We start from the raw sequence: 72,089 nt of genomic DNA on the forward strand, positions 1-72,089 counted from the left end.
TGTTTCCCAAAACCTTTTTCTATAATCTACAGGACTATTTTGGAATTAAATTCATGCGCTTCAAATTTAACATTCAAAAGCAGCTAAATATTTCCAAAACTAAACAAAGCGCCAAACGTCGTTTCTGCGACAATTTTGCTGAGTCAGTTGTCCTTTTTCTTGTGATTTTGACGCATTCTCTCGCGCCTGCGTCTCGTTATAGCGAGGTGTTGGCGAGGACCGTTCGTAATACCAAATGCGTTTGCGAGTTTCTCGCTCGTACATCCCTCGCTAAAACGAGCTCGGTAACTTATGCCGCCCCAGATGTTGGTGTAAGACTGGGGTCGGCAACCTACTGTAATTCATCGGGCCCGTCGCCTCTTTGACAAACTATACACGAGTTCATTTCAAATACTTTTTGACTATTTTAACTACGTAAGTGCGAAAAATGTTCGCGCTTCGCGCGAATGATCTTACTACGTCCGGTTTTTGTTAACGTTTTGATGCTGTATTTTGAACTATAGATCAGCGCTTCTTTACCGTTGCGCCGTGGAAAGCTGCCAACTGCGTCGCGGACAAACCCAAAACGTATTCAAAAATATTTGACATATATTTTTTAACATATTTTATTTTCGGCAATGTAATAAAAACTTGCAAGAAATTTAAAAGAAATACCGTTTATAAAAAACGCTTTCGGTTGCGGAAAAGTTAAAGTATTTCAACTTTGACGCTTTCGGTTAGAAGCGAGTAAATGTGCCGTTAACGCTGGCAACGCGTTATGTGTGAACTGGACGACGTTACGCTAGACGTTAACGCGGCTAGTGTGAACCAGCCTTGCGGTTTCGCAGCTGGCGCCTTGGCAGGATTGTCGATAACGCACGTGTTCGCTTTTGCTGGACGTTAATTGGCTGTTTCGGATGATTTTTTTTCTTGTTTATGACGTCATTACCATCGCTATTTTATGACGTCAAAAAAACAACGGGGAATTCCCTAAGTTGAAAATTCGGAACCCCCATTTTTGAATTTCTGGATACGCCCCTGCTTACGATATACGTACGGTTCAATAATTACCTCCGTAACGTACGCCACCTGACTCCAGAATTGAACAGTGAGACTGCTGGTTTTGGCAAAAATGCAAATCGAAATTTTAAACAATTTACGAAACATGAGTATAGCAATATGTTGACAGTTTAAAGAATACACACAGCAGGCAGGCGAGGCGACGATACAATTCACCAGACTGTTTAAAGTCCAAACTGCTACACCCGAAAGAAACTATTGTGAGTCCCAAAAGGAACTGGTTCCAAATCGTGCAGAAGGGCGAAAAATAGTACAAACCATGTTATCGTCATTGCCTGTTGCTTTATTTGCTCTTACCAGCGGAAAAAACTTCATTCAATTTATTCTAGCAATAAAATGCGCTTTGCATGCGCTTTTTTTTAAATTAAAACAAATAAGGGTCCTGACTTCAATACGAAAAGGTCTTGTAAGATTGCAGAAGCTATGCTACAAAACGTAAATGAACTTAATTAAATGTTTGGAGCTAATATAAAATAATTTAAAACGTCATAATGACGTAATTTTAGGTATAATTTTTTCGTCGGGAATCCCGGGATTTTTCATTTTTCAGTCCCGTTTCCGGGGAGTGAAAAAATCCGGGAAAAAGAGGAACCCTACTTCTAAGTCCAATCCCGATGACTTATGAAGTCAAAACGAAATGCCAATTAACATGTAACACTCGGGTGCAATAAGCATTGCTTCGACGCAGAATGCGTATAACAAATAAATCTGCAACAACGCAGTATTTGCAAATAACACAGAGTCACAGACGTCATCACGTAAGTGCGAAAGCATTGACCGCAGCGGACATCATATAATCCTACAACCCCCAGTGCAAATTTAAAAAGAAAATGACCTTTCGAAAAATTGTGATCAGCTCCCTTTCGAAAAAATGTGCCCAACTAGCTTTACTGTGACCTGTGGAATTTAAATTTTGACAATTAAATTTTGCTACTGTACCTGTTAATTCTAAAAAAGTGGTAGGATTCTAGATCAGCGCCGCAGATTTTTGTAAAGAAAAAAAAAAGTAAGTCATGTATCAAAAATAACATTTAAAACTCACTACTGACTTTTGTAAGATTTTTTATCCCATACAGTAAAAAAGGGAATTCATCTAGAAGCAACCACACAAGTTTTGACCTAACTGGTGGGATCCAGGATAATTAGAACCACTTTTATTGCCTTGCTTTTTGGTATAAAGTTTACTTTCGTAAATTGTCTTAGTTTGGCGAATACTCCTGCGTTTTACCCCGAAATGGCGGTCAATTTAAGACGGCTGTTTTATTTGTATTGTTTTCCCCAATTGCCTGTTACTGTCAATAAAGTCATTATAGGGCCCACAGGTCGCCCCTTTAATCCAGTGTTTCTTAACCTTTTTTACTTGGTGTGGCACCTAGAGGCATTTGAAAACGAGGCTGAGCACCTTGCGATCGAAGCGAGCGCGAAAATTTTGAGGTGTACCTGTATTTCTCATAAATTGCTTGCAATTTTTTGTTATATAGGCTTTATAGTTGCATATCCTAGCCTTGAGACCAAAATAAGAGCAACAGCAACTTCGGAATGAAAGTCAGTTAGGAATATGGCGAAGATAGGACTAATACTAATAGCCCCCCCTATAGCTATCACTAACTCCCCTAATATTTTCAACCCTAACCCAATTGCTAACACCACCAACTACCCGCCCACAAGCCCAAACAGGGGCCAAAACAGCGGCGACCAAGAGTCGACAGCAAACGGCCAATGCCAGGCAGGTCCCCACAATCATCCCACACACTTTCCCTACAGTCTTGGACGTTATGTTGTCCATTTAAGTCTTTTTCCGATTAATTTTGGACTTATTTCGACATGTTTAGATCTTATCTAGACTATTTAATATCTTATTCTGTCGTGGTTATTACTGCGAATTTGGCGTTATTATGTCAAAATTTGCAAGTTAACTTAAATTTGTGATTTCTATTATGACTGTAAAACTTTCTTGTAACGTTTGCAACACACTTTTTAACACGTTCTTTGACGAGTCAGTAGGCATGTACTTTATAAGTTGGTGTGACTAAGAAATTTTATATTGTCTCAGCGTGCCGCCAAGTGTGTCTCTTAAAGTGCTTATCAAACAATATTTTTTGACAACTTTAACTATGTGAATTTTTTCGATAAACTTAGTTTTAACTTGCAAAAGAAAACTTGTAAAACACAAGTATGGTGCAGGGTTACTCAAGGTCAATTTTAGGCCAATATTCAGCAAGGTTATGCGCAGCGTATTTCTCAAGTAATAGTAACTCATTAATAAACGAAATCCAGCAATCATCTCACTGAATTTAGGAATGTTTTGTTCAGTACAAAATAGAGCCGAATATAAAATACGTTGGTAAAATCGAGCTTTGTAATGACTAACTATGTCAATTTAAATTAAATTTTTCAGAAAATTACTGTTTTTGTTAAATTTTTAGTAATATTTAGAAGCTAAGTGCGTTTATTCAATGATTAATAGCTATATTTGTTAATAGTTAAAACAATTAAAAACAATTAAACACAATGCTTGTTATAATTAGGGGGCCAGATGAGTCGATAGCCTTACAAAGGGGGCCAAGAAGCATAAAAGGTTGAGAACCACTGGCACAGACACACCTTTCCAATGATGCTACACTTTATGCCACTTATATGGTGCATAAGGGTTGAAATCAAAGATAACCGATATTAATATTTGTAACCAATGGTGATAAACTTTACATGCTCGTAGCATGTTCAATTTGATTTACTACAACTGGAAGAAATTTCTACAATAATGAAAAATAATGAATTGTCCGCATCTTGCTTTAAATAGCACTTGTTCACTTATAATGTATCAGTCTGTGTGAACGACACATCCGATTTAAGTTTGTGTCTCTAATTTATTTACATTAAAATCAGACAAAAATTGTGCAATTACCATTTCTTTTTAGATGCATAAAGGTTTTGAGGTCGGTGAATTTACATAGAAATGGGAAAAATAAAAAAATCACCCCGATCTTCTTCAAAGAAATGTTGCAAAAACAAAAAGTTGAAATCGAAAGGAAGTAACAACTTAATTATTGACGTTATTCAACACAATCACAATGTTCATGTTGGCAAAAAGAGACACACTCCTACATTTACAAAAATGATGAACAACTTTCCTAGTGATATGGTTTTGTGCAGTCTTTGTAATTTACCTGGTAATGCATTTCCGGGACTGGGGGATTTATTTGGTCCTTGTAAACCATCATATATGGATCTACTTCAAAGATACGAGTGTGCATCTAAAACCTTTGAAATATCCTCTCCTGAAATTACCAACTTTCAACAATCCTCTGAGGAATCTGAGGTACACAACAACTTTGGCAAGTTATATGTATAAATATTAGGGTTACCATATTTAACTAGACGGGGGTGCGGTTGTTGTATATTTTGTCAGGGGGTATATTTTCAGGGCTTAGTGTTTATTTTCAAATTTTATTTTAATTTTTTTTATTGATTTTTATTTTTCATTTTTAATTTTTTTTTTTTATTTTAGTCTTTTTTGTATTATATATTTTGTTTTTTATTTTCCTTAACTTGTTTCTGCAAGCAAAAACAGATATGGCAGGGTTGTTCCTAAGCAAAAATTTACACTCGCCAGTCGGGCGAGCAGCTATCCATCACCACTCGCCCAGACGAAATAACACTCACCAAATATGTTGGCACGCCGTCTGCAAATTTCCGTCCTATCGTTATTCTGTCTTGTGGTTTTTATACAAAAACATTAGTTTTTATAACAGTCTGGTCGTTTATTTCCATGCACAGATGAACAAATTAATGACCCATACAGCAGTTGATGCCTAAAAAAATATTTTTTAAGCGAACACTGACAATTTAGTAGCCACGGCCTGCCTGTTTTCCATTTTTCTAAAAATCCTTGCGCTCTCTTTTTTTCGTATTCTGGTTTTGCTGTGCTTTAAGGACGTTTTAGCGCAGGTTGTTTAACGCCACAAACGAAACGCCACATTTCGCCTAGCACTATAGTTACTGGTTTAATAATGTCAAAATATTTGTAAACAGCAAATAATGCCAAAATATTTGTAAATTTACAACTAAACCATTCATTCGAAAAACATGCACCAGAGGTTATGTGCTGCGCGACGCCGTATAGTGGGTTGTTTCAATTTTCCAAGGGGGTCCACAATGGTTTCCACTTCTACCTTAACATAATTGCAATCTAAAATATTCACAAACAGTTGTTTATTAAGCTTTGTCCTGGTTGACCGCTCTGAACTGTAAGAGATCGTAAAAACATACTTACGTAGACTAATTGCTAATTCTCAGCTGTAGTTACACAAGTAGGCGATATTTTCAGTCCCTCAAAACATCAAAAAAAAACACTGCTCACAAATATTATTATAAGACATTTGCATTCAAACTTATTGTTAGCAAAACCTGCAGCAATTGCTCTTAATTTGCTAATGAAAACAATTAAATAAATACAAAAAATGTAGAATTATTATCCTGGGTACATCTCAAGTCCAATAAACTACGACTGGGTTAAACATTTAAAAAATTAACCATGTTTAAGTTAAGCGATAAACCTTATAACTATTTGCCACTGCAGCAATGACGTCTTCGGGACAAAGAACCTTTATTACGATCATACAGCGGGACAAAGAGTCTTTATTATGAGCTTCGAACGTTACTTCGATTAACTTTATTTGTGTAGTGTTGAATATATTTGCGCCTTAGCGTTTAAGGAAATAATTGGCGCTAAGTAATATTTCGCTTATCAGTGGTGCTTAACACAAGTTGTCCTACACCAACTAATTAAATTTCTCGCCGGAGCCACTCGCATTGGCGAGCGAGCGAGTGCTTAAGGCCAACCCTGTATGGGCCGAAATTTTCCCCACTTAACTTATGCCTTTGATGCGAAAGGGTTTCAAATATGGCGTAGATTTTGGGAATGATCGAAACATATATTTGATAAATAGAATTTACGTAGATAATGCGTATGGCCATTTTATTACATTCCCAAGTGGGCACTAGTGTAAAAAAGGTTGGGAAACACTGGGTTAAAGCAACATGCGAAACAGGTTCTAGCAAAGAGGTCTACACCGCCACAAGATTTCGCATTTAAATTTGCGGCAGTAAAATGTGTTGTTTTGTAAGAGCAGTAAGTTATTTCACTATGAGAAGCCTTTCTAAAAGGCAAGTCGCACGCATCCAGTGGCACTAAATCATTGTTGGACGAGCAGGACAATAATGTGCATGAACAAAGCAAGCGAATATGGAAGAACGATGTATTGGTTTCTCCACCGCTAGATAGGAGTTAATAGATACAGAGAAATTTTGAAAGTTCTGCGATGCATACTCTTTCTATAAAGCTTCGGGTAAAAATCGGTCTGAAACATTCCAAACCAAAAAAGACTAGACAGGGTGCGGTTGTTGCATATTTTGTCGGGGGTATAAATTCACGGCTTAGTGCAGTATGGCAGAAAGCTGGCGACTTGGCGACCATGTCGGCCAAAGAATCAGGCAGAAAGCCGAAGAAATTGGTCCCCAAAACAAATTGTAACAAAATTTTAATTTTTTTTTTTTTTTCGGAAAAGATCGATTTTTCAAACAAACAAGCACAAAGCACGTTGTTTAGCAGGGAAAAGCCAGTGTTTGGCATATAGATTGTTTATTAGTTTAAAAAGTACTAAATTCTGATAGAACTGTTGTGTATTTGCAGTTTTACTTGATTTGGCAAATACTTCTTTATTGAGTTGATTTGGCAAATACTTCTATATTGAAAAAAGAAATCATGATAGTCGCCATTTCTGTTAAATAGACAGGTATGACATTCGCATGGGCACAAAGAGGATGTACAAAGCCCTGCTGTTCCATTTAAGGCTTAGCCTTAAACTATATTTTTGGCTGTTTTAATTATGTAAACGCAAAAACATTTTGCGCGAACTCCGGCCGCGTTTAGCTATGGTTGGGTTTCTGAAGCATATCTATTCAGCCAAGAGATATTATGCATACTATGGCATGTTGCACTTCACTGTGCGATTCTAATTTCAGCAAACAAGTTCTATTAACTTGGATTATAACACACCGTTATTTTTTTATTAAAAATTTCTTCCAGTTAAAAAAACTTTTTCTCCCCATTTTAAGAATTTTTTTACTCTTTTTAATCTGATTTTAAGCTGCATGTGTGCACATGACTTCGCCCCAAAACAGCTTATCTATGTAACAGAGTAAGAAAAACAGACATGTGCACCCCAAGTTCCCCAGGCTGAACTTCAGCATACCCCATATGTATTTCTTTATGTCACAAAAATTTTGCTAATTCATTTACTTCTTAATAATCTTGTTTATCGCCTAAACATGGCAAGGTTGATACATTCCTTTGACAAACACTTCATTTAAGTTTTGGGGCACGACCAAAAAACTGAAGAATTTACGCCAAAAATTCTTGTCACCAGAAGGTTGGCAAGATTCTGCCAGCGTGGCTTAGTGTTTATAATTTATGCATTAATATGTTTCTTGCATTGATGCTCTTGAAATCATTCAGATAAGAATGTACCACATCGCTGTTGTTCCATATTTTTCTTGCAGGTTCTTGTTTTATTTTCTACAGTACAGAAATTATTCAAAAAATATTTACATGGTAACACACAGCAATATTTTTAAATCTGAGTAATCTGAGATCCAATAAGCAACAACAATTTTATTATAAGTTTAATAATAAACCAGTTACATACAAAAAACAAACTTGCACTGTTATTCATAAATAATATTATTTGTCATAAATTTTGCTTAAGTTGATGCAATGGTGATATTCATCTAAAAATAACTATATACTGATGTATAGGGCGTCAAAATTTTGTCAAAATTTACACAAAAGGTTAAACATTTTCAAAATTAATGCTAGTAAAAATCGAATAAAAATGCACATAAATCATCTACAAAATTAAAAAAAAAAAAAAAAAAATTTAGTTTTGATATTCAATAACATTTTTAGTGCTTATATTCTTGATTAGAGCCAACCTTAGAACCACCCAGGCCTTTCTTAGAACCACCCAGGCCTTTCTCATTTGGACAAATGTATTGGACAGTATTTGCTGTCTTTTTTCGCTTGTGATTTGTTTTATCCTATTTAAAAAATATCAACTAACCATTTTCATGAGTTTTGCATAAACCCGACAAAATACCTGATTTGTGTTCGACCGTTAGTCACGAAAATCATCAAATACGTTTGATAGACACTACCAAGACACTACTGCAGTACTTCAAACAACAATAGGTTATTTAAATCAATGTATTTATAACAGGTCAAAATTTGTCAAAATAATTTATTTTTAGGTCATGATTTGTCAAAATTTCCTATTTTCTAGGTCAAAAAATAATCGCCCTACTGATGTAGCTTTCAAGTGAAGTTACTTACAGGCTTCACTTGGAGATTTTTTGCCGCTGGCGTAGAACTGTACCTAGGTTCAAACAATTATTATATATTTGGGTTAGGGTGCGGGTACTGTTTGGGTGAGGGTGGGTCAAGTATTATTATTTAATAATATTGCTTAACCTGCCCAAACACAAACGCTAACCCGCACCCTAACCCATAATGTTTGGTGTGGTAGGATTGTAGAGCAGCATCAATTTTTTTGTAAACTGTAAGTTCCAAAAACCTAGGTGAGTCACTGCAATCAATCAACAGTCCACCTTAAGCTTTATCTATCATCAGTATGAACTAAACCATAAAAAGTCACCAAGAATCTGCGGCCAGGCACCTTTTAAAATGACACAAAAAAAACAGAAAAAGGACAGTCTAGTCACCTTGCGCCATAACTCATCTTTACATAAACTTGTGGTCGGTAACTATAATATTTAGAGTTTTAACAGACATTTTTCAAACAAAATGAACGCTTGATCTTTATTATGATAAAGTTTGGTTGGCATTACAGTGGGAAAATTTTATACTGGCTTAGTCCTGTCCTTAAAATGTAGATTGTTGCGCCAATTATACAGTTTTAAGTTTATTTCTCTTCTAAGTGATTAGAGCAGTGTTTCTCAACCTTTTTCATCCCAGGGCGCACTCGTAAACCTTTCAAAACGCGGCGGCGCACCTGACGAGCGAGTCGACTGCTAACTTTGTTTGGATATTTTGTTTTATGCTGGCAGTTGTTATTACATCAGGCTCCTAATTTTATTATCTATAAAGAAGCCTGCGGAGTCTGTTAAAAATAACCCGACTTCAACGCTCGAGTTCGACTCCGGCCAAATGTGCTATTTCGTCAAATTCTGAGTCCGGCTGCCACTCTACAGCCTTTATTTCACCCATGTACGCAACTAAATTAAAGTGGATTTTCAACTATGCCCTCATATAAATATCCACCATATATGCTATTCCGCCTTTTCAATTTGCAGTTGGCCGCATTATCAGTTTTAAAATTGTTATTGCGCACGTCGGACTCGGGACTCAGGCAGTCACACTTTTGAAAAACAAAGCGACTACGGTACGTCGAGTCTCAAATATGACTCCCGACTCCACAGCCCTGCTTTAAAATACGATGTGCTTAATAAGACAGGCCTAATTAGTGACTAGAGTTTATTTACAAACATAGTCCTTTATTAAAAAAGATAAATCTGAATGGTCATCTTCGATTAAAGTATCATTTCCAAATAGCCTAATTTAACTTTCCCTCTCTAGCTTTTTTAAGAAAAGCTTTAATTTTATCTGTGGATGAGTGTTTTTATTTTGATTCTGCATTTACAATTTTAAACTATTCAAATTTTGGAATATGTCATTTAAATTTTTAACTTTGAATCCCAAATTTGACCAACGCCATAATAAAACCCAATACATTTTCGGCATAAAATCCAAGTGGCCTAAATAACTTCCTCATCCACAGGAAATTGATATAAAACGATTAGGCGCCGCCACCACCTTATAAGGACCATGTTTTTTAAACGGCGGCGTTTGTAGACGCTGTTTTGACACTGAACTGTTGGTCCGATAGGGGTTTGGGTATGTTATCTATTGGTCCTTTTTCGATCTTATTCCGAACTGTGTTTTATTCCGATGTTGATGTTTTTCGGTCTTATTGCTGGAATCCACTTTTAGTCGCAAATTCTAAAATAATACAGAATTTTTGTAACATTTTATCCCTTTTTCTCGCGGCGCACCTGGCAACCTTCCGCGGCGCACCGGTTGAGAAACGCTGGATTAGAGTATGATTGGCAACTGTCAAATCCAACCATTTTAGTAAATGATTGTAAATAGTCGGAAAACACTGTTACTAGCACCTTCCTCCATAAGCCATAATGCAAAATTTGCGCATTTTGGCCCTTTCCAAGATGGCGTAAGCGCTTTCTAATTGGCTTCAATTTTCAACCACTAGTTGCCTTCGCCAGAGCTTTCCGCCAAATTTCGTCGACATGTTTCTTTAAGGTCTTCTTTCAGACAGTTAAGTCGTTTGTCCACTGGTGGGTCAAAAGGCATTAGACACAAACTATATTGTAGTGAGTGCGATTTGACCCACCGGTGGTCACATAATTTTGCAACTTATAGAGTAAAGCGTAACTATTTGCTTGTGTGATAGATTGTAGGTAATATATTGTGAGTAATTTCTGTTTTAAGTATTGCAAAATGAATCCTGCATCGCTTTATGCGGTTGCATATTTTGTCAGGGGGTATTTTTCGGGGCCTTATTTTTGGGTTATTATAAATAGGGTTATTTACCAGCCTATTTTTTTCAATATTATATATTACACATTGGTTTATTTGTTTTACTGTTTTCAATATTTTCAAACCCCCTCCAAAAAAATGCTTCCCCAACCCTTGGGCCCAAACTACAAAAACATACAACCTTCGTCCTTCTTGATCATTTTTATCTAAATTCTAATACGTACAACTAACAGTTTTCTAATAAATCAACTTTTTGTAATAATTTGCCATAAAACCACCCGATTGTTGGGTTGTTCACCCCTAAAAAACAAACAAGGGATTCGTAATAATATTTTTATGGTTTGCTAGCGATTTGGTTTACATGAATAGCATATTTTCCTCATTTCAAAAGGAAGATATATTACTAGATATAGGTAGGCGTAGAGAGCTTCAAATAACTTAACGTCACACTATTTTATAGCAAAAAAATAGGACCGAATATGTTAAGTTTTAAAGTTTAACTTTATGGGTACCAGATTATAAACCTGCAAAACTACTTAAGGCGCAATTACCATCGCATCGCTGTGAGCGTGAAAAAACACAGTAATTTTTTTCGCCAACCCACCGGTGGGTCACATTGCAGTAGCTAAATTTTACGCATGACCCACCGGTGGGTCGTATCGCCATGAACGTGTTAATAAAATATTTTTTGCACCAATTTCGCCAATTGCCACCATTTTGCCATACTGACAATGCGCTTTACACTAACGCAACTTTTTTCAAAACGACACAACAAAATCAATTCTCAATTATCTTGTTTTTTAAATGTTTTTTGCGCCAATTTCTTTGGTCTTCTGGCTGATTCTTCGTCTGACGTAGTCACCAGCATTCTGCCATACTGTTTTCGACGATGTTTTAAAAACCCTATGTGTTGTAAACCCCACAAGCTACTCCACATACTCTGGAAATTTATTTTCTCAATTCATTACAACAATTATTATCTTTCATTCCTATGGCAAATCAGATTAACCCTAAAAATATTTTTATTACATTGATTTATTAGTGCAAGCACTATGTTGGCCGAAAGAATGATCCAGAAAACCGAAAAAAGTGGTGCGAATAAAAAAATAATTTTTGAAAGATTTATTTCAGTAATTCCACACACAAAAAACTTGTTGTTTCTGCACATATTTAATCACATATATTTTTGAAATCCAGAATATGTAGTAACATTACGCACTACAATTGACAGGAATTAATTGCCATGCTGAAAAAGCTACGGAAGCGCAAAGCACATTATTTAGTGAGGAAAAGCCAGTGTTACTCAGTTTCGATCATAGTTACTGTGATTTGGCAAGTACTCCCATATTGAGTTAAAAACACAATAGTCACTATTCTTAAGTAAGCATTTGTGACTGTAAGATGGCGAGCTGCGCTATTTGTGATTTCTTAACCAAGATTAGGTTTATTGTTTTTACATGTATAGGTATTCACAAATCCGCTTTTGTAAAAATCTAAATGTTCAAGTTGCAAGAAAACTAGAAATGTGAAGAAGGCGGCGAGAACAACCGCTAGTGGCTGGTTGAGGGCGTTTCCCTTGTACTCGCAGGAGCAATGCACTTTTGTGCTTGAGGACCGAATCGCCTGTGGTAGCAGCGCAGTCGTTGAGCGTTGTGGTTTCTTGCAGCTTATTGCAATTGATTGACTTGAGCCAAAATAGGTGACATGTTTATCAGGTAAACCATGTTGTCGGCTTTCTGCGCCCAAGCTGGCAATTGCAGATCAAATTTGGCCAAAACCACTCGCAAATTGCCTGGTAATCGTAGTTCGCCAAGCAATTTTTTTGAATCCACTCCGCCCGCAATTTCTCGCAACATTTCTGAATGCTTGCGATCAGCCAGATATTCATGTCAAGAGTTTATTTAAGCGTTGATGCTTGGTCATCAAACCCTAGTGATGAGCATGTATTTTCAACTTTTTTAATAATGTTGCGCACAATGGCGATGACTTCGGGTGACACTGCTGCAACCACATGATGGTACTTTGTTTTTAACAGTGTCACGCCTTTCACACTGAATTGTGCTTCCATTTGTAAAAAACCATAGTTTGGCGTCTTGTGGTCAGAATGGCGGAATTTTAACAGCCATCATATATGAAAATAAGTGCAGGGCGTTGGTGTGTTCAACATAAGCTAGCTTACAAACTAGCAATGTGTTAGCAAACATTCAACTTACTTTGTTAGTTGTTGGGGAGAAGTACACATGTCCGCTTGTATTTACGAATGACTCTCGGCACCAGCACTAAAATATGTGTGTCGCATGTAGCATGTCGTGTAAGGTACACAATAAAAGGATACGCTACAAACTTAGCATTGTCAATTATCGAACACACACTTGCTAATCAGCCAACCTAAACAAATAACGAAAGGGAAAATATGTCCTGCAGTTACGGTCGACCAAACAAGACATGAAAAATGGCGTTATGTGTTTGGTTTTGACTTGTGACCCAATTACATAAAAAACTTTACCGCTTCTGGCAGTTTTTTAAACCCTGATAAAAACGGGAAAAAAACAATAATATCACTTACTAAAAGGGGGGTGAGTTTCGAATCCCCAACAAATTATTAGGAATAAGTGCAAAATAATGTTTGTCAAAGTCAACACTTACAAGATGTATTTTGCATTTAGTGAATAACTGTTTCAGAAAAGCTTGTTTTTATATTTAGATACACTTTCACCATTCTTCCTGCTACATATTGCCACCAAAAAAACAAAAAAGATTTTCTGGTGAGTCATATATAGAGACACCTCATTAATCCTTACTACTTTGTTTTGGCACCAAATGGTAGATGACTGGAATATAAGAATTTTTGTAAAGTAAGAAAAATCAGCTCTTTTTTGGAAATGGAGTATGGTGTTTACTTACACAGGTTTTAAATTAATATATGCTGTTATAGATTTTAGAGAGTAAAACTGAAACTTATTAAAATGTATGATGTCATATAATAGTGATTGTTATGACGTCATAAAAGTAATCAGACACAGCCAATTTTTCAGCAAAAGGGAACCTTTGAGATGCAAAGCGAACACTTGCGTTGAAACCGCTTAGTGTGCAATCGTTAACTTCACACGAAAAACTAAACCTAAACCGTGAAATATGTGTGATTGATTTTAGAAACAAAGAACGTTTTTCCTGGTGTTAAATTATGGTTTTAGGATATGCTTATAGAGAATAATTTTGCAGTAACTATCATTACGTAAAATGGTGACTTTGAACAGTTACAGTTAAACCACTTTTTAAGAAAATCTGCCTCAATGGCAAAAATTTCGTTGTTAAACCAACATCGCATGTTTTCGCAGACAGTGGACAGCAAAAACATTAGCTGCGCTTAACTTGTTTTTAGCGAATAAAAATGACGTAGGCTTGACTTAGCGATGTCAAATGTTGACTACACCCTTGCTAATCAGCAAACCTGAACGAATAACGAAAGGCGCAGAGAAAAAAAATCCTGCGTTTACGGTTCATCAAACAAGAGACGAAAAACGTTGTTTTGCGTTTGATTTTGGTTTCGCATTAGCTTAAGACACGTGACCCGATTACATTAAAAACATTGCCGCTTTGGTTTGTTTCTTAAACCCTGACAAAAACGAACATAAAATGATAATATCACTTACAAAAAGTAAGTGACCAACATAAGAACAAAAAAGTGCGCAAATTATTTGTTTAGACCAGGGGCTCCCAACCTGTGGTACGCGTACCACTAGTGGTACGCGGAGGTTTTTCTGGTGGTACCCAGGTAGCTTCCGTTTTTTTGACAAAACCCTGGATTTACAACTTTATATTTTGTTGATCTGGTTTTGTTTGCATAAAAAAATTTGCCCGAAGAAAAAAAAAAAAAAAAAAAAAACTAAAAATGTATATTGCTTGATATATTAGCGTTTATTAAGTTGTGTGGCGCGTTGACCCAAAACTTAAGATTAAAATACGTGAAAATTTCGTACGAAAAACTTACCTATATGTTTTTTCTTCTTTTTTAAAACTTTAAGTTACCGATGTGTTACAAAGTTTAACAAACTTAGCCTAATATTTATATATATTTTAAATATTAGGCTAAGTTTGTTAAACTTTCTTCGGAGAGAGTGCCACTGAGCAGAGGACGCTATTTGTCTGTGAAGTTGCCAAAATATCGCGGGGAACATACGAGCAACACAAAAGAGATTCGCGCGAAGCGCGAAAAGAATTTCCGTTTTAGGATTTCGAACAGGCTAAAAATCGAATTTGGCGGGGTCTTGACAAGATCTGCCAACTTGCCCTGGTTTTCGATTAGCCTATGTATTTTATTGAAAATAAGCCGCGGGCCGGATTAAACTGCTTGGCGGGCCGTATGTTGCCCAGGTCTGCTCTTGATAGATATCATCTACTGTTTTACAGCTTAAGCTACAAATAGCGTTGGATAATGCTAGTTGTAAGCTAAAAATAGATAAAACTAGACGGAGGTGCGGTTGTTGTATATTTTGTCAGGGGGTATATTTTCAGGGCTTAGTGTTTATTTTCAATTTTTACTTTATTTTAATTTTTTTTTTTTTTAATTTGTTTTTTTAATATTTTGTATTGTGTACTTTATATTATATATTTTGTTTTTCAATTTCCTTAACTTGTTTCTGCAAGCAAAAACAGATATGGGCCGAAAACTTTCCCACTTAAAATATGCCTTTGATGCGAAAGGGGTTCAAATATGGCGTAGAGTTTGGGGAATGATCGAAACATATATTTGATAAATAGAATTTACGTAGATAATGCGTATGGCCACTTTATTATTCTCAAAAAAACCTGTTGGTCTCCTGCACAAATAAGCAGCAGTGGGCATACTGTAATAATCTCCCACAAGTCGCTCGAACTAAAGAGTAACTAGACGGGGGTGCGGTTGTTGTATATTTTGTCAGGGGGTATATTTTCAGGGCTTAGTGTTTATTTTAAATTTTTATATTATTTTAATTTTTTTGGTTTTTTTCAATTGATAACATTTTTTTTTAAGTTTTTTTTTCAATTTTTATTTTTAATATTCTTTTTTTTTTATATTTCTTTTTATTTCTATTTTTTTTTTCATATTTTGTGTTGTGTATTTTATATTATATATTTTATATTTTGTTTTTCATTTTCCTTAACTTGTTATTTACATTTTGACCAGCTTACGTGTTAGAAAAGCAAATATTATCATTCTCTTAAAGACTAATGGTTTAACGCCTATGGTTTGCTATACTTTTGCAAACTTTTACTCGGTAATTTTTTACCATGGCTTGGTCCGAGCAATCACTGTTGAAACAGAGTTTAAATCTGTAGTTTTGAGCAATATGCAAACACGTTTATGTGCCTAATAAGTCACGTTTTATGTTGAAAGTTTTGCCAATTTAAATCCAATAAACGCAAGATTTATTGCCATGTTATGAAGTAGCTTTGTAACGTCGTCGTTAAGAATGCGTTAAACTTAAGCTTTTTGTTGTTGCGGCCCTTGTATAATTATATTTGTTTAGGCCTGGTGTTGATATGTTTGAATGGTGCAACAATTACAACAGGTGCTAACAGAGATGTGTCCACTGTCTCAAGGATTCGCATTTAAATTTGCGGTGGTAAAATATTTTGTGTTGTAAGAGCAATAGGTTTTTTTACTAGAGAGGCCTCTTTATAAAAGGCAAGTCGCATGCGCCTAGTTTTACTAGGCAAGCCACTTCGAACAAAAACATTGCACGCGCAGGACAATGAGGCACAGCAGGGATGCCAGCAGCCGCCTCGTCGCGAGCTGAATAAAGCAAGTGAATGAAAGCATTTTGTATTGAAGTTTTTCTGCCGCTAGATAGTAGTAGATAGCTGGTATGAACTAAAACGATGACATAACACTTTTGTTTTTGTCCCCCAATTGGAGGTGCCTAGGGGTGCAGCCTCATAAACCTCTACATAGCACCTTCATACTACTCTACGCCATGTCTGTTCTACGATGTTCACTTTTTCTATAATGCTCTGGACAAAAATCGGTCTGAAACATGCCATAGCTTGCCAATTTAAACCATATAAACGCAGTGTTCTTAAGATGTATTACGCCATACTGTGACATAATTTTTTCGGTAAGAGCAATAAGTTATTTTACTAAGAGAAGCCTCTTTCTAAAAAGCAAGTTGCACAGATGGCTTATTTCCCCAGGGAAAGGCGACATACAGCATGATGTCTGGCACTTAATCTTTTCGAGAGCTGAAGAAAGTAAGCCAATATGAACAAATTCGGTATTAAAGTTTTTCTACCACTAGATAGGAGTCGATAGCTACAGAGAGCTCAATCGGTAGCGACACAATATTTTAGGTTTTTTCTGTCAATCAAAGGACCCTAGGCGTACAGACCCATAAACCTTTTATGCGCCCATACATACCTCTATACGTCATGTCTGAAAATTTGAAAGTTCTATGATGTACACTTTTTCTATAAAGCTCTGGACAAAAATCACTCTTAAACGTGCCAAAGAAAACCATAAGTGCCACAGGCCACATGTTTTTGCTCTGCGCCCCTGATTTGGCCGGCGAGCTGCAAGTTGTACATCCCTGATCTAAATCTTGTTATCAAATTCAGTAGATTGCCTATTTTTAGCCTGGAAAATCTGGTTATTTTATCTTTAAACTTATATTTATAAATTCTCCAATGTTTTTAAGAAATATCAGCTCAATACTTTCTTGGTGGAATGATGAGATATTAAAATTGTTCACAGGTTATAAACTTAAGGTATATCTTACCTTTTATATTATCTTTTACAAACAAAAAAAAATCATGCCACGATAGTGCAAAGTCTGCAAACACTGATATGTAGTTGGTTAAATTTAGTTTTAGCAGTAACTGTTTATAATATTGCTTTTTTTTAGTTTCCACTGATGCCACTAATGTCAAGGAATTCAAAATTTCCATACAGCATATTGCTCCAGCAATGCAAATGGAGCAAACAATGGATAACATTCTGTTGCAGTCTGACAAGAAACAATATTCAACATCTAGTAACCGCAAGTTTAGAATCCAAGGTTTTACTGGACTGTTAAAGTTTACCTCAAAAAATGAATCTTCTCAATCAAAGCAAGTCCCTAATATCAACGCAGTTATTGTAGTAGAACCAACAATAATCTTGGATCATGAAACAAGTGATTTCCCCAAAAGAGAACATATCCAACAGGGGTCGTGCATAAAACACGATTTGGGTAGAAAACCCCTTACAATATCAAGATCGAGTAGTTCAGTTCAGTTATGCCACAAGTTTGAGATGACACCAATATGGGTTCATTCTGCTTGTGCTGTTGGATCACCAGATGTTTTTGCGGTAAAAGACCGATTATTTGGTATATGGAGTACTGTCCAAAAGGCACAAACTAAAATGTGTTCTTTTTGTCATCAAAAAGGAGCCACTATATCACGTTTAGGTAATCAACATAGCCTATATCATTATCCTTGTTCCCTAGCGTCTGGGCTTTCATTTGACTTTAAAACTTTTATGATTAATCGGTGATTTTTAGAAAAAATAAGTTTTCCACCACAAGACGATGACTTAGACAAGCAAAAGTAGGCAAGCGAATATTATTTATGACTTGTCAACTGAGCCAGTTTATAGCAAGATTTATGGACTCCGGTTTGCTTTATCAGTGATAAATATATGAATAGCTTCCTTGATTTAAATTATGTTTTACCGTATTGTGTACTACCAGTGGTGAATGTAAGCCAGAACGATCCCGAGTGTTGTCCCAGTGTTGTAAACAAGTCATTTCAAAATGACTCCAGTCCAAGTCTTTTCGAATAAATAACAAGTCAAGTCCCAGTCCAAGTCATCAGTTGTGCAAGTCAAGTCATAATTAGAGCAAGTCAACTTCAAGTCATGTCCTTGTCATATTAGAATTTTTAAACTCGCATGATTATTAACAATAACTGAACTAAAAAATAAGGAAAACGGAACATATAGCTAGCAATTTGTTTTTCTTGCAAAAATTGGACGAATAGCTCAATTTTATAAAAAACATACTTAAAGAAATGCTTTATTTCAACCCAAGTCATTTGTTAAAAAAACTTAAGTCAAGTCAAGTCATTTGTCCGAAAGACTTAAGTCAAGTCATTTTGCCCAAATGACTTAAGTCAAGTCAAGTCTTTTAAAAACAGTGACTTAAGTCATTACAACACTGTGTTGTCCCGGTAAAATAATTGCCGCCAAGAACGGCGTTTAAATACGGGTTAAAATGTTCAAATTATCTAACCAATTTTTTTCTATAACCATACCCTTCCCCGGTCAACTCTTTGAATGTATTTTTATTTGTATGTTTGTGCATGACATCGAACGATAACCTCAGATTTACAAAAGATTACTTGTTTTAGTCATCCCGTTATGACGTAACTTTTTTCATTCTGGTAAGAAAATTATCGTATTTTCACCCCTGTGTGCTACAAATGCCTTGAATGGACTAGGTCGTTCGTGATAAAATCGCCAGACCATAACAACTTTACACAACGTCTCACAAATAACTTCTGTGTAACTGTTTTTTGTAATACATTAATTGTTGAAAAACATTGAACGTTGACAAAACGAAAAAACTTTTAACCTGTCGTACTAAATGTAAAACATTACTCGAAAGAAACTTTTACTTGTTATACTATATTAGACTCCTATATTTGACCTGTAGGATGGTAAGCTGAATATTCTACAATTAGCTATGATGACTTAAAATACATCGCGTAAATTGTAAGAGGAGATCGCCGGGTACTATTTGTCCAACGGAAAATGACAAAAAAATCCAAATAAATTTTAGCAGTAAAAGGAGCAAGAACCTCCGCCAATCTAACAATTGTGTTCATAACTTTGTGTTAGTGAACTACTCGTTTTTATGACACTACAATTACTATACTGTTTTTAATGGATGGCCTAAGTTCCAGTGAATGGCACAAGTTCAACAATTTCACTGTCCGATTTAACCTAAATCAGACAAAATCTAAATCGGAGTTAAATCCCAGCAAACAATTTACCGTTGCGAAAACGTTTTTTATGGGACTATTTAAACTACCAATAACGTTTTGCCGGACCGTTTTTTGTCGTAAAGTGTGGACTCACAGCAACGTTTTTAAAACGACATATATTACGTCAATTTTGACTTTCCTATAAGGTTGCACGGAAATGTCGTATGGACGTAATTGTGTAGACTTTAATTACAGTTTGTAAAACGATGAATATTACGTCAATTGTAACTTTCCAAAAACGTAAAACACAATCATTTATTACTGACTTTCCTATAACGTTGTACGAAAATGTTATACGGACGTAAATGTGTAGACTACCAGAACGTACTCACAACGTTGTACTTTCTTTAAAATTTTATTAAAAATCAAAGTTTAGAAAAGAAACAGTAGAACCCGAGGTATTATTCGTGTTTGGATGGCATATTAGGTGACATCCGACGCAAACTAAAAAATATATTAGTCTCGCCCTACGAATCTTCATCAATAGCATATTCAATCGGATTCATCCAACGTAGGGGGTACTGCTATGCAGCATGAGGACAAGTCGCTGCTGGATACTGGCATCTCGATGTTCCTAAAAAGAACATTGTGTTATAATGGAAATAAAAAAACGAATTTCAGAAATATATATCTGTTAGATTTTACATTTCTATATGATTACGATATATTTGCTTAAGTCAGGGATGCATAACCTTTAACTGAGACGACCATATTGATAGTTTTTATTTTTCTCACGGCCGCCAGTAGAATATTTTTTTTTACGTTATGGCGTCATAAACCAAATTATACGTGTAGTTCTCTAACGAACTCGTGCGAAACCATACAACTGAAAAAGTCTAATCGCGTAAAGCGCAAAAAATGTGTTAATTGGGTTTAAATTGGCAAAACTTTCAATTCAAATGAAATGGACTTGGCACATAAAAATAATCCCATATTGTTAAAAAATACCAGCATTTCTGTCTTAATTTAACAGAAGATTGAATTATATTTGTTTAGTAGCGCGGCGCACAATATTAGCCTACATGCTGTAACAAATAGTGCAAATGGACTAAAACACAATAAAGACAAACGGAAATTCGCGCAAGGCAAGAAAATAGTTATACCACCTTCAAAATTCCTATTTTGGTATTAAGTGAACAGGAGTTCGTATCAACGTACGCCGCCAGCACTTTTATTTTCCTAAACATGTAATAGTCAACAGGCCGCAGGTTGTGCACCCCTGGCTTAAGTAATAAATTGTTTAAATAATTAACGCAATAGTAAAAGCTTGCTAATATTTGATTACATTGGAATTGCGTACAACATTTGGCTCAAAAACATTGACTACTGTGTATAGTTTAACTTAAGGAATATATTTTGGTGGAATGTTCTCTTTTTTCAACCGCAAATGGTTACTGGTTTCGCAGAAAGATAAAAAATGACTTTTAAAACACTTTAAACTAAAATTTGTTCATACAAGTAATGATGGTTTTATATAGACCTAAACTAAACTGCAAATTGAACGTAATGTCGATTACAATTAACCAAAACTTTCTTTTTATTACAATCCATATTTTAAAACATTTTACTTTTTATAAATTTAATAAATCAAATCTTGATAGTTTGAAAAAAAAAACGTTCCATTATAGGGTCAATGGGGGGTAAATCATAAACAAAATTATAAATACAAAAATGCAGTTTTAAGCCATTTCATCTGATAAATACAGAAAAAATATCCAGGTGTTGTCAAACGAATATATTTTGTCCTATAAAGAAAGTACCACACAACTAACACATTTTTTTATGTTTAAGCCTTTTAGGTTGCTTGGTTATAAACCTAAGCTGTTAAGCAGTCCTGTAAATTTGCCTAAATTTTAGTTAAAATCTATAATAGATGATTAGCTGCCGACTTAATTCCTTGATTAGCTGCCGACTTAATTAGGAACATGTAACTTAGGGCTACCATATTTTCAGCACCCAAAAAGAGGACATTTTTTTGCTGGCAAGTAAAAGAGGTACAGCCGTTAGATTTATAGCTATAATGGTGCTTCAATGTATGAAATGCCATGGTGGCTTCAGCGGCTGCAACTTCGTCTCCTGACTTTGCAAAAATAATAGGTCATTTTATATGAACATGAGGCTTAATTTTTACCTCTAATAGCCTGCTTGTGCTTCGTGATTGTTAAATGGTCATCGAGGATAACACTATTCCATAGAATAGTAGGTCTATCTATTTAATGATACGATTTGCCGATATATCCATTGTCAAAATCCCAGATATGCAAACTTTCCACAGATATAATAAAGCTTGTTTCAAACGTTAGATATAGTTGCAACATTTTCATAAATATCACAAAATTCATCATATTCAATAAACACTGCACCATTTTTACCTATAGAAACCTGTAATGCAACTTAGCCTATTAACCTAAACACATATTTGATAATAAAGTTAAGTTTTAGGCGAATGAGATAAACTGCTGAAAGCGGGTGAGAGGTCGTTGCGAGCCAGCAGGGGGGCCATTCATTCCAATAGCGCTGTTTCCCCTTGATTCCAACCGTTAGGATTCTCTAAACGTAATTACCCTAAAATTAAAGTAAGCTACATATCTAAATGTTACTTCGGAACAAAGTGATTTAAATCTCTCTGTTGAGGCGCTTTAAATAACGCATTTTTTTCAAAACCTAGACGTTTGAAGCATATTGGTTAAATTATGAACCTCATTAATGTCTCTTGTCTCGACCAATCGACTTCACTATTACTTCAAGGTAGAAACTTATTCAAATAGAATTGTTCATCTTCTGCTTCATATTAAGCCTTAGCTCAGAAAACAAACCCTCGACCTTTTGCTTCTGGGTTACCGGACGTACTGGGCGAGCCGGCAGCAGCAACCGTTCTGTTTATTGGCTATACAAGTGAGAATTTGCATGAACAACAAAAGGACGACACGGAAAAGCGGAAATGATTCAGAACCTGGAGCCTTTCTGGCAGCCGGGAACTGTACAAACCCAAAGGTTGAGATTCTTCGTGACAAAGACAATAGAACGCTAAAAGTTGTGCATGTACAATAAATATTCCATTACATGTGATTATACATTAATGATGCTACACGTTTAATCATAGGCCTATACGTTAAATAGGATCATAAGCAAAACGTTTTTAAGAGTTTATCATGCGTTAAAATAAAACTAATCTATTTAAATGTTTCCTACGAAGGTTTAAATAACGTTTGTTTTTTTGGCAAAACTCCAACGTTTAATCATATCCGAAGTAAAATGTTATAAAAAAGTGACTTTATTTTATACATTTATAAATTACATGTAGCCTAAACGTTTAGCCAACTGTATTTTATTCAAAACTCAAAAGGTTTAAATAACTCCGTTGAAAGAGTACGGATTTTAAACGTCATTTAAAATTAAAATAATATTAGATTTAAAAAAAAATACTCAGCAAGGTTTACATAACGTACTTTTTTACGAAACTTTAACGTTTAACGATATACGTAAAATAAGTTCATAAAAAGTAAAACGTTGTTATAAGCGTAACTTTATTTTATAAATTTGTAAGTTACATATAGACGTTTAAGTAACGGTATTTTATTCACAACACAGTTGTTTAAATAAGTCTGTTAAAAGGGTACGGATTTTAAACGTTATTTACGATTAAAACAAAGCTATATTCATTTGAAGTTACTTATTAAGGTTTACATAACGTTTTTTTATAACATTAATGTCTAATCACATACGTTAAATGGGGTATTTATTAAAACCTATAGTGTGTTTTACGTTTTTTTAACGTTATATAAAATAAAAATAAAAACTACTGTTTATGTGTTGCTTTATAGCGTTGACTTAACTTAATTAAATTCTCATCGTTAACGCATGATTAAATACCTTTAAAATGTACGACTTTTAAACGTTATGCAAAAAAATCTTAAAAAATTTGCATTTTAATGTTGCCTGTGAAAGTAACACTAACTTCATAAAAAACGCATCGTTAACGTTCTAAAAATGTTTCAGGACACGATTTTTAACGCTTGTATTAACGTTACATAAACGTTTGTAGTTTTCGGTTATTTAAAAACTTTATGTTTACGTTATAATAACGTTTAAACATCAGTTTTAGCTTGGTAAACAGAACAACGTTCGGGAAAAAACAAGATATAACATTTACTCTCTTGTGTTTTGACGTATTACCACTTGAAAGAATTAGGCCTACATTAACAGTTTAACCCCAGTGGTTTACACTTTACAGGGCGTATCAAAATTCAAATTTAGTTTCTGCTTTCAGTTGAAAGGAACTGGTTTGTGTTTAGGCGTGCGCTCCTTGTTTAATTAAATATTAGCTTTATAACGCAAAAATGTCAGCAATCTGATTGTTTAGGCTGTTAAAAACACATAGGCTGCTGATATTCGATCTAGAGCAGCCTTTCTTAACCTGGGGGAAATTTCCTCACTTTAGGGGGTAAACTAACTATCAATCAAAATATCCACATCAGCTGACGAGACAGAAAAATATTGCCAGCTGTAGGTATTGGTAGCACAGTTTCCGAGAACTGCTTTTTTGAAGCTAGCCTATAGTACCCTATTGATTTTTTATCGCCTTGTATCGATAACGTTATGCTTCGCTAATTGATCATTTTTTTAGTTTCGTGACAATATCTTTATCTTTCAGTTACTTCATTAATACGTCATTTACTGTTTGAATAAATCAGGTTCTTCGGCAGTCACGGCATAGAATAAGGCAGTGGTTTCCAACCTCTGGGTCGCGACCTCAAGTGAGGTCGCCTAAACTTTTTGTGGGGTCGCCATAACTCACCATATTCGTAATGTTTTAGTACGATTTATGTATTTAGTTTTCTTTACAATGAGGTTCCACTAATAAACGTGACTGAGTGCATCTTCTACATAAAAATTGCTGTTTTTAGTTCTTAAAGAGCTGCTATATCAGTTAACGTACATTTGACAAAATTTGTGTTTTTGATTTAGCGCAGGAGATGTTTAAAATCGTCCCTCATTTGTTACATCATAACAAATGCTGTTGATTTCTAGTAAAACATCCGCGTTTTCTGAGGTTGCATTCCACAGGCCAAATTAGAAATCATATCCACTTAGAAACACAAACAGGCGAAGAGGCTTATCGCTAAAAACATTTTTTACTTGTCATTATGATAACATTCCCTGGCGAAGTAGGTGCCCGTTCTGCTGCATTCTAGCACTTGTTTTAACATTGCCTATAATTGTCTCCAAAATGGGGTCGCAATGTAAATTATGATTACATCTTATTTAAATTGGGGTCGCTTATTTCAAAGATTGGAGACCACTGGAGAACGTGTCTGCGAGCAGTTTTGAAAGTTCAGATACACTTTTTGAAATTCCAGTGCTGGTTATACCTGTGATTGCCTAATTTTGTCACTGGGTACGGCCTAACTGGCCAAGTTAGTTTATTGTTGATCTTTTTAGTCCAATGATTAAGGCTTTAAACAACTCATTGACTGATTATTGTAGTCTGTAAAAGTAACAAAAAATGTAATCTTAAAAATGGCGTGTCCCAAAAGAAGAGAAAGTACAAGAAAAATTATTTTAATTTTAGATTTACATATTTTATTGAGAATGGTCTTTAAGTTCCTCAGTGTGCCTCGTGCGTGGAAACATTTTTAAACAGTACCATGAAACCGGCTCCTTTAAAAAGGCTCCTAGCAAATTCTCATCCAATTATGATGAGCAAAAACTGGCGTTTTTTAGTCAAAACTGTCCAGTCTGAAATGAAAAAAATAGACCAAACTGGAATGTTTTGACAGCAGCTCGTTAAACGCAAGGGAAACCGTCGCATTGATTATACCTGATGTAATTTGTTACTTTCCTTTTTCTAATAGATAAGAACTATTTTATATAATGGGGGGTAAATCTGATATTTATCTTTGTTAAAGGGGTAAAACATACAACAAAAGGTTAAGAACCCCTGATCTAGAGGCCCTCGCATTTTTTATAAATGGTTATGATGTTAGGTGAACTCCTTAACACGTTTACTGGCTACACGTTAGGTGTTTATGTTTCAATAGGTGGTTTTGTTTGCAAATTTCTTGAAAAATGGCTATGTTTTATAGTGTATGATTAGAACTTTTAGTTTGAATATAACTATACGAGGTCACTTTGAATCAGGGAGTCGAACCGAACCGGAACTTTATGAACCGGTTTTGGTCTAAATTTTCCCGAATCTGAACCGTTTTATGTAAAATTCTGAGGAGCTGAACCCAATCTTTTGAATAAACCTTAACCGAACCCGAACTTGTCAACAAGCTCACTCCAGCATGACGCCACAACTTCGATTTTACAGAGTCAAGTTTAGCCATGTTCGAATTTTTTTTTTTTTTTTTTTTTTTTTTTTTTTTGAAAAAACAATGAATGCTGATTAAATAAAACGTTATTTTTTTGTTGTCCAGATATTTCAATAACGAGCTGCTTGTTTACGTCACGAACTCTACATATATTGACCAACATTTTCATCTCAAATTGCATCCGAACCGGAACATTAAAACCGGTTTAAAAAAAATTAATCGAACCAGAGCTGAACCGGAACTTTAAAATACTCGAAACCGAAATCGGAACTGAACCGGATTCCGAAAAAAATCCTTTAACCCGAACCGAACCTGAACCGGAAAAGTCAAACGGTTCGACTCCCTGCTTTGAATACCGGTACCAGTAACAAAAATATTTAAAAAATTATTCGAACCTCACTGCAGGCTAGTTGTTTTACTAGCCTGCTCTGCTTGCATCATTGATCGACAGATTCGGTGAGTCTGCAATAGCTTTCAGTATACTAATCAGGGACGTTGCAGCCAGGGGAGGCAGGTGAGGCACTGCATCACTTACCAACATCTGGCAAAGCAGAAGATATATCAAGCAAAAGCTTTATCAGTTAATCTCTACGGCAAATTTTGCGTTTCTATACCTAAAGCGTGCTTTATTTTTTTCTCCTACTTCTACTGCGTAATTAATATCAAGCGTTCACGCGGTAAAAATCATTGAATGTGCGAAGTGAAGCAGTGCCAAGCCGTGCCTTTCTTCAGATCACAAAAGTGTCATACACTGCATTATGATTGCCTTTTTCTTTCGCTAATTCTCAGACAATTGGACAAAACAAATAACACGCAACTTTCAAAGAGATTGGTAAAAAAGGAGTGGATGTGTGGCTGTCAAAGGCGTAACCAGGGGGCCATGGCCACCGAAAATTTTATAAATATTATACTCTTAATACCACAACAGTCGATCACAGACATGTCACACCTTTAATGGTCATACCCTGTTACGTTATAAACGATGTAGTCATTATTACGTTTGCTATATTAATGTAGTTTTACTGCTTTTTAGTCATTTTTATTGCGCTAAAACTCAGTCAGTTGCTGCTCGAAACGGTTTGCTAGCATATTTATTTGTGTTCGATGCGCAGTTCATATGGAAAAAGCTAAACAAAAAAAATTCAAACTTTTTTTTATTTTTATTAGTACGATTGAAGCGAGACGCTTTCTGTGTTGCTTCGAGTTCGTGTTCCGCGAAAAAGGGCAGACGATTACACAATGCAATGCAGAGAAAAAAGAACGAAAGGAAAAAGGCAATATGTCCGGTTCGGTGCAATATTACTGTGTGCGTCGGTAAACATAGAGCGCCGCTACATAACCCCCCTCCAGAAACGGACAAATAACTCAATAACACTGCGTAAAATAGGCGAATACAAAATCACGACAACGGAAAGCGAAAATAACTGCAAGCGCGCGTTCGTATGAACTGTTCGTCCGAGGGTGGCGGTAACGACTCCGGTGGCTGACGAACGGACATTGGCTGCTGGGCATCTGAAGGCGGTGGCGGATCAGGTAGAGGTGATGGTTTTGTTGGCCGCCCTCTGCGTGGAGGTTGAGCCACCAGCACTGGCTCTGAAAGATCCAGATATGCTGGCTTTAACCGGTCGATGCTCACCAGTTTGTGCCGGCCACCCATGTCGAGGGTAAACCCTTTGGCGCCTTTTTTGATAACCTTTGTATACCATCGTATGGAAGGGGTTAACGGGGGACGATGACCGTCTCTGCGAATAAAAACGTAGGCGCTGGAGTTCAACGATTCCGGGATGTTACTCGGACAAAACCGTGGCAAGACATCGGTGTTGGAGTCAGTTGACGAACTGTGGATCTTACCAATGGTAAAACATCAGCAGGCGATGGTGTTGTTTGCCTGGTTCTTACCAAATCACCCGGAACGGCGATAGGCGAGCCATACACCAGCTCTGCTGAAGATGCTTGGAGATCTTCCTTTGGGGTAGTCCGGATACCAAGCAAAACCCATGGAAGCTCGTCTATCCAATTAGGACCTGTTAGTCGTGACATGAGAGCGCTTTTCATGTGGCAATGAAAGCGTTCCACCAATCCATTGGCTTGCGGATGAAATGAACACGTACGGTGTAGCCGGATGCCCAGTAGTTCGTTGAAAATAGTCCACAAGTCCGACGTGAACTGCGAACCTCGATCTGACGAGATGTCGGAGGGAACTCCGAATCGAGCAACCCAGTGGAAGGCGAAAACTCGTGCACACGTGATGGTTGTCGCATCCGGCATGGGAACGGCTTCCGGCCATCTAGTAAAACGATCGACCATCGTTAACAGATACTTGTTCCCTTGTGAAGGTGGTAAGGGACCGACGATGTCGATATTGACACGAGCAAACCGAGCTTTGCAAAGCGGGTAATTAACCAAAGGCGCGCGGACGTGTTGGTGAACCTTGGCCTTTTGACAGTCCACGCATTGTTTAGCCCATAAACCAACTTGACGATGCAGGCCGTGCCATACAAACTTTGATGCGATTAGTTTGCGCGTAGCCCGAACCGAAGGATGCGAAAGTCCGTGAACAATGTCGAAAACTTTTCGTTGCCATGACTTCGGTACAATAGGGCGCGGAGATTCGGTGGATAGTATAAGTTCGCAAAATATTGCGTTAATTGCAGAGTTTTCCTTAACATTCTTTAATGAGGCATTAAGACACTTCACAGAAAACTTACAACAACCCTATAACCGAGTTTAAACTACGCAACATTTGGACTGAGTTAGCAAAATATCGCGTTTGTTGCAGCGGTTTACACACTAAGCAAATTTACGTTTCAACTGTGATTTTTTTTCGTTGGATGCAGAATGGTATTTACCGTGATGACTTATTTGTTTGAATTTCGCGGAATTTGAACAATTGCTGCTACGACTTTTTTACGTTTGTTAGTAATTTTTATTGCTTTCTGTAATGGTTTTAAGCAATGTGAACTCAGGAAGGGAAGCCTGAAGTGCGTTTATTATAGAGGAGGCATTGTCTGACACAGCCTTCTTCACTTTTGCTGTAAGTCTAAACTTTTCTACAACATTGTCATATGCCTCAGCAATGTTTTCATCTGTATGTCTCCCTAAAAATGAGTCCACTGCCAGGACAAAGATTCGTAGTTTTCATTCTGCATCAATACAATGGATAGTAATTCCGAATAAACTTGTCATGTTGCGGTTTTCCTAAAGATCAATTGTCAAGTAAACATTTGTCAAACGAGCAACATCATGTCTCATAGCTTCTTCCATTTCTTGAATATCTACAATACGTAATGGTAAATGATCACAAGCTGTTGTTTTGAGTAGAGCTTTTTGAGTGGCATCATATGAAGCCACTCGCTGGGAAGAATATGTTTGAAAAAATTACTTAATTGGTCGTTGGCTATGATAAGCCATAGCCTTCATTGAGTTTAATTGGTGTTTTCTTTTGACCTTTTCAAAATCTCGCTTTGATTCCTGGCTACGCGTAAAATGTCAACATTTTTTGACGAATATTAGGCCTCGAAAATGTCATTTCGCTGAAAGTTTCTTAATCAAGTGAGTGAAATACCAATGTTATTTTATTTAGTGTGTTCTATAGTAGCTACATGGCGATTTGTATAAACTTTCTCAGTTCGGATAGTTTTCAAAATAGCACTTGATTTCTTGTCTATACGCGTTAAATATTGAAATGTTTTGATGAATATTAGGCTTTAAAAAAGTCAGTTCGCTGTAAATTTCTTAATCAGGTGAGTGAGAGAACAATTTTATTTCATTTAGTGTGTTCTATAGTAGATACATAGCGATTGTTATAAACTTTCTCAGGTCGTATAGTTTTCAAAATCGCGCTTGATTTCTTCTCTATACGCGTAAATTGTCAACATTTTCTTGACGAATATTAGGCTTCGAAAAAGTCATTTCGCTGTAAATTTCTTAATCAGGTGAGTGAGAGACCAATTTTATTTTATTTAGTGTGTTCTATAAACTTTCTCAGTTGGAATAGTTTTCAAAATCCTGCTTGATTTCCTGGCTACGCGTAAATTGTCAACATTTTCTTGACGAATATTAGGCTTCCAAAAAGTAATTTCGCTGTAAATTTCTTAATCAGCTGAGTGAGAGACCAATTTTATTTTATTTAGTGTGTTCTATAAACTTTCTCAGTTCGGATAGTTTTCCAAATCCTGCTTGATTTCCTGGCTACGCGTAAATTGTCAACATTTTCTTGACGAATATTAGGCTTCGAAAAAGTAATTTCGCTGTAAATTTCTTAATCAGCTGAGTGAGAGACAAATTTTATTTTATTTAGTGTGTTCTATAAACTTTCTCAGTTCGGATAGTTTTCACAATCTTGCTTGATTTGCTGGCTACGCGTAAAATGTCAACATTTTTTGACGAATATTGAAAAAGTCATTTCGCTGTAAATTTCTTAATCAGGTGAGTGGGAGACCAATGATATTTTATTTAGTGTGTAGCTACATAGCGATTTTTATAAACTTTCTCATTTCGAATACTTTTTAAAATCGCTCTTGATTTCTCGGCTACGCGTAAAATGTCAACATTTTTTAACGAATATTAGGCCCCAAAAAAGTCATTTCGCTGTAAATAAATTTCTTAATCAGGTGAGTAAGAGACCAATGTTATTTTATTTAGTGTATTCTATAGTAGCTACGTAGCGATTTTAGTAAACTTTCCCAGATGGAATAGTTTTTTAATTCGGTCGTGATTATCCAGTAATTCTTTAAAGAATCTGATGCTTTTAAATAGCCCATAGCGCATAAAAACTTATTTTTTGGTATTAGTCTTGTTAAGCTAATTAAATGTTGATGTGTATGCGGAATCACAAACACTTTAATAAGATGACGAAAACCCTATTAGGACAACCACGCAACTACGTCTGTTCCCTAATTAAATATGACGTTGTTTATCTCGCAATTATGTTGTATCTTAAAATTAAATTACTATAATGTGTACCGGTAGGCTATGTTATAAATCTCAAACGCCCCTTTGTGTCTTAATTGTGCTTTTTGTAATATGTCAGTAAACTAAAAAAATATGTAGGCTATTTCCCGCTAATGAAACAATATGAATTTATGACTACATGCCTTGTATTGTTGTACAATTAACTTTCCAAATAAACATACTGGCCTAAAATTATAATATTAAAAAAGTACCATATTGTTATCATAAAACATTGCACAAAAAGTAAGGTAAACTAGACGGGTGTGCAGTTACTGATTAGTTTGACAGGTGGATATAACCCTGTGCTAGTATTATGTACCAAAGTCCAAGGGTATTTAGTGCGATGCAACAATATACAACTATTGGAATAATTATGTGATTTTACTGTATTTTTCCATCAGACTTATATTTTAGTGTCGATACACTGTACTCCCAACGTTGAGAAAGGTCAAAATTTTGCTGTTAAACAAACCCATAATCTCTTCTTTATATTCCAAATATATAATGGTTTTCTTCTTATATTTTTCAGATACTTCAAATTTAAAAATTGTCAAAATTAACATACTGATACCCCGTTGTCCCGTAAGGTAAAAATCATTATTTTTATTTAACATTTGTAAACTTTTCAGAATTCTTGATTAATTTTGTAAGTTTATTATATTGCTGAAATTACTTACAGTTTTTGTATATTTTTACCTCCTGAGAAAACACCTCAGCGTTGAGAATCAAAATTTCTTTATTCAACCTTGTGTATGACAGGTATTCAACATTTATAAATATATGAGATTTTTTCAACAATTTATTTTGCCACCCGTTAGTTTCAGATCACAATTTTTACATGAGAAAGAACTTTTAAATAATAGGCTAACAGCATTTAAAATACTATGTTGTAACTTGGTTTTCTTCCATGAAAAAAATGTGCCTCAAAAAATTGACAGAAGAAAAAACAAAAAAAAAAATTCAACGAATAATTTGGACAAAAAACATTTTTGGGCCAAAAGATTGTTATCAAACCTAACAGAAAATATAAATTGTTTAAATTTTATTACAGAAAAATCCCCATATTAAGTGATATTGCATGCAAACAACGAATGAGTTGACCAACTAGGCTTGTTTGTAAAGCAAGAAACGACAAACGGAGGAGTTTTTTTTTTAACACTTGTAGGAGGGTAATTGTTCTCCGTAGCAGAACTGATTAGGTAAAAGAAGTTTGCCCCCGGGCGCCTGTAAACAAAAAGAAAATTGATGCGCAAGCCAACGAGAGAGTGCGTAATTGAGATATGAGGTTGTTCAAGTCTACAGCTTTTTACTCAGAGAGTCAAGTATAGTGTTCGTAGTATGAAAAATATAAGCAGTTACTCCTTGGTAAAACTTTGCCTGTATTTAAACCTTTGCCTGTTAAATAAATTAGGTGGAAAATACGAAACACATTGCACAGAAAATAGGTATTGCTTTGTACCGTGTGGTATATGTCAGCCATATTACAATTGTTTAACCTGTCTGTAATAAAGTTTATTTTTTGATTGATAAACATAGAACAGAGAGAATACGGGTTGCGATTATTACCATTTAAATTAAACAATTAGTTTCGAATCTGACAACGAAGGCCGTCAAAAGTGACCATAAAAAATTCATTCTGTAAGAGTAAGGTCTTTGCTGAGGACAGTAGGGTTTAAACTAGGGCTGCCATACGTCAGAGCTTTCCCTGACATGTCAGAAAATTTAGTGTTGAAATCTGGGTCAGAGAGAAATGAAAAAATCTGCTTCTATGTCAGGGATTTAACCGTACTGCATGAATGTATCGACAACACATTCACAGTATCGAAAACGATAATTGTAACTACTAAAATTAGTTCGAATTTTTTTTGTGTTCAGTAAAAAGCTTTATTTTCACAGAAGTAACTTGGGCGTGCTTTTCATTGTTACGTCACACACGATCACCTTTCAATCATTTTGCTTTCGCTTTAAAAATGAGTTTTTGTGTATTGCTTTCTATTTTAGTCAGTTTTAGTCAGAAACGTTTAACCAGTAGTATGTATATTCATTATTAAACTGTAAGTTAACAATGGTAAAGTCTAAACAAACAAGATTATATATTTTTTTACCAATATGGAACTGAAGATGTCGGAAACTAATTATTTCACAAACACACAAAATTTACCCTACCGAAGTGCTTTTTATTAGACTAATTGCCATTGGCTATAATACACATTACCTTTTTGAAGGTCCGAGTCGAGTTTGCTAAATATCTAAACGTATGCACATAGTTAAGCACCACAGTAACTTTTTGTCAATGGATTGTACGTCATCTTTGTTAAAAGAAACGTTTTCCGATTCTGAATTTAGCCATGGCTCCCCACGAACTGAATTTTTGCCAAATTTTCAATGTAATTGCGAATTTTATTTATGTTGTTTACTATGTTTTAGTTCGTCTTGCTAAAATCGGATTAGCCCGATAGTGTCGTGTGTCTCCTCGCGCCCCAAAAAATAAAATTTGGTCTTAAACTATACAAATCCATTTTTCACGTAACTTGTGACCCCTAATATGGGTTTAATCAATGAAACCCTATTTAATTTGTCCGGGATTTCGCGTTTCAAAATTTGGTAACACTAGTAAAACTTCTGTTACCAGTACCATAGAACAGTGGTCTCCAACCTTTTTAGTAAGTGACCCCAATTTAAATAAAACAAAATCAGAATTTACATTGCGACCATATTTTGTTTTCAGATATGAATTAAAATATATATAATAATTAAGTAACAGGAGCAAATATGCGTAAATTATACACATTTCCAGAGAACTGTGGCTACATATGTGTACCACAATGATTTCTTTTAGGAAGTTTTATTTCAAATTATTATGAATTTAAATTTAGCACACGAACGAACACCGAAATTTTAATTTGTTTCCACACTGAATTGCATTTGGTGTGATGGTTTGATGGTTGCGCCTGCATAGTGTCCACCAGTTTTAATGGCCACAAGGCATACTCTACTCTACTTCCAAGCGATTTACGGTGTTTCGTTTTTTAATTATGCTTATTGCGCTGAATGTCGTTAAGCAAAGCCATGTGGTTGAAGACGGAAAGAGTATTAACTCACAAAATGGGACAGAGTGGGTAAGTTAATTGTATCGAAGTCCAAAAATGAATATTTGCTGACACCTATTTTATGTAGAAGAAACAAAATATTTGCTATGTACTCAGTCACATTTAATAGTGTGACGTCACTGTAAAGAAAACGAGATACATAAATCGTACCAAACCAGCAAAATATGGTCAGTGATGGCGCAACCCCAGTAAAATTTTAGGCGACCCCACTTGGAGTCGCGTCCCATAGGTTAGAGACCACTGCCATTGAAGTATGCCCTACAGGTTTGTTAATTATGAACAAAGGGTCAAATGTTGTTTGAAGATATTTCGTTTTTGCAATATTGTACATAAAGCCCAATTACAGTTAGATTTACGCCATCATAGGGAGTAAACATTTAGAAATATCATCAAATCTAAGTCATAGCGCCCAGGGCTAATTTAGAATCACAAAAGGTCTACAGCTAGACTCTAGTCTAGAGCAGTGCTCCGCAACCGGTGTGCCACGAGACCATGCCAGGTGTGCCGCGACGTTCCCGAAGGTGCGTACTTGCATTTCATTTTTAAAGGTAGTTTCTAATAAATCAGTCAAATTAACACAAAAACTGTATATATCTTTAAGGCAATTATTTTGATCTTATGCAAAAATCCCGGTGTAAGAATGTATAGGGACATAGTATTTCAACTTTTTTGAATCCTATGTTACCCTCTATTATCGGAAATTAAATATCAAAATAGTTTTTTTTGCTGACTTAACTACAAAGAACTATACCAGGTGTACAATCATACGACGAATATTTTCAAACTTTACGCCAAAGTTGAAAGGGAGTTTAACCATACGCTCGGACATCTTTGTAAATATATTATTGACATTGTGTGACTGCATAACTAGTCTTGGCAGCTATTTCCAAAAAGAAATTAAGTAAAAAAAATCACAAGACATAGGAATGTAATAGATAAAATTTCGGTGCCTTTGGCGCGTTTCATCATAGCCTAAATCGTTCCCTTTTCTATTGGCTGCCAATACGATGTTTGCTGATTGGGTCTATTGTCGATCGTCACATATTTCGTAGTTGTGCCGCCAAATTGTTTTAGCTCTGTTGGTGTGCCGCAAGTGGAAAAAGCTTGCGGAGCACTCCTGTAGAGAGCACCGTAGCATGCTAGTAAAGCCAAATAACTGGGGCTGTGATTTTTACTAAAAACATTGACAAATTTTGACATAACAATACATAATGAATCGAAAATTGAAATATTAGGAATATACATTCAATTAAACAACTTAATTGTCGCATGAAGGACTATACATACTCTAAGTGTCTTGCGTTTTACATATCCATTGCGAATCGAACCGTCCTTTTTTAAAAGGATTTTTATTTGCTCGACTTATTCGGCTTCGACATTTATTTCCATGCTATATTACAGATCCGTGTAGGCCCTATAATTCCAGAATTGCACACCGTTTTATTCGACAACATTTTTTTTACATAAAATCACTTAACAGAAATAAAAACTAAGCAAACACCAGACTCGGATCTAGATTTTTTGTTTTGAGGCATGAAATTGTTTTTTAGAGATGGAGTCTTAATGTTACGTCATAACGTGGGTTTATCCAAAACACTTAAAAATGATGTATAGTTGGTATTTTTTGATTATCAAAACGAAATACATCATAAAATGACAAAGAAAAACCAGACGTGTAATAGTTTATAAATCATATCGGGAAAACTTTTCTGCCAGTCGCAAGAAAATCGCTTGCAGTGTGTAGTTGCGGTTGTTCATGATAGACTGATGTCAATCAAACCTACGTCATGATTGTGCTAAAATTGCCTAAATATTCGTTTTTAATCTTAAAAATGGGTGAATTAAAAGTAAGGTTGGCAAATATTTTTGTTTAGATGACATGGTGCCATCTGTAATACATAATAGACTACTAGTTTATCGTATAGTACAGTGTAAAATATTAGTAGCCAGAAACAATAAAACAAACAAATGGAGCAAATGCACCCGTCAGTCTAACACAGATTTTCAACCTTTTAGTTGTTGACGGCCGCATTGACTTTTATTGATCTCACGGCCGCGTGCAAAAATATAGAACTGAAATATAGTCTAATCACGCGAAGCGCAAAAAATGCGTTTATTATGTTTAAATATTGGGTTTATTTATTGTCTTTTTAAATGTGACACGTGACGCAGCTGAGCGGCTGATCGACAAAACGGCACATGCAGTTCCAGGGTGGTACCAAGTTTAATGACCTGGGACCCCGGGCCTACTGTCTGTGGTTTATAGTTTTATATTTTTTGGTATTTGGCCTATTAACGAAATAGTAATATAGCTTTTTTGGTGTCTGGACATTAAACCCTTAATGTATTTTCTCTCCATTTGCTCAATAACAGTTTAAGAAACACTCACACAATCTTATTTGTTTAAACAAGGCTTTCTTTACCTCAACCTGTCGCACAGTTTTGCCATAATTCGACTCACAACTCACATAACACATGCCGTCATGCCTGTGCCGTTAATTTTGTATGATCAATTCTTATTTTATCTTTATGTGGCATCATCTTTCAAATTGTTACACATTTTCTACACTGATTTCTTTTTTGCATCAGTCGTAAAAAATGTTAATCTGCATTTAGCATATCAACCATGAACGCATGCACGAGCACGGGCTCAAACACATGCTTATTAACATATGTGTTAACGGCCGCATAACTAATTCATCGACGGCCGCAGATTGAACATCGTTGGCCTAAGATTTAGAAAACTCTAAACTAGGTCACGAGAACAAAAAGTTGGGAACCATTATATTACACAAACTGCTGCGCAGTGTTTGTCCAAAATGTACTCCACGTTTTACATTACTTTAAAACCATAAGTCAGAGTACGATTACTATAAGCAAGACTGGCATTTTCTCTTTCTAGATTTGTATAGTTTTCTTGAAAGTGTTTAAATATTTGATTGGACAACCACGGTTTATTTCCTGTTACTATAATGCTCTTACAGCAGCATTACTGTAGGAATTCGTTCCATAGGCGTATCCTTAAATAATTCATGCCAATATCTTGCACTAAGCAATAGAGTGTACTGCAGCAGGTGTGTTTACCAGAAAATGAATATTGTAAATGTATTAGTTTCATTATTGTCGATTTTGTTTTACCATTTACAAAAAACAAAAATATCTCTAAAATATGTTAAGGTAATTGGTCATAACTAGGGCCCGCAAAAGTCAATAAAGTTAAAATTTCTTAAGGACCTCGTCTGTCCACGAATCAAAGAATAAAGTTGTTTTCAGCACCTAGGGGACTGTTTCTAAGAAGTTTATAGGTTAAAATAAAGTTAAAATTTAAAATAAAGTTAAATTTTTTTAATAAAGTCAAAATTTGTTAAATTATGGCTTTTGACAAAGTTTTTGTGTTTCTTGAGAGTAATTTTTGTAAAAATCGTCGTGGAAGCATTGTAAATCAGGAACTGCGACACAATTAAACCATATTAACCCACAAAGGCAGGAAAAGTGTCACAATGCCCTTGGATCAGCAGTAACTTGTATCGCAAATTGTCCATTTTTTTATTTATTGTTACGTATTTGAATAATTTTTATAAAACACTTCTTCTTCATAAACGTGGTGTTTTCAAAGATCAACAGTTTGGATTTTAGGAATAGCTTACTGACATTCTGTAATACAAAAATGCCTAAGCAAGCTAATTCTATCGCCAAAAAACCCGACGCACTTTTTATAATCCATAAAACACCTTGATTTTGCGACAAAATATTACGTTTGAGTCTGAAATCGACAAACTATTATGTTTGGGTAACTGGCATCAATTCAAGGAAGAACTGTGGCCTCCACAAACAAGCAATTTCGTTAGGTTAAAATAAAGTTAAAAATTGATAAAAATAAAGTTAATAACCAAAGTAGATTCTGTAGTCCTCAATGTGTTGTTCTAAGGGGCCACATCTTGCTGCATTTGCATAAGCAACATAAGTATGCCCTTATGTTTTGTTCAACATAAGTATCGTTTACGTGCCAAATCACTAGAACGCGAATTTACATGCCAATTCTCGAAGAAAGTGTTTTAATTTAATAAATACATCTTGTCGTTGTTTGTTTGCTGTGGGGGTTTGTTAAGGTGCGGTTTTTCCTTAAATCTGGTCAGCGCTAAACGTATTTGATCTTAGATGCACGTGTTTAATATATATGGGAGAAATTGTTAACAAAGCCTTTGTAAAACAGGATGAAATATAGCTGAAGTCAATTTTTAAGCAAGCGGTGAAAATTTTGTCGAAATTGGGTGACGAGTTTCTTGTAACCAAATAAGGAATTGCGCTGTACTGTATAAGGAAACAAGAAACTACCTAACGATCAATTAAATATGTTCGGGCTTCAAGAATGCCATATCCTCCTGTGTGGGTTCAGCACTCCAGCTTAATTATGAGTGTTTTCGCAATTATATCTCGTCAAGTTTAATTGCTGCCATAGGCCGCTTTTAATTGGCGTTGTCTTTTTACCTATCTTGTCCTCAGGCGAACAACGCGAATGACGTGCTTTACAGATTACTAAGACATTGAGTTGTCTGTTGATACTCGTAACGTTTCTTTGGACGTGACGATACGTAGATACAGTGCACACAAGTTACAAACCTGTACCTATACTACTATTTTAAATTTTACGAATTACTGGCAGAAACACTACTTTCGTCTTTCAAAAGTTTAGGAACCAACGTAGTTCAAAAAGAAACAAAGTCCGCTGTTATTTAAAAAAACTGTACGTGAACTGAACATCAGAAGTAAGTTTCTTGGGAAAGATACGTTTTTTGCGAGAAACCGATCTGAAGTACAACCAATCATGGACGTCTTATTAAGGTAATTAAATTAAAAAATATACAGGTGTATGTTAGGTTATCCGTAATATACGTTAGGCTATCCGTAATGCCGGACAAGTTATATTAGTTGAAATATTATGTTCGGCCAAAGAGTTTCAAAATTGTATAATTTTGGACAAAAATACTTCTGGGACCTGGGTTTAACCCGCTACTTGTTAGGTGCATGCTTATGGCTTAAAATTTGGCTTCCATATATATATATTTTTAAATACATTAGCGGCATGTATTAAAATGTACCTACTAAAAAGTGTCAAGTAGTAGTAAACGTATGTCTACTTATGCGTTAATATATAGAAGATGATTGTCTCAATATCATAATTCATCGTCTGGTAATTTCCTTTAAATCTTTTACAAAAAAGTATGTTGTGTAACATGTGTTGTTCTGAATAGCTTGCGATAGACAGACGTGCAATGTTGGTACAGATGTAGAATGCGTTGTTTAGATTGCTGGGGGAGCAAGTTTAGCATTCGTTATTTATGAAATGAAGCCCGTCGATATGAAACTAAAGCCTGCTTGATATTCTAATCTATGTTTCTTCTTAGAGTTTTCGGGATTTATGTGTTCTTGGTTGCTGTTGTGCTGACTACAAAAAAGACTGTATCAGCTGTCAACGTGTTGAGTCGAAACCAAATAAATTTAGTAGACGGAGAAGCCAGCGCAGATGTAACAACAGAGCCTGTAGGAGCCAGCAGTTCAGTAGAAGGTGGTATTAAAAGCAGATAAACTTGCATCTGCTTAAATTAATAATAGTATAAATGTTGTTATCGAAGAAATTCGGTTTTAAGGTATCTTATCAGTAAAAAATTGTACAAAATATTAGAAGTCTGTTTGCATATTATGATCTATATTCAATAATAATATCCCATTTTCGTCATGATTAAAAGGACCAATGTAGAGATTTTAAACATGGTCCGACCACTATTTTTATTTTTAAGTTTGGTGTTAGAAAATTGATATTTTAATTTATAAGACGGCAACTTTCGACAAAAGCGTTCTTTTAAAGTAGATATTATTGTTGTTTATATTATTGTCTTTGTCGTTGCATATAAAAATGGTCATTTTCAGAAGAACCAAAATTTGTAACTTAAAAATATAAATAGTCAAATGCTTGGCCAAACTTATATGCCACTTTTTTCTTTTGTTAAATTTTAAGGCGCAAACACTGAGGGATATTTAAGGTTTAAAATTAGAAAATATAAGATTGCAAATTTCAGAAAGACTGAGCTAATTTTATTATTTTTATTGAAACAAATACCTATTTAAATTATTAAACCCATGACATAGTTGCACGGTATTAACTGAAAAAGCTGTACGGATGTCGTGCCTAGTGAATCCGATTATTGAAATTAAATCACCTGTCCTTATAATCTGTTTGTGACTTGGGGACTCTCCTATGAAAGAAGATTTGGCCAAACGTGCACTGCACTCGTGCAGTCAAGTTATTCAGTTGAACAAGAATAAGAAACGGATTAGATTAAGCTCCTATCTCTTAGAATAAATTCCTCCGCCTGATTATATCGTTTTAAATTTCTGTTGACAATCTAATGTCAACGTTACACGATCATAGTTTTTTAGCCAACTGTATACATATATGTGGATGTATGTGGGTCCGGATTAATGAGTCTTCATTTATATAATTGCCAAGATGAATCGACCACACTCCTACAAGATTTGAGATGGCCTGTCTTCGTGAGGCCATTCAGGTCCAATTCTTCCTTTAGTTCAGATACATGAACAGTCAATTTTGCTGTCTTCAGTCAAAGCTGTAAAAGCCTCTTCTGCACTAGGCAGTACTGGGTGATACTATTTTTTATTCGATTGTGTCACTATACTTATTGGCGAAAATATTTCTAAAATGCACAGGAAATATTGACGTAGATATTCTTACAATTTTCAATAATAAATCACGTGACAACAAGGCGTGGTCTAAACCTTTTTCTCTCGACTCTTATAGACGGAAATAATATTTTTGTCCAAATATGGCTTGAACAAAAGCGCTTCGATCTACATTGTGACGTAACTGGCGTTCGATTCTAAAATAATGGATTGTTGACAATAAGGCGAATTTCAAAACAAAGCGCTCACATTAAACGGATATACGTAACATCACATTCAGCTCTGACGCATAAAAATTGGTGTAACAAGGCATTCGTTGCAAGAAATCTACGTAACGGAATTTTACCGAAAACTTTCCGCTTATCGTTTGCACATTGGCTGCAAGGAGTGACGTAAACATTACATATGGTTACAAAGAATTTAGGCCATAGATTTTTACTGAAAATTTTCCGTTACGACACATCGATTAAAACAAAAATTCTCTGTGTAAACACAATATGACAAAATGGCTTCTACAAATATTCCCACGCTAGATTTTGGAACAGCTTGCATATTAAAAGCTGGTTATTTGTTTGTGAAATGTGTGTGGACACGTGGACGCGAAAATTGTTCGATCACATAACGCATTTGCGCAATTGTTTTAGTCAGATTCCTGATTCCTCGAGAAAGTTTTCTCTTTGGTGCCTGAATTAGCAACCGAGGACTTTGATGTCAGCGTTCGCTGAGTTGCTCGAAATTGTTGTGTGCTTGACACACCATTGCATTGCTGTGGATTGAGCTTTTCAGGCGATCTGTGCGGCAGCAGGGGAAACTCCCTGTTTGGTGCGTTGTAATTTTGACGTCACCGGAAAGCCATTCATTGTGCGCTGCGCTGTGCTGTGACCTTTCGCTGTCCAACGTGCTTTTGTATTCTGAAAAATGCGAAATATTTTTCGGCAGATGTGTGTTCGTATGTCTGGAACATTTTTATTGCAACACTTCAAACTTAGGTTATTAACATTTTGGTTATAGACACACATATTTTCTATACTTATATATATATATAGGCGCGACAGGTTACACTTAAAGTTTGAGACAATTAATTACTGCAATATATATTTACTCACGTTACACATCTTTTGCAATTCAATACAATTTTAAATTTTATTGATTTTTAACATTGAGCAACATTTCCTTAAAAATTTGCATTTTTTTTTTTTAGTTTGCACAATTCGTTCAATGTAAGTTTTAAAATAACGACGCATCACAAGAAAATACGCTTTGAAGTTGCTGCTTATTCACTATTGCTTTCAACAAAAGGCAGGAAATGGGGTGTTCCTAAAGTTGTGATTTGAAAGCTAATGTTTCGCGTGTGGATAAATCATTATGCTTGATACGAGATGTTTAAACTCGTGTGTAGACGCGGCTGCGTGATGAGAGAAAAACAGACAAAAACCCAAAACGTACCAAATGTTTAAAAGAATTCGGAAATTTAACACGAAATTATTTCGTGCACAACAAAATTAAGTCGTGATTCACAAGTTTAACGCGTTGATTTCAAACTATTGAGCTCCAAGCACAAAAATTAAGCTCTTTTAACATTTATCAAAATATCGTGCGATCGACGTTTAAGCTTAGACTTCATAGATATAGACTATATATAATTTGCGAAATGCGATACATAATGGTTTAATAAAAAGTCGCATTAAAGCAATTTACAGACCTTTCAGTCGATATTTTTACTTATTATATATATAATTTTTTTTTTTTTTTTGTTTTCAAACGTATAATAGATTTTTCACCTGATAAACTAGGCAGAATCAGTTATAGTGAAATCCATGTGCAATTGCGTTTTCCATGATTCCAAACGGTGGTGATGTCTTTATCGACAACGCTTGTTTGTATTTCGTGTTTCGAATTCCAAGCAAATGCTTTGCTGACGCTATGGAGCGTCTCTTCACGTATCTTTCGATGAGATTATTTTCTTCTAAAGCTGGCTTCTTGCAAGTTCCAAACATGACAGTTTTTAGGCGGTCGCTTGTAGCTGGAAGGCACATCTTTTCTTGTACATATGCGTGAAATTTGAGTTCTTCGATCCTCACTCGGGGCACCAATTTGTGGATGTATGTGGGTCCGGATTAATGAGTCTTCATTTATATAATTGCCAAGATGAATCGACCACACTCCTACAAGATTTGAGATGGCCTGTCTTCGTGAGGCCATTCAGGTCCAATTCTTCCTTTAGTTCAGATACATGAACAGTCAATTTTGCTGTCTTCAGTCAAAGCTGTAAAAGCCTCTTCTGCACTAGGCAGTACTGGGTGATACTATTTTTTATTCGATTGTGTCACTATACTTATTGGCGAAAATATTTCTAAAATGCACAGGAAATATTGACGTAGATATTCTTACAATTTTCAATAATAAATCACGTGACAACAAGGCGTGGTCTAAACCTTTTTCTCTCGACTCTTATAGACGGAAATAATATTTTTGTCCAAATATGGCTTGAACAAAAGCGCTTCGATCTACATTGTGACGTAACTGGCGTTCGATTCTAAAATAATGGATTGTTGACAATAAGGCGAATTTCAAAACAAAGCGCTCACATTAAACGGATATACGTAACATCACATTCAGCTCTGACGCATAAAAATTGGTGTAACAAGGCATTCGTTGCAAGAAATCTACGTAACGGAATTTTACCGAAAACTTTCCGCTTATCGTTTGCACATTGGCTGCAAGGAGTGACGTAAACATTACATATGGTTACAAAGAATTTAGGCCATAGATTTTTACTGAAAATTTTCCGTTACGACACATCGATTAAAACAAAAATTCTCTGTGTAAACACAATATGACAAAATGGCTTCTACATATATATATTTAAGCTAAAGTTTGATTTAAAAAAATTAAAACGCAGAATATCTGAACAAAATATTCTTAACAATTCATATTTAAAAAATATATGATTTGACATGTGGATATACTTGTGTGAACATTTCATACCTTCTGCAGAATGTATGAACACATTTGTCGTATATGATAATCATTACTTGATGGGTGTCAAAGAGAACTTCCTTTTGCACAACAAGACCTCATTGCAAAAATGCAAGGAAATGTGCTGCAGTGACGACAGGTATATAAACGACGTATAAAGTAACACATTGTGTAAAGTTGCGACATTAAACAAATTTACCTATATGAAAATGTACAAATAGAGTAAGTTTCTATCGATAACACACACTTTTGTTATTTCAGTTTTTCTTGCAAATCTTTTTCCTATATGCCTTTAATGAGTATGTGCATGATCATGAACGTCACTAAGTATGACGACGAATCATTTGAACTTAAAGGAACAACATCTATGGTTCATTATCACCGTGTTTTTCCTGAAGGTACATGTTAACTATTACGCGTGCGTATGGATTTCTGTCTGAACATAAATCCTTTTAGTTAAGGTCGTAATATAAATATTTACAAATTAAAAAATTTCAAGGTTGAATTAAATAAACAGGCCGTGAGGCTCCTTCATGTGGGTCGTATATTAATTCAAATTCTTACATAAGGGCCGTGTAAAAACTGGCATTTGTTGCGCTGTGTGAAATCATACATTCGAGAATGAAAAATCATTTATGGAAACACACAAAAAGACCTACAAAGTAACAATATCTAAAGGAGAATTATCTATGATACTATAATACTAAGATCAACGACATTATAAAGCAAATTACGCAGTAATAACCACGACAGAATAACAAATAACAAAATCGTGTAAATCAAATTATGCATGGGGTGCACCTGTACGAAAAGGTACTCAAGGGGCATCACAAACTTTCAGTGAGTCATTAATAATTTGACTTCTTAAGTTTGTTTGAATGCTGTTTTTTTTCCTCAAAATTGTTTGAATGCTCTTTTATGACATGCAATAGTACCCGCAAGTTGCAGTCTGCATCCATAATCTCTCACCGACAGTGTGTAAAACTTTGCTCCGCTCGGTTTAATTGACATGATAATATTCATATGCATAATGATTTTTTATATCGCTTTTCACCTCAGTTTACCTTTTAAGTAATCAAGGTGCATGACTTTGTCACAACAACTTTAAGGGTTTACCAAACAAAAAAGATTGAAGAGCACTGGTCTAAATGACCTGAACTGTCAGAATTAACCCTAAATACATTGGAACACTGCCTAAATGAAAAAATAACCTAAAACTGCCCGGGGCCTGTATGGGACGATTGGGTGACACCGGGGTGACATCGACGTTTTGGTGTCGACGTGTTGGCGTCCTATAGTTTGAACGACGCTTAGGTAAAAGTCATTTTGGCCTTATTCCGATGAATACGATATTAGGACTATTGATTTTTTATATTTAAAATGCCTTTAAAACTGTGCGCACTTTGTTTAGACTTTAGCATGTGGCACATGACGATTTATATCTTGTTTGGCGTAAGTATTACTATATATTTGGTTTTAATCTTTCGTTGATCTTAATGCTTAGGAATTTTATATTATTTGTCTTTAGGTATTGTTGCCTTGTAAGTCTTATTGTGTGTTCCCAAACCAATCCCTATTGTTTTGTTTAAGTTACTTTTCGAGTTTAGTGTAACTGAATTTTTCATTGTTACGCCATAGGCGTACAAAACATTTTTCTTCATGGGAATTGAAATAGTAATAACGCAACTATAAACCTTAAACCAAAAGTCAGTTGCTTGCGTATGCTTTCGGTGTAAATCTGACATCGTCAAATTTTAGAATAATCTGCTTACAAATGTGGCATTTTGCCAAATTGTATTTGATTGCAATCCGCATATATGTAATACACCAAACTTAAACTCGAAAACTAGAATCGGAGTTGCAACAACAAAAAGGGTTGAAAACCACTGCTATAGATACAACAACTACAAATTAATGAGAACTCCAAAAACAACCCTAAAAACACTTAAATTAATGGTCGATATATGTTTTAAGCAAGACAATTTGCAAAATCGAATTTCTAAAAAAAAGCTAATTAAATTTTGTTTCACAAGATCGATTTTGTAAACTGACCCGGAAACATTGATAAAAAACACACAACAAATTTATGTGCAACTTCAACGCACGTGCCTTGTTGTTCGTCTACAGGAGATTTGAACCTTATTTTGTATCGTGCCACAGAGATAATCATTAGGGCCCGCAAAAGTCAATAAAGTCAAAATTTTTTAAGGAGTTTGTCTGTCCACGAATCAAAGAATAAAATTGTTTTCAGCACCTAGGGGACTGTTTCTAAGAAGTTAGGTTAAAATAAAGTTAAAATTTACAGCAGGAAATATGTCACAATGTCCACTTGGATCAGCAGTAACTTTTTTCGCAAATTGTCCATTTTTTTATTCATAGTTACGCATTTAAATAATTCTTATAAAACACTTCCTCTTCATAAACGTGGTCTTTTCGAAGATCAACAGTTTACATCTTAGGAATAGCCTACTGACATTCTGTGATACAAAAATGCTAAATCTAATGCCAGAAAGCACGTCGCACTTTTTAATTCCATAAAACATCTTGACTTTTCGACAAAATATTACGTTTGTGTCTGAAATCGACAAACTATTATGTTTGGGTAACTGGCATGAATTCAAGAAAGAACTGAAGCCTCTCCAAATAAGCAACTTCGTTAAGTTAAAATGAAGTTAAAATTTGATAAAAATAAAGTCAAAAAAACTTAATAATCATTAATAGAAAAAAAAATGATATGATAATCAAATTTTAATTTTTCAGTTACGCTTTAATGATCACACAAGTGACCTACAAAAAAGGTCATATATTCCAATATAGGAAGAATTTAAAGTAAAATAAATATATAATTTTTTTCAGAAAGACTTGTTCTACGCAATTTAATATATAAAAAAATTTGAAACCATAGATTACATGACCTGGTAAATTGATATTAAATGACCTTGGTGGCTTTTTTTCAAATCAAAAATGGCGGTTATTCGGCTTACGGCATTTTTGCTGAGTGGTTAACTGTAACGTTACAATATAGGAGATTAAAATAGCACATAACGATGCAACAAGGTTGATAAACCTTTTGTAATTATATTGGCACTTTAATCATAAAAAAAAATTGTATCAAGAAGCTTACCAATAGAGCAAAAATTGGAATCTTTATCTCTCAACACCCTGGAGTGCCGCGGCACCCCGGTGAGAACCACTGGCCTAAAGCGTTATATAAACACTGCTATTATAACTTAACGCTCAATAGCAAATCGCTTTTTTAGCATTACGTTAAGTTCTAAAATTGAGATTTTAAAAACAATGTTTACGTTTAGTAGGCTACGCTCTCTAAGTTGACCTGTTTGCCAGAACAACAAACATGTTCGGGTTTCGGTTTCCATATTTCTGTATTTTTAAGCATTCAACCCATTTGAGAATCATTTCAGCTAAACGCACCTGTTGGTATCTAATTTGCTAAAAATAATCTAGTAAACGTCTCGATACCCTTTAAGTGGCACATCGGTACCCATTTGACAGACCAGCAGTTTGTATAGGTGACTTATTTTTCAACGTATGTTTAACGTATGGTGTAGACATTATTTATGATGTTATCTTCAAACATTTTCATGACAAAATTTTGCTTCGTCCTGCCGTATGGATGGGTGGTCTTGATGTTAACTATTTACCAACACAAATAACCGCCTGACTTGACGCCAAATGCCACTACAATGGGATCAGTTTACGACAAAAGCATTTAGTTTAACCAGTACCACGTGACGTGACGTGAACCCACCCCTCCTTCACAAACCAATGTGTTATGGGTCACAGATGTAACACCTACAACGGCCGGGATTATAACTTCAAATGAAAGCCGTAGTGATGCGGATTCTAGCGAATTTCAATACACTACTGCAACCACGAACATCCCAACCCCAGGATCAAACTTATCGTCACCCGAAAGTTTTTCCAGGCCACAGACAAAAGCAACGCCAAAAAACAGTGCCGATAGAAGATCAACAAGCACTATCGCAACACCACAGGGCAGCATGGACACTCCAGATGCTTCCCATAGTCCAGTCTCTCATGAAGCAACAGAGAGTACATCTGATTCTGCTACTACTGAGCCACATAGTTTTTCAGTTAGCATGGCTAGTAGCACAGGGTATGCAAGAACGTCACCTGGTACTGGTGCCACTAACGTTAAATCTTTGCCCAACGTTTTCATCCATAACACCAACTCTTTTGTAAGCACGACTGAGTCGATTGCAATATTGCCAGATGCGACCACTTCCGGTACCACAACCACTACAATATTGGGGGAAGTGACTACACATGACAACAACCAACTTGGAATCACAGAAAAGAGGCAGGCAACAACAAAAGTTCAAGGTAGGGCCGGTATTACTACTCTGATGTAATAGCAGGTAATTAACTGGTGATTTACAGTTTTGTTTTATTTACTTATAATAAGCTAGTGTTAAAATAAATTATGTTTCTAATGAAGCGATGCGAAGCGACTTAATTATAAACAGATTCAGTGTAACAATTATTAATTATTTTCGGGATGTGAAAACCTTTTGTTTATGGTCACTCTAATACAGTGGTTCTCAACCTTTTATGCTTCGTGGCCCCCTTTGATAGACTCTTAACTCTCGTGCCCACCCGCATATATGGCTGTATTTGAAGCTGCAGCACAGTAATTGTTTGGTCACCGAGATAGGCTGCGTTAATCAAAATTTTCTGCGATTAAACGAATAAATTATATCGTTATTAATTACCCGATATAAACGGAAGAACTTTTGTGATGCCATGACCTAGGTTAAGAGTTATGCCCGTGGCCCACCATGCAATCACCGCTTCGTGCCCCGCCAGGGAGGCCGAGGGCCACGGTTGAGAAACGCTGCTCTAATACAACTTTAATATTAGGTTTGCCATACGCAGAATTTACATCTCAGTGAATTTAGTGTTGTAATCTGCATCAGAAAGAAATGCTAAAATGTTTTTACAAGTCCATAATTTTAACCTAATCTACAACGATTTTACAATAGTCTCATATATTTCCGAAAATTTTTCAAAATTATATAATTAGATTTGTATTTACGATTAGCAACACAACATTCGGTCTTGGACTTGTCGCATCATTATCTTGTTCGTTCATAATCTATTCACTGTTATTTGGCACACGGCAGTGTTGTAATGACTTGACTTAAGTGTACTTAAGTCATTGTTTCTAAATAACTTGACTTGACTTAAGTCATTGAACAAATGACTTGGGTTGAAATAAAGCATTTTCCAAGTATTTTTTTTTATAAAATTGAGCTATTTGTCCAAATTTTTGCACAAAAAACAAATTGCTTGCTATATGTTCCGTTTTCCTTATTTTTTAGTTCAGTTATTGTTCATAATCATACGAGTTTAAAAATTATAATAGTTTAACGTTTTATTTTTATGACAAGGACATGACTTGAAATTGACTTAAATTATGACTTGACTGGGACTTGACTTGCGCAACTGATGACTTGGACTGGGACTTGACTTGTTATTTATTCGAAAAGACTTGACTTTGACTTATGTTATTTTACAAATAACTTGACTGGGACTTAAGTCATTTTAAAATGACTTGTTTACAACACTGGCACACAGTCATATTTTGTACACCGAAAGCCATTGTAGATCGAATCGTTGGTCAAAAAACAGTTCAGAAGGGCTAGATCTCAGTTGTTAACACATAATATGTGATATTTTAATCGTTTTTTAGTCATTGTGTTTTCGGTCTTGAAATCAATTACAAACGTTGGAACACTATATACGGATCTGTTCATAAGTTTAATGGTGAAAATAACGGCCCAAATAGACGTTAAAAGCCACATGCTTTATTTTCAAACGTTTCGGCAATTTCTAATGCCATCATCAGTGATATCACTGGCCTAAACATCTAGCAAAACTTTCGATTTAATAGTTTGCGTATTGAGCACATAATAGTGTTTTTCATATTGTTTGAAACTACAGATTTAAAGCCTGTTTTAACAGTAATTGCTCGGACCAAGCCATGGTAAAACATTACCGAGTAAAAGTTTGCAAAAGTATAGCAAACCATAGGCGTTAAACCATTTTTAGTCTTTAAGAGAATGATAATATTTGCTTTTCAAACACGTAAGCTGGTCAAAATGTAGTAAAATGGCCATACGCATTATCTACGTAAATTCTATTTATCAAATATATGTTTCGATCATTCCCCAAAATCTACGCCATATTTGAACCCCTTTCGCATCAAAGGCATAAGTTAAGTGGGGAAGTTTTCGGCCCATATCTGTTTTTGCTTGCAGAAACAAGTTAAGGAAAATGAAAAACAAAATATAAAATATATAATATAAAATACACAATACAAAATTTAAAAAAAAAAATATTAAAAAAAAATAGAAAAAAAAAGAAAAAAAAAAGAATATTAAAAATAAAAATTGAAAAAAAAAACTTAAAATAAAATGTTATCAATTGAAAAAAACAAAAAAAATTAAAATAATATAAAAATTGAAAATAAACACTAAGCCCTGAAAATATACCCCCTGACAAAATATACAACAACCGCACCCCCGTCTAGTTACTCTTTAGTTCGAGCGACTTGTGGGAGATTATTACAGTATGCCCACTGCTGCTTATTTGTGCAAGAGACCAACAGGTTTTTTTGAGAATTCATTCACATAAGACGTCATCTCCGGTCGTTTTATGATCTCCTAAACAATATTCCTGTTTGTCAGGGATTGTGTGTTATCAAATATGGCAACTCTACCATATATAAACATTCGACACAGGCAGAATGAAGGCATCTAAACGCTGATGAAGGCAATTGCAAACACTATAAGAAATTAATAACCAATCTTGTTTTGTGTAGAGACTTGTTCTAAAAACTGTCAAAATGGAGGTAAGTGCGAATGGAAAATCATTAATACTGAAGGAAATACTAAGTACGAAAGTGCAAAATGTACGTGTGTCAAAGGATTCAGTGGAAATCGTTGCGAAAAGAAGGAATTAAAAACAGGTATTCGATAGCATACTGTATTTTACCCCAATAGAGTATTGTATGCTAATATTGGGGGAGCCTACTTTTAAACAAACAAAAAACATTCTGACGTGCACACGATAGGTAGACGTGAGATGTTTGGCACAGATGTTCATTAAGGCGTTCTATTTTGATTTTTACACGGAACCAACCTGATTTTGGTGTACTTCGCACCCATATAACCCCCCTAAACTCTGACATACCAACCTTACTGAAACAAGATTTGATTGGACTCAAACAAACAACTAAAAACTACAATTTTATTCTAAAAATATATTTTTTTATTTGATGACCTATATTTTTAAGGTATTACCATTTATGGCAGTGGTCGGCAAACGCCGGTCCGCGAGGAGTTCGTTACCGGTCCGTAGCAGGGTCGCCAGATTAAAATTTTGATTTAAACCCGAACTGTATGTAAAAATCTGGAACAACGCCAAAAACAATTAGGTGTATTTTTATATTCAAAACACATTAACTTTCGTATAACCTAGCTACTCCATGGATTTGGTACAAAAAAACCGCACCAAACTCTCGTGAGATTCAAAACAACTAATGTGCTGTAACCATATAAGCTGCATAACACGTTCAAATCATCCAAATAGGCTATGTATATTTTTATTGCAAAATCTAACTCCTAGTACTTACAAAATACCGAAAAATAGGCCAAAATATCATGCTTTTTGACGTTCAAGGGTGCTCACCCTAAAGTACAATAGAGTAAATTCATGTAAACAATGTTTATACACAATGTCCCATATAAAGAAATGATTTATTATTTTGATATTTTTATGCAGGAAAGGGTTTGAAAGAACGTATACGTTTTAACTAGTTTTAGCCTCTATAACAGAAAAAGCCAAAAATAATAATTATTTTGCTAACATCAACCACGTTGAAAAAAGCCAGATTTTAGAAAATTGGTTGTCAAAAGACCTAAGTGACAAGCCTTGTACGTATGTCTATTCTATACTTTTCAGGTGTCGCTCTGTGTTTTCTTTTTCATATTTGCCATTATTTTGTATTACGTAACTATAGAAAGTGTCGTGTGGTAGGGCCTGGTCAAAAAAGGATGTGAAATATTACAAAGTGTGACTTATTTTAAAAGAAGGCTTTAAATATCCTTATTTTGATATAAGCTGGTAAGAGTATGAATAAGTAATATATAACGCTATACAAGTGTAATTTAAAAGAAAACGTTAAGGCCTAAAAGTTTTATTGAAATGAACTGCAGGCTGGTTAAATCGCTTGGCGGGCCGGATGCCGCCCGCGGGTTTTATTAAGTTCGATAATTCCAAGATAGGAGCATCTCTTTGCGGCAAAACAAGCTTTCGCATTGAACAAAATTGTAATAGAATTCCTTTACTGAACATTGCTTTTCTTAGAGGCCGGTCCGCGACAAAATTTTACTTGTTGAGTTATAGCACTGATGACGCACAAGTTAAAATATCAAATTTTGTGTATTACTTTTGGTGGGTGTTGATTTGGGTTTTATACTTCCAGATTTTCGGCCATTTTGGTGTCGACATTTGGGCGCCGTTGTTATGTCATCGGATTGTTTGCCCCTGTTAGTGGTGGGTAATTGGTAGGGTTAGATATTGGTTTAGGGTTGGTTTTAGGTTGGGTTAGGTAAAAGTTTGGATAGACCTGATTCTCACCACTAAGGTCTTGTTCCGACGGGTTTAGGACTCCAAGTAAGCACCCCTGATGTATACACTATCTGTATGAAATGAGCAAACTTTTAACAGGTGGCGTTCCTTCATATGTCATTGCTGGTGCGGTGCTTGGATCAATCATCATCCTGCTTTTTCTCACAGTACTCATTATCTTCATTCTCTACCGTAGTCGTACTGGCAAGTACCGCGTGCGAGAGCAGCGTGAAAGATGGAATAATACGGTATTTAATTCTAAATCACGTGTTAAAATGTTTCAATTTTCCCAACGTCACAATTAAGTCACAGCTTCATAAATTAAAATAAATAATCATTAAGTGTGGAATTTTATAAATGTTCAAACGAAAAATACGGCCACTTAATTTGGTACCAATGACTTCCTAACAATAAGTAAACTGTAAAACGAAATATACTTTGTTATTCGAAATATACTTGCCTTGTTAATTATTCTACTGAGCCCTAATATTCAAAAGAAGTTACTAATAGTTTTTGTCTCCTAAACACCAATATTTCACTTCTTATTGGGATGCACAACACAGAGGTTTTAATGTCAATCCAATAAAATACGTGTGCATTTACGGGACGCTCTTTATAGGTCTACATATGTATTGGTTAAATTTCACGTGTCCAGCGATTTGGAATTAGTTTCTAGTAGCCTATGTCTTGGCCCATTTTTAATGGAATTTTTAGCAAACAAAAATCCGAATTCGCGCCTGATATACATAAGTAGTGATATCGCATTATTGTTGAAACAAGATGTTCGAGACAAAAGAAATAACAAAATATATTTACACGTTTCAGATTACAAAGAATTAAAACTTTAGCTGTAAAGTTACCTGACCTCTAGTTGTATTTTTTTTACTAAAAATCCGTTTTGGATATTTAAACGAGCATCGTTTTGTATTTAGTCACGGAGGCTGTTTTAAACAACATCAAGTTTGCGGATTATTTTTTTGTCAATAGTTTAAAAAATGCCTACATTTACGTAAAAAAAAAAAAACGTGTTACAGACAGAAATTCTGGTCTTACAATAAAAAAATCCCTGTGCAACCTATACGAACCCTCGGTTTGAAACCACTGCTCTTGTTGTAGCATGCCACTTTGAATCGTTTAATGCAAATCAATCAAATCAAATATTTCAACAGGTTTCGAAGATATTTAACGCACTTATCTATTTTTAATCATAACTCTGTTACCCTTTTGACCATTTAGCCTAATTTTTAACAATAGACAACTAATTTGATGTTTAGATGAAAGCTCGACGCGCGCAGAGTTTCAACTCACTTTCACATCGGTCCCCAGTAGGAAGCGAGCTTAGTGTTCCTGGATCAGTCAATTCAACTGCAACAAGATCCACTGCCACCTCGATTTAACCAGCATTCGTGAACAATAAACACAAGTTCCAGTTTTTGTATTTTCGGTATTGGACATACTTGTAGAACCTTTTGTGTTACCTTTCGCCATTGTTATATTTTTTAATTTGTTCCATCCTCCTTTATCTCTATTTGGTTTGTGCAGCCACAAAAATGATTATCATGTTTATTGATCACAAGTATTATTTACAGTGGTATTGTCTGGTTCGTAAAATAGTAAAATAGAAATCACATTTTAAAATAAACCTGGCTTGAATATTGCAAATAGTTTTTATTTACTATTTTAAAAATTGTCATTTAAAGGAGTTTATATATATATAACCAAAACAGAAGACAATGTAAATATTCTACTGTTATTATGCATCCTGTGGTATAAAATTGACATTTTATTAGAGACTTCCTAAGACACACAGACGATATATAAAACTGTTTAATCACTGTGATTTTCCGAAAAATCTAATAAGAGCTGTCAAGAGTTCAGGAAAATCTTCTAATCTAGCAATGTCAGCCAAATCCAACTATTAGTGGCAATTAAGTGTTTTGCACGCAGATATGCTAAACAAAATGCTTGTGTTGCTTCTATTATTACTGCCACTCGTATCGTTTTTTTTTTCAATTTTCCACCTTTTCTTTAAACATTGTACATATTTAACATCAACTACAAAATATTAAAATAAAATAAATGCATAGTTATTGCTTTTGTTAATCATAGCTTGTTCCAATATCGAAATTGTTTGGACCTAGAAGGTAATTATTATCATTGGTATTATTAAGTATGTGTTATATTTTTGTGACTTCTCTATTGTAATATTTGTTCTGCTTTAATATGACACCTGTGTAGACCTTAGCCATCATGTGCCTTCGCAAGCCTTGCAAACTAACAAAGCCATTCTGCTATATCGTAAGTCACGTGCTACATTTGTATGAATTGTAGCTCTGTATAGATTTGTTGCCAATAAATAACAAGCAATTGCCGAATGTATAGTTTTCCGATATTTTGTGAGAAAAATAATCAATCATGGATTTAGCAGTAGATGTTTTGAACCACGCAGGTATTTTAAGCAAATAAAGTGAACAATAATTAAGGAACAAAGTGTATGGAATGTTTAAAACGAAGCAAATATTTATTATCAACAAAAGCAAGTCACTTCACTGAAATTGTTCAACAATAACGATACGAACGCACCCGATTTCAAAATTAACAGAAGGGCGGTAGCTATATTTTGCTTGGTGGTTATAACCTGCCGTCATTATAAGCGAATAATAAAACGACTACGAAATAGGAGTGGAGTGGCCCTCCTACGCCTATTGTAACATCAAGAACAAATTTAACGCATGTAGGAAAGAATGTTAAATACACCCGTTAGATACTAATTTGTGACAAGTGCCACGATGCTAGTCCTAGTTGTTTTAGAGAACATTCGATAGAATGGTAGTTTCGCGCATTGCGTTGTCACAGGGCAGAATTTAATCGTTTCTTGTGTGTGATTTTAAGGTTATTTATTTGTGTAAATAGTTTATCTTGTATTGGAAGTGGCGAAGGCATTTGATTTAAACTGTATTAAAGCTATTGCTTCTGAAAGGAAATTGTAACTAAATTCGAACAAGCTATTTAGTCATTGGGAGAACTGGCACCTTTTGTACTGAACTTAGCCAGCTGGTTGGGTTTCAGCCTAAAGGCCACTTTAATCCGCATGAGAGTCTCTTGTACTTTAAGTTAAAGTTGTCAGGCTAACCACTGACTGTAATATTACAACCGTCAACTGATTGTAATAGTGGATTTAGTGTAAATTATATGGGCCGAAAATTTATTTGCTGGCGAAAGCAACGTTCTGCTGGCGAGGTAGTCCGGGAGCTAGCAAGGATTTAAATAGCATGTCGAGTACAAAAGTTTTGACTATTTAAAGCATATAAGGGCCCCACATGGACGGACCCCCAAAAGGCTGTCTTAAGTTATGAATTTGGTGCGTTTAGAAAGGGGAGCTGTTGAAAAAAACTCAAAATTTCGGTTTAAATATCATGTCGAGTACAACGATCAAACCAATCTTAAATGTTGCGACACATATCAGTGGTCAATAAATGGCCGATCTCAAGTGCGGGAAATGGTGCAAAACCCATTTAAGACCACCCTTTAGGCCTATGGGGTAACCATGTCACGTTTAAATATCATTTAGAGTACATTAATGAAACTGGGTGAAAAGAAACTTTATATCCTACTGTAACAGGAATGGTAAGTCTTAAGTTGAGAATTTGGTGCAAAATACATTTAAGACCGGGTCAAATGTAGCACATGTACCTTCTCATAAATGACGATAGAGGGCGCTATGTTTATTTTTTAATAGCGTTAAATATACGAATCAAACACAAGAAACAGTCAGATAAATATCATGTACATTCCGATCACTATCTCTCTAGTCTTACCCAAAGTCCATAGAAATAATACAACTAAGAGCGAGTTTGCTGCGCAACTTGTGATTTCTATACAGACTTTGGTCTTACCACTGATCTCTATGAAACCTGGATAGCGCAACCACTGATCTCTATGAAACCTGGATAGTGCAACATTGGCACGCGTTAGTGGGTTTTGAAGCCAATCAGAAGGCTTCTACGCCATCTTGAAAGGTTCCAAAAGTGCGTAAATTTTGCATTACTGCTTATGGGAGAGGTATCTTAAAATTGTCGTTATGGCAATATTTGGTGATTATTTTACCGAATTTTAAGGGATTAGTGATGTATTGGTATGCTTGGTACTATACACAATACTAATAAAGCAGAATAACTTGATTTTAGCTCCTGCTGATAGAAATATACTTCGTTTTTACTGGCACCAGAAAATATTTTTTTTTATTGCAGCAAGGAACGTCAAGTTAGTTAAAATCAACTTATATGATATACAAATCTTTGGAATGGCCTTTTTGATCAGTCTAGTTAATGTATTTATTATGTACATTTAACTATGCTGGTTGGTAACGCTGTTCTGACAACATCATTTCTTAGCATTTATTTTCGTATAATAGTAACAGCAGCAGGTAGTAGTAAGGTTTAATTGAAGCTATATGCATAAGTAGAATCAGGTATTTTATTTAATTGCTTTTAATATCTCATGGATGTCCTGAATTAGCTGCTGTGTTTTATATGGTGTTTCTCTGTGTCATCCACTAACAAACATTGGCCACCAGATGCCCAATCCATCACTAACTGGTGTTCAAATGGCAAAATGTAGGATATTATCACATTCCAGTGCACTTTTTGTTTATTGTCGTTACTCTGTTAGGAAAACATATTCGTGCATAAATAACTTATCCATAATACAAAATCTCTCCACACAGCAGCAACTCTGTTGTATTACAAATAGAAAAACAACCATAACTAAGGAAAACAAAGTCAAATGACACTTGTAATTAATTAAAAACAAGAAAATAAAAGGTAAATTGGTAAAAAGTTTACATGTTGCATTTTCTATAAAGTACCCTTATTGAATATTGAAAATAAATAAAGATTTAATAATAATGTTAACAAAATGCTATCTATGTTTAATGAGTAATTCATTATATGTCAAACTACAACCTTCGGTGCTTTCAAGTTTATAATAGTTTTAGCCAGTTGTTGGGTGACAATATTGATTCAAAAAATGTAGAAATCTTAACAAATTCTCATGTTTTTGGTAAAATTTATGTTTTTTCTTGTTAGTTCTCATTACACATCACATATTCCATGAGACAAAAGTGGTCCAAAATGTATGTATTATTTTGTGGCTTGCATTGATTCTTATTCTTTAAATCATTCCGATAAGAATATACCACTTCGCTGTTGTTCCATATTGTTGTTTATTGCATTTTTTTCTATTTTTCACAGTACAAAAGTCTTCACGAAATATTTACAGGTTAACACACATCTATATTATGTAATGTAAGTAATCTGAAATACTCAAATCAGCAACAACAATTATATTGTTAGTTTAATATCAAACTAGTTACATGCAAAAAAGAAACTTGCACTGTTATTCATCAATATTATTATTTGTCATAAATTCATGCATTGTTGAAATTCTGATATTTATTAAAAAATAACTATACTCATGCAGTTTAAGTGGAATTACTTGCAGGCTTTACTTAAATGGTTTAGTGATGAATTCCAGTTAAAAAATCTAGGTGTGTTCCCGCAATCAAAATTATTTGACTAAACCTAGTCACAGTGCGGACTAAACCGGTGCTGGTCTAGAATCCTACCACAACGAAACATTATTTGGGTTAGGGTGGGTGAGTTTTATTATTAAATAAAGAATATATCAATACTTGACCCACCCACACCCAAACTCAAATTTTGTGCGTTGATTTTATAACTGTAGTAGGATTCTAGACCAGCGCCCTAAACCGGATTTGACTTTGTCTTTCATTGGTAATAAACTGAACCATAAAAAGCCACCAAAATCTGCAGCCAGGCACCTCCCAAAAAGAAAAAATGACAGAAAAGGGCCAATTCATACCGCAACTCCTGTTTAAATAAACTTGTTAAACCTTACTACTACACCTGCTGCTGTTACTATTATACAAAAATAAATGCGAAGAAATGTTGTTGTCAGAACAGCGTTACCAACCAGCATAGTTAAATGTACATAATAAATACATTAACTAGACTGATCAAAAAGGCCATTCCAAAGATTTGTATATCATATAAGTTGATTTTAACTAACTTGACGTTGCCTTGTTGCAATAAAAAAAATTATTTTCTGGTGCCAGTAAAAACGAAGTATATTTCTATCAGCAGGAGCTAAAATCAAGTTATTCTGCTTTATTAGTATTGTGTATAGTACCAAGCATACCAATACATCACTAATCCCTTAAAATTCGGTAAAATAATCACCAAATATTGCCATAAAGACAATTTTAAGATACCTCTCCCATAAGCCGTAATGCAAAATTTACGCACTTTTGGAACCTTTCAAGATGGCGTGGAAGCCTTCTAATTGGCTTCAATTTTTAATCACTAGTTGCGCTATCCGGGTTTGATAGAGATCAGTGAGCGCAACTAGCGGCACGCATTCCAAGTCTGGCGCTCGTGGAGTGTGGAGCGAAAAATGGCAAGCAGAGCAAGTTACGCTAAGGCAGTGAATAAAAATGCGGCCAGCTTTAAGAGGCCGAATTGCTTAAGTATGAGGACAGTTAATTTATTGAAAAGAGACGAAATTTTGAATCTTATAAAAAGTATGGACTATCCGCTGAAGAAATTAGTTGGGATTGCAGAAATGCGAGGCCAAAACGTCGACATAACTTGCACCAATAGACAAAAGGTTTTGGAACTTTACACAAAGCTATGCGCAGCAGAATCAGTGAAATTTGTTAAACTATACGAAAATGACAAGATTAACATCGCAGTTGGCTGGGTGCCTATCCCTTTCCCCAGTGAACGCATAGCAGAGGAAATATCGGCAAAATATGGAAAAGTTGAAAAGGTGACACACAGGAAGGACAAGATTGGGTTGCTAACCGGAATGAGAATCTTGACAATGAATTCAACGGACGTGGAAGAAAACCCTTTACCAAGTTATATTAGGATGGCGGACTGTGAATTTTACGTAACATATCATGGGCAAGTGTTCACTTGCAAGTATTGTGACGAGAAAGGCCACAAACAAGCAAACTGTCCCAAACGTCAAAAAGATTTTCCTCGGCTAGTAAAAAGACAAGAAGAGCAACTTGTCCCAAACAGGTGACTCATCCAAAAACAGAGGGTTTTGTGACACTTCCGTACATACCAAAACTGACGGATATTCTGCGGCGTATGTTGCGTGACTTTGGTGTAGCGGTGGGCGTCCAACCTGCCAATACTCTCCGCAAGCTACTGAGTCACCCGAAAGATCCAATCAACACCTTTGAACAACGAGGTGTTGTATATTCTATTCCCTGCGCCGAGTGTCCGTTAATATATATCGGGGAGACTGGAAGGTCACTTAACACCCGACGAAAAGAACATGAACGGGATGTTGCCAACAGTGACGCGAAGAAGTCGGCCCTCTCCAATCACGCGGTGTCACAGGGCCACCGTATTGATTTTAATGCGGCGTCTGTTGTGGCCCGGGAATCTGACTACAGGAAAAGACTATTTCTTGAGTCATGGATTATTCACCAACGGGGCAACACAATGAACATCAAAACGGACGTGATGCTTTCAGCGTGCTACAGGCACCTGCTTAAAGATTAGAGGCCCAATCATTCGTTATCGCGTGTTGTTTTCGTTGCGTTGTGACGTGCTTGCGTTCCATTCTTTTTTCCTTTTTTTTCCTTTGTTTATCGTGCACTGTACTAGTCGCGTTCAGTGTTATTTACCCTGATGAAGACGACCTGTATAGGACGTCGAAACGTCGGAATAAAAATTACATTTGCCAGAGGAGCTCTGCAAACCTGATATTATGCCTGGCAGCAATAGCTTATATAAGGATTAAATAAGAAAGGTAATCACTTATTATAAAGCAGAAAACCATATAGGCGAAACCGACCCACATGTAAGATGGGACGCCTTGAAAGCAATTGTTCGGGGAGAAACTATTAGATATGCGGCCGAACTAAAACGAAGGCTAAATATTAAGCAAATCGATTTGGAAAAACTGATTGGCGAGACGCAAGGCGCTATTTTAAAGAACTCTGAAACAGAATTAGGCCCCTTGCACGAAAAATTGTCCAAACTTAAATCGGAACTCGACCAACTAATGCTGCGCCAAACTAAAAGCGCCATAACGCGAAGTAGGGCTCGCTGGGCAGAGGAGGGCGAGAAAAATACAAAATACTTTTTAAATTTGGAAAAAAGGCATTGCGAAAAAAAGGGTATTAACAGACTTTTTGTAGATGATAAAATAATAACTGACCAAAACAACATTTTGGACGGTCTAGTTGACTTATACAAGCAACTCTACAAACAAAACGGAGATCTATTGAACAAAACCTTAATCGCCTCAAAATTAAAAACACTAAATCTCCTAAAAATTAAGGTAGAACAATCAAAACTATTAGAAGCGGAAACAACAGAAGCGGAATTTTTCACTGCTCTCTGCAACATGGGTAAAAATAAATCCCCTGGGCTAGACGGTTTTCCAGCAGAGTTTTATATCACCTTTTGGGACAATATCAAATGCGTCTATATGGCAGCTTGGCGACATACAGTAAATACAGGTAGGCTATCAGCTTCTCAGTCCGAAGCAGTGACTCTACTTCCAAAAGCTTATAAAGATCATCTTCAACCGGAAAATTTTAGACCGATAACGCTTTTGAATGTAGACTATAAAATTGCTTCAAAAGTAGTTAACACCAGGATCCGAGGGGTACTAAACGACATTATCTCGCCTGCGCAAAATGGTTTTATTCCAAAACGATACATAGGCACTAATATTCGTATTTTGTTCGATATCATTGACTGCGCCGACTATTACGATATACCTGGCGCGATACTGTCTTTAGACATGTTCAAGGCCTTCGACACGGTAAACTGGGACTTCATATATACAGCCTTAGCTGCTTTCGGGTTCGGGGACAAGATTATTAAATTGATCGAATGTTTTTACCAAAATCCTTCGTGCGTAATTGTTAACAACAACTTTTTATCAAAATCGTTTAACGTTGAACGTGGCGTACGCCAGGGAGACCCTCTCTCTCCAACTTTATTTGTCCTGTGCATTGAATGCCTTGCCGCTGCACGGCATCACAATAAATGGCAAAGAATTTAAAGTGTCCCTATTTGCTGACGACACTACAACATTTCTATCGGGTAGTGATCAGGATTTTACAGAAGTCTTTCGGATTATCGACGACTTCGGCGAAATGTCAGGCTGCAAGGTCAACATGTCCAAATCAAACGCCTTTTTTATCGGAACATATCGTGAAAACTGTCACAAACCCATGGAACAAAGTGGACTTCTATGGCCATCAGGTACTATCAAATACTTAGGCGTTGAAATTCCCACTAGCTCGAGTAACGACACCGAGCTAATTGAAAAAAATTTCACACCACTTCTGAAAAAAATTAAAATAGTATCAAATATTTGGTCCGCGAGGGGTCTCTCTCTTCTCGGAAAAATAACAGTTATCAAGACCCTCATGATTCCAATCTTAACCTTTAAAATGAGTGTTGTCCCGGTTAATATACCCAAATGCTTTATCTCAAAAGTTAAACGAATCCTCTTTACATTATTATGGGGGTCCAAATGGGAGAGGGTGAAAAGAGAGACTTTGAGTGCGAGTATTGCAAATGGGGGGCAGGAATGATCAATATAGATAATTACTTGTTAGCCTTACATACGAAATGGATCTCTAAACTACTCGACGAAAACGCGGAAGCTGATTGGAAACAAATCGAAGGCCCCTTTATCCAAGGTAACAGATTAGAAGCGCTTCTTAATGGGAACATAGGAACAAACAATGCAATCACAAGGCGTATACTTCCTATGCGAACGTTACGTTGCGCAATAACGGCGTGCAAAGAACTCTTGGAAATTATAGATCCAAAGTCAAACAGCCGTCCGCTTTGGCTAAACAAAAAAGTAAAATTCCGCTCAAATGTTTTTTTTATGCCATCACTTATAGATTCCAATATAATTTTTCACCAGGATTTATTGAATAGAAACGGCGAGTATCTACAAATGACACATTAGTAAATAAATTTAACTTTACACCTAACAACACAGATTTTGTCCAATTCATAAAATTAATATCGAGTCTCCCAGAAGAATGGGATTCGGGTAGCGCAACAACGTCCCATTCGTATAGAACCCCAACATTAAAATTATTTATCCATCAGTATAACTCCACCAAATCGGTTTACGAAGAAATACAAACAACAATTCTCTTTCCTCCAAAAGCTCAATTAAAATGGTACTGGACCTTGAATTGCGGGAGGGCACGTCTGCCATGGGAGAAAATTTACCGCAACCTCAACAATTCAACAATCGAAAACAAACTGAGAAGCTTTCAGATAAAATTTAACTTGGGCGCAATTGTCACAAATGACTCCCTTTATTCGTTTGGTAAAACCGAATCTAACCAATGTACTTTTTGCAAAAAGGCCACGGAAACCCTGCACCACTTGTTTTATTTGTGTCCTGTTACGTGTCTATACTGGGAAAACGTGAGTGCGTGGTTAAGTACTAAACTACGAATATCGTGTGTTTTTTCCCGCGAGCAATTACTCTTTGGAGTGCACAAAAACGAACCGTGCAAAACATTTGTGAATTGTGTCCTTTTATGCGCGCGATATGTTATTTATCAATGTAAATATGCCGACACTGTCCCGACTATGTTACGCTTTTTACTGTTGCTATCTTCTGTGCAAATTTCCGAGCGATATTCGGCTTTAAAAAGAGGAAGTATGACAAAACACAAAAGTAAATGGTCGTTAGCTGCTTGAGAGCTTCACTATTTTGATTTGTTTTCCATGTTCGTTTTTTTCGCTATCTATTTTATTAATAAAAAAAAAAAAAAAAAAAAACTAGCGGCACGCGTGAACGGTGTTTGAAGCCAATTAGAAAGCTCCGACGCCGTCTTGAAAGGTTCCTAAAGTGCGTAAATTTTGCATTACGGCTTATGGGAGAGGTATCTTAAAATTGTCTTTATGGCAATATTTGGTGATTATTTTACCGAATTTTAAGGGATTAGTGATGTATTGGTATGCTTGGTACTATACACAATACTAATAAAGCAGAATAACTTGATTTTAGCTCCTGCTGATAGAAATATATTCGTTTTTACTGGCACCAGAAAATATTTTTTTTATTGCAACAAGGCAACGTCAAGTTAGTTAAAATCAACTGATATGATATACAAATCTTTGGAATGGCCTTTTTGATCAGTCTAGTTATGTATTTTTTATGTACATTTAACTATGCTGGTTGGTAACGCTGTTCTGACAACAACATTTCTTAGCATTTATTTTCATATAGTAACAGCAGCAGGTAGTAGTAAGGTTTAATTGAAGCTATATGCATAAGTAGAATCAGGTATTTTATTTAATTGCTTTTAATATCTCATGGATGTCCTGAATTAGTTCCTGTGTTTTATATGGTGTTTGTCTGTGTCATCCACTAACAAACATTGGTCACCAGATGCCCAATCCATCACTAACTGGTGTTCAAATGGCAAAATGCTAAGAAATGTTGTTGTCAGAACAGCGCATTTTTTTGTTTATTGTGGTTACTCTGTTAGGAAAACATATTCGTGCATAAATATCTTATCCATAATACAAAATCTCTGCAAATAATTACTATTTTCCACACAGCAGCAACTCTGTTGTATTACAAATAGAAAAACAACCATAACTAAGGAAAACAAAGTCAAATGACACTTGTAATTAATTAAAAACAAGAAAATAAAAGGTAAATTGGTAAAAAGTTTACACGTTGCATTTTCTATAAAGTACCCTTATTGGATGTTGAAAATAAATAAAGATTTATTAATAATGTTAACAAAACGCTATCTATGTTTAGTGAGTAATTCATTATATGTCAAACTGCAACCTTCGGTGCTTTCAAGTTTATATTAGTTTTAGCCAGTTGTTGGGTAACAATATTGATTCAAAAAATGTAAAAATCTTAACAAATTCCCATGTTTTTGGTAAAATTTATGTTTTTTCTTGTTAGTTCTCATTACACATCACATATTCCATGAGACAAAAGTGGTCCAGAGTGTATGTATTATTTTGTTGCTTGCATTGATTCTTGCTCTTTAAATCATTCCGATAAGAATATACCACTTCGCTGTTGTTCCATGTTTGTTTTTATTTTTCACAGTACAAAAGTCTTCACGAAATATTTACAGGTTAACACACATCTATATTATGTAATGTAAGTAATCTGAAATACTCAAATCAGCAACAACAATTATATTGTTAGTTTAATATCAAACTAGTTACATGCAAAAAAGAAACTTGCACTGTTATTCATCAATATTATTATTTGTCATAAATTCATGCATTGTTGAAATTCTGATATTTATTAAAAAATAACTATACTCATGCAGTTTAAGTGGAATTACTTGCAGGCTTTACTTAAATGGTTTAGTGATGAATTCCAGTTAAAAAATCTAGGTGTGTTCCCGCAATCAAAATTATTTGACTAAACCTAGTCACAGTGCGGACTAAACCGGTGCTGGTCTAGAATCCTACCACAACGAAACATTATTTGGGTTAGGGTGGGTGAGTTTTATTATTAAATAAAGAATATATCAATACTTGACCCACCCACACCCAAACTCAAATTTTGTGCGTTGATTTTATAACTGTAGTAGGATTCTAGACCAGCGCCCTAAACCGGATTTGACTTTGTCTTTCATTGGTAATAAACTGAACCATAAAAAGCCACCAAAATCTGCAGCCAGGCACCTCCCAAAAAGAAAAAATGACAGAAAAGGGCCAATTCATACCGCAACTCCTGTTTAAATAAACTTGTTAAACCTTACTACTACACCTGCTGCTGTTACTATTATACAAAAATAAATGCGAAGAAATGTTGTTGTCAGAACAGCGTTACCAACCAGCATAGTTAAATGTACATAATAAATACATTAACTAGACTGATCAAAAAGGCCATTCCAAAGATTTGTATATCATATAAGTTGATTTTAACTAACTTGACGTTGCCTTGTTGCAATAAAAAAAATTATTTTCTGGTGCCAGTAAAAACGAAGTATATTTCTATCAGCAGGAGCTAAAATCAAGTTATTCTGCTTTATTAGTATTGTGTATAGTACCAAGCATACCAATACATCACTAATCCCTTAAAATTCGGTAAAATAATCACCAAATATTGCCATAAAGACAATTTTAAGATACCTCTCCCATAAGCCGTAATGCAAAATTTACGCACTTTTGGAACCTTTCAAGATGGCGTGGAAGCCTTCTAATTGGCTTCAATTTTTAATCACTAGTTGCGCTATCCGGGTTTGATAGAGATCAGTGAGCGCAACTAGCGGCACGCATTCCAAGTCTGGCGCTCGTGGAGTGTGGAGCGAAAAATGGCAAGCAGAGCAAGTTACGCTAAGGCAGTGAATAAAAATGCGGCCAGCTTTAAGAGGCCGAATTGCTTAAGTATGAGGACAGTTAATTTATTGAAAAGAGACGAAATTTTGAATCTTATAAAAAGTATGGACTATCCGCTGAAGAAATTAGTTGGGATTGCAGAAATGCGAGGCCAAAACGTCGACATAACTTGCACCAATAGACAAAAGGTTTTGGAACTTTACACAAAGCTATGCGCAGCAGAATCAGTGAAATTTGTTAAACTATACGAAAATGACAAGATTAACATCGCAGTTGGCTGGGTGCCTATCCCTTTCCCCAGTGAACGCATAGCAGAGGAAATATCGGCAAAATATGGAAAAGTTGAAAAGGTGACACACAGGAAGGACAAGATTGGGTTGCTAACCGGAATGAGAATCTTGACAATGAATTCAACGGACGTGGAAGAAAACCCTTTACCAAGTTATATTAGGATGGCGGACTGTGAATTTTACGTAACATATCATGGGCAAGTGTTCACTTGCAAGTATTGTGACGAGAAAGGCCACAAACAAGCAAACTGTCCCAAACGTCAAAAAGATTTTCCTCGGCTAGTAAAAAGACAAGAAGAGCACAAGCAAGCCAAAGCACACGGAGAGACAAACGATAACGCAGATGACCCCAACTCTAGCGCTGGCGTCAGCAATGCTGATAACAATCCACACTCTACAACAGCCGTAAGCAGCATTCTAAACGATGCTGATAAGAACTCCCCGGACTTCAACTCTGAAAACAACGCCAACATCAAGTCAAGCACACCGAAGCTTACCAACAACTGGCCAAGGAAAAGGCTGCAACGAAGCCCAGACGAGCTTCCTAACAGCAAATCTATTAGCCTATGTGCGACCAGAATTTCGCTGACATGCCCTGGCTGCCAAGCTGAAGCTGTGGTTTCGGCTCAGTCGAAAACTTTCGTTTGCTGGAGTTGTTCCAACAAGTATTCCGTAGCAATGAAGTGCTGCACGGACGAGTTATTTCTGGTCGAAGAGGGTAAAGAAACATGTCAATGTCCTTCATGCGAAGGGACATTGAGACGTATGCCGTGCTGCGATGAGCTCCAGCCAGAATACAAGACGAAGGAAGATGTGCTTGAGTGCATACAGTACGAAAGGTACTCTGTTGTTTGTAATTGTTTTACTGTTAACTCGCTACCTAAGGTTACCATGTGTAAAGCGTGTAGTAATACCCATTGCAAGTATAACATAGTCAACTGTAGTTGCGGGAAAAAGCATTCCTGTCTTATGGGTCCCAATAAAGCGTTTAGATGTGATTGTGGCATGGAGTACGAGTGGGACATTGATATTGGTGTCGAACGCGTTTAAATACTATTTTTATGTCTTTAAATATTATTTCACACAACGTTCGAAGTTTAAACATTGCTATGAAAAGAAAATCGATTTTTAATTTTTTACGTCGTAAAAAGTGTCACGTTGCCCTTTTGCAGGAAACCCATGGTAGTGCTAAGCACGAAAAGTTATGGGGTATGGAATGGGGAGGGGAAGCGTTTTGGGCGCACGGCACCTCAAGCAGTAGAGGGGTGGCAATACTAATCGACAAAAACTTATCCTATTCCGTCTCAGGCACACGGGTAGACCAAGAAGGTCGATACTTAATGGTTGAAATGACAATAAATGCAACCCCAATAGTAATTGTTAATGTTTACGTGCCGAATAAGGACGATCCAGAATTTTTCATCAATTTATTCGCCGTACTTGACAGCTTTTCCGATGCCTCAATAATCATGGGAGGGGACTTTAATCTAGTTCTGGACAATGTCCTAGATCAAAATGGAAGTAAAAAACATCGTAACCGAAAAGCAAGAGAAAGTCTTTTGCAATATATGACACATTACAAACTAACAGATATTTTTCGCCACAAATTTTCAACCGTTAAAAAGTTCTCAAGGCTTCAGAAACTACCAGCGGCATCATCGCGTTTAGATTTCTTTTTAATTGACGGATCTCTCGTCGAAAACGTTAAAAATGTAGACATAGTTCCCGGTATTATGTCCGACCATAATATGGCAACTCTAGGGGCTGACATTAACCCAGCACCACGAGGTAGAGGCTACTGGAAATTTAATACATCACTATTAAATGACCAGCGTTACAAGGATAAAATAACAGGTTTGCAGAGCTCCTCTGGCAAATGTAATTTTTATTCCGACGTTTCGACGTCCTATACAGGTCGTCTTCATCAGGGTAAATAACACAATAGCTTATATATTGAATTGAAAGGTCTGTATGGACCCGACGTGCTTTCCACCATCAGAAAGTACGTTGACATGAGACACTCGATTGCGAGGCACATGGTACACCTGCATTTCAACCACGGGTGTATCAAGGAAAAGATTTTTGCCGAGCACTTTAAAATCGCCTGATAATTCTCCAGGTGGAAGAAAAATCATGAGAAAGTGTGGGTTTTCGTTTGTAAAGTTACGCATTCAACAGTGAATAAACGCAATGCAAGGTTCGTTCTGATGAAGTGTTAGCGTCGCTACGTGCTGCTCTGACGCAAGACCAGTTGGAGCGTCTTTTAGACCACACCAACGTAGGAGTTAATACACGTTACAATCGTGCTATGATTGATTGTAAAAGGCGTTTGACTTCGCTGAGTTCCATGTGCGACAGACGAAGACCTGCAGTGGGAAGACAGAAGATGCATAACTGGGTCATGAACCTGTCTGATTACCAACCGACGGTTGATGAAACCAAAGTTTTGCAACTTGGTCTCAATTTTGCCACCGCACCACGGGAGGTACCGAAAGAACAAATTATAGCTGCAGTCGAGAAAGGAATTTGGCAGCAACCCGCGCACATTAAAACAATCATTCAAGGCAAACTTGCAAACTGCCTTCGCACTTACCGAATGGGTCAAAGCAACCTCAGTAACACCGAGCACCAAGCGATCCGAAGTTTGAGGGCCAATGAAGACATCTCGATCTTACCCGCATTACTGGATACTTTCGACTTCCAACACATAAGTCGGAACGCGTCCTTAATAAGTTTGTGGGGAAATTGCACACAGAGAGTCAATGCATTTCTGAAGCCGCATTCCATGAACTGCATAGCACGGACGGCTCCGCCCCGCGCATCTACGGCTTACCAAAAATCCACAAAGAAGGCATCCCTCTGCGACCAATTGTTTCGTTTGTTGGTTCTCCAACCTACAACCTTGCGAAGTACCTAGCGAAAGCTATTTCTCCGCTCGTGGGCAATACAGAATGGACTGTTTCGAACTCGTCCAAGTTTGTTCAAGAGATAGCACAGTTGCCGCCCCTGTCCTACGAAGAGGTAATGGTATCGTATGACGTCGTGTCACTTTTTACATGTGTTCCTGTGGAGTTGGCAATGAACATCGCGTCATCCAGGATTATAAACGACTATAGCCTTAAAGACAGAACACCATGGCTCCCGTTGGATATTGTGGACGGTTTGCGGATTTGCTTGGAGCAATCCTTTTTAACATTCAGGGGAAGCTTTTACCAGCAGGTTCAAGGCACAGCGATGGGTTCCCCGGTCTCTGTGGTTGTCGCGAACATGACAATGGAAGCGCTTGAGGAAAAAGCCTTATCAACATTTGCCTACCCACCAAGATTCTGGCGGCGATATGTTGACGACATTTTTTGTGTCATTGATAATAACAAGGTTGAGGCATTTCGACGGAATCTCAACGAGGCGCAACCAGGCATTCTGTTTACCATGGAACTTCAATCGGTAAACTGTCTTCCATTTTTAGATGTTCAGGTCACAAGAACCGATGATGGTGTCCTGTACTCGAAAGTGTACCACAAGCCAACGAGTACCGACAGGTATCTCAATTTTCGATCTCATCACCCCACATACCAGAAAAGAGGGGTGGTTCGTTCCCTGAAAGATCGGGCACGACTCTTGTGCACACTTAACGACGACTGCGAGGCGGAACTGGCGAACGTTCGCAAAGCCTTGAAATATAATGGCTACCCCAATTGGAAGATTTTTGCCGAGCACTTTAAAATCGCCTGATAATTCTCCAGGTGGAAGAAAAATCATGAGAAAGTGTGGGTTTTCGTTTGTAAAGTTACGCATTCAACAGTGAATAAACGCAATGCAAGGTTCGTTCTGATGAAGTGTTAGCGTCGCTACGTGCTGCTCTGACGCAAGACCAGTTGGAGCGTCTTTTAGACCACACCAACGTAGGAGTTAATACACGTTACAATCGTGCTATGATTGATTGTAAAAGGCGTTTGACTTCGCTGAGTTCCATGTGCGACAGACGAAGACCTGCAGTGGGAAGACAGAAGATGCATAACTGGGTCATGAACCTGTCTGATTACCAACCGACGGTTGATGAAACCAAAGTTTTGCAACTTGGTCTCAATTTTGCCACCGCACCACGGGAGGTACCGAAAGAACAAATTATAGCTGCAGTCGAGAAAGGAATTTGGCAGCAACCCGCGCACATTAAAACAATCATTCAAGGCAAACTTGCAAACTGCCTTCGCACTTACCGAATGGGTCAAAGCAACCTCAGTAACACCGAGCACCAAGCGATCCGAAGTTTGAGGGCCAATGAAGACATCTCGATCTTACCCGCATTACTGGATACTTTCGACTTCCAACACATAAGTCGGAACGCGTCCTTAATAAGTTTGTGGGGAAATTGCACACAGAGAGTCAATGCATTTCTGAAGCCGCATTCCATGAACTGCATAGCACGGACGGCTCCGCCCCGCGCATCTACGGCTTACCAAAAATCCACAAAGAAGGCATCCCTCTGCGACCAATTGTTTCGTTTGTTGGTTCTCCAACCTACAACCTTGCGAAGTACCTAGCGAAAGCTATTTCTCCGCTCGTGGGCAATACAGAATGGACTGTTTCGAACTCGTCCAAGTTTGTTCAAGAGATAGCACAGTTGCCGCCCCTGTCCTACGAAGAGGTAATGGTATCGTATGACGTCGTGTCACTTTTTACATGTGTTCCTGTGGAGTTGGCAATGAACATCGCGTCATCCAGGATTATAAACGACTATAGCCTTAAAGACAGAACACCATGGCTCCCGTTGGATATTGTGGACGGTTTGCGGATTTGCTTGGAGCAATCCTTTTTAACATTCAGGGGAAGCTTTTACCAGCAGGTTCAAGGCACAGCGATGGGTTCCCCGGTCTCTGTGGTTGTCGCGAACATGACAATGGAAGCGCTTGAGGAAAAAGCCTTATCAACATTTGCCTACCCACCAAGATTCTGGCGGCGATATGTTGACGACATTTTTTGTGTCATTGATAATAACAAGGTTGAGGCATTTCGACGGAATCTCAACGAGGCGCAACCAGGCATTCTGTTTACCATGGAACTTCAATCGGTAAACTGTCTTCCATTTTTAGATGTTCAGGTCACAAGAACCGATGATGGTGTCCTGTACTCGAAAGTGTACCACAAGCCAACGAGTACCGACAGGTATCTCAATTTTCGATCTCATCACCCCACATACCAGAAAAGAGGGGTGGTTCGTTCCCTGAAAGATCGGGCACGACTCTTGTGCACACTTAACGACGACTGCGAGGCGGAACTGGCGAACGTTCGCAAAGCCTTGAAATATAATGGCTACCCCAATTGGATTCTCCGTGATCGACGGGCAACTTGTCCCAAACAGGTGACTCATCCAAAAACAGAGGGTTTTGTGACACTTCCGTACATACCAAAACTGACGGATATTCTGCGGCGTATGTTGCGTGACTTTGGTGTAGCGGTGGGCGTCCAACCTGCCAATACTCTCCGCAAGCTACTGAGTCACCCGAAAGATCCAATCAACACCTTTGAACAACGAGGTGTTGTATATTCTATTCCCTGCGCCGAGTGTCCGTTAATATATATCGGGGAGACTGGAAGGTCACTTAACACCCGACGAAAAGAACATGAACGGGATGTTGCCAACAGTGACGCGAAGAAGTCGGCCCTCTCCAATCACGCGGTGTCACAGGGCCACCGTATTGATTTTAATGCGGCGTCTGTTGTGGCCCGGGAATCTGACTACAGGAAAAGACTATTTCTTGAGTCATGGATTATTCACCAACGGGGCAACACAATGAACATCAAAACGGACGTGATGCTTTCAGCGTGCTACAGGCACCTGCTTAAAGATTAGAGGCCCAATCATTCGTTATCGCGTGTTGTTTTCGTTGCGTTGTGACGTGCTTGCGTTCCATTCTTTTTTCCTTTTTTTTCCTTTGTTTATCGTGCACTGTACTAGT

General features: G+C 36.2%; 4 protein-coding genes and 1 pseudogene across 6 annotated transcripts; all 5 read left to right on the forward strand.

The window, feature by feature from the left end:
* Positions 1-1,845: 1,845 nt before the first annotated feature.
* Positions 1,846-18,660, forward strand: LOC146164314 (uncharacterized). 2 transcript variants are annotated; one of them, XM_083381969.1, is made up of 5 exons: positions 1,846-2,065; positions 3,978-4,378; positions 13,395-13,455; positions 17,365-17,434; positions 17,572-18,660. In XM_083381969.1, the coding sequence occupies exons 2-4, from the start codon at positions 4,016-4,018 to the stop codon at positions 17,406-17,408; spliced, it is 468 nt and encodes a 155-aa protein (XP_083238095.1). In that variant the 5' UTR covers positions 1,846-2,065; positions 3,978-4,015; the 3' UTR covers positions 17,409-17,434; positions 17,572-18,660. The 2 variants fall into 2 exon arrangements, 1 of the variants encoding a protein (XP_083238095.1); XR_014494538.1 differs by lacking the exon at positions 17,365-17,434 and having other exon boundaries at positions 1,849-2,065.
* Positions 18,661-37,282: 18,622 nt separating this feature from the next.
* On the forward strand, positions 37,283-54,510 carry LOC146164315 (uncharacterized). Of its 2 annotated transcripts, none has more exons than XM_083381235.1 (8): positions 37,283-38,915; positions 39,479-39,639; positions 43,770-43,890; positions 44,013-44,149; positions 47,556-48,116; positions 50,617-50,763; positions 52,527-52,675; positions 53,702-54,510. In XM_083381235.1, the coding sequence occupies exons 1-8, from the start codon at positions 38,899-38,901 to the stop codon at positions 53,822-53,824; spliced, it is 1,416 nt and encodes a 471-aa protein (XP_083237361.1). In that variant the 5' UTR covers positions 37,283-38,898; the 3' UTR covers positions 53,825-54,510. The 2 variants fall into 2 exon arrangements, with proteins under 2 accessions (XP_083237361.1, XP_083237362.1); XM_083381236.1 differs by having other exon boundaries at positions 37,285-38,915; positions 48,006-48,116.
* A 14,802-nt stretch (positions 54,511-69,312) lies between these two features.
* LOC146164316 (uncharacterized) lies at positions 69,313-69,864 on the forward strand. The gene has a single exon (XM_083380709.1). The coding sequence runs from the start codon at positions 69,367-69,369 to the stop codon at positions 69,862-69,864; it is 498 nt and encodes a 165-aa protein (XP_083236835.1). The 5' UTR covers positions 69,313-69,366.
* Positions 69,865-70,103: 239 nt separating this feature from the next.
* LOC146164317 (uncharacterized) lies at positions 70,104-70,921 on the forward strand (annotated as a pseudogene).
* A 69-nt stretch (positions 70,922-70,990) lies between these two features.
* On the forward strand, positions 70,991-71,985 carry LOC146164318 (uncharacterized). The gene has a single exon (XM_083382644.1). The coding sequence runs from the start codon at positions 70,991-70,993 to the stop codon at positions 71,981-71,983; it is 993 nt and encodes a 330-aa protein (XP_083238770.1). The 3' UTR covers positions 71,984-71,985.
* The last annotated feature ends 104 nt before the right edge of the window (positions 71,986-72,089 follow it).

Source organism: Ascidiella aspersa, chromosome 2 (genome assembly GCF_963924565.1).
Source record: "Ascidiella aspersa chromosome 2, kaAscAspe10.2, whole genome shotgun sequence".
Taxonomy (NCBI): domain Eukaryota; kingdom Metazoa; phylum Chordata; class Ascidiacea; order Phlebobranchia; family Ascidiidae; genus Ascidiella; species Ascidiella aspersa.

Excerpts from the sequence above, each read along its gene's own strand:
- LOC146164315 (XM_083381235.1), top strand. Across the intron at positions 48,117-50,616 it reads GGCAACAACAAAAGTTCAAG|AGACTTGTTCTAAAAACTGT; the intron begins GTAGGGCCGGTA and ends TGTTTTGTGTAG. Across the intron at positions 52,676-53,701 it reads GTGAAAGATGGAATAATACG|ATGAAAGCTCGACGCGCGCA; the intron begins GTATTTAATTCT and ends TTTGATGTTTAG.
- LOC146164316 (XM_083380709.1), top strand. The coding sequence starts at position 69,367 with ATGGGTTCCCCGGTCTCTGTGGTTGTCGCGAACATGACAATGGAAGCG.
- LOC146164314 (XM_083381969.1), top strand. The coding sequence starts at position 4,016 with ATGGGAAAAATAAAAAAATCACCCCGATCTTCTTCAAAGAAATGTTGC. Across the intron at positions 4,379-13,394 it reads AATCCTCTGAGGAATCTGAG|ATACACTTTCACCATTCTTC; the intron begins GTACACAACAAC and ends TTTTATATTTAG. Across the intron at positions 13,456-17,364 it reads AAAACAAAAAAGATTTTCTG|AAATATCAGCTCAATACTTT; the intron begins GTGAGTCATATA and ends AATGTTTTTAAG.
- LOC146164318 (XM_083382644.1), top strand. The coding sequence starts at position 70,991 with ATGGGTTCCCCGGTCTCTGTGGTTGTCGCGAACATGACAATGGAAGCG.